The sequence below is a fragment of the Triticum aestivum genome, chromosome 6B, assembly GCF_018294505.1.
Source record: "Triticum aestivum cultivar Chinese Spring chromosome 6B, IWGSC CS RefSeq v2.1, whole genome shotgun sequence".
NCBI classification, from domain to species: domain Eukaryota; kingdom Viridiplantae; phylum Streptophyta; class Magnoliopsida; order Poales; family Poaceae; genus Triticum; species Triticum aestivum.
Genome location: NC_057810.1, coordinates 691,907,152 through 691,974,093, shown reverse-complemented (window position 1 = coordinate 691,974,093; position 66,942 = coordinate 691,907,152). Strand labels below are relative to the sequence as shown.

Sequence of the window (66,942 nt, the reverse complement as noted above, 5' to 3'; positions counted from 1 at the left end):
ATGCTTGAATCTTGATGTTTCTTGAACACATTTGTTACTATGCATACCGCTACTGGATAATTTAGTCATGTGTACTATTCATATATGTAGGATTGAGATTATAGTACAGCTTGGGTTACAAATTGTAGTATATGCTAACTATTATTTGCTATACAAAAAGAGAGCCATCAGAAAGCTTTCAAAGCATGTACTTCCATATCTAAAAAAGGAGCTTGTACTTCTGAATTTAGATCTTGAATTGTGGTTTAACCTTCTTCATTTTATCTCCAGTTATCTATTTTCAGAATGGATTTGAAATGGCGCCCTGTGTTTAGCAAGTTAAAAACATTGTTGCTCAATGAATGGTGTGTCGGTGATGATTTTACTGGATTGATTTACTTTCTCCAGCACTCACCAATTCTAGAGACACTTACGCTTCAGCTTGATCTTCAAAGTTTTGAGGTATATATATTCTCAAAGTAAGATAGCTTGTCTTTGAAGTTACCATTTACCTTTTGTTGACTTAAACAAAATATTTTGTTTGCTACAGGATTATCATTTGAGCAAAACTGATGAAAGTTGTAACTTAAAGGAACAGTCATTGCTATCACCACATCTCAAGGTAGTCAAAATTATATGTTGCACGCCGGAAGATGTGATAGTTCGCCGTATTTTAAAGATTCTATGTGCCCATGGAGTGCCTTACGAGAAAATTGAGGTTGAAGTTCGCATGTAAGTTGCCATCATCATTCTTCATCATTATTATCTTTCAGTCGCCAACCAATACATTAACATACTTGGATAAAAAAATCTTAGCCCCAAGTAGAGTAGGATGATATATCTACACCACTTTTTACACCCTTGTAGCCCACCATGACACCGCACTATACTTGGGAACCACAATGTTGCACGTTTAATGGTGGCATTGATGCTTCTTGTCATCACCATAGGTGTGGATGGAACCCAACGGTAACACTGGCTAAACAACTAGAACTGTAACATGTGCTTGGTAGCTACATGCAACAGAATGCCCATGTTAGTGATGACCCACAAGTATAGGGGATCGCAACAGTTTTCGAGGGTAGAGTATTCAACCCAAATTTGTTGATTCGACACAAGGGGAGCCAAAGAATATTCTCAAGTATTAGCAGCTGAGTTGTCAATTCAACCACACCTGGAAACTTAGTATCTGCAGCAAGGTGTTTAGTAGCAAAGTAATATGATAGTGATGGTAACGGTAACAAAAGGAAAGACAGTAAAAGTAATGTTTTTGGTATTTTGTAATGATTGTAATAGTAGCAACGAAAAAGTAAATAAGCGAGAACCAGTATATGGAAAACTCGTAGGCACCGGATCAATGATGGATAATTATGCCGGATGTGGTTCGTCATGTAACAGTCATAACATAGGGTGACACAGAACTAGCTCCAGTTCATCAATATAATGTAGGCATGTATTCCGTAAATAGTCATACGTGCTTATGGAAAAGAACTTGCATGACATCTTTTCTCCTACCCTCCCGTGACAGCGGGGTCCTATTGGAAACTAAGGGATATTAAGGCCTCATTTTAATAGAGAACCGGAACAAAGCATTAGCACATAGTGAATACATGAACTCCTCAAACTATGGTCATCACCGGGAGTGGTCCCGATTATTGTCACTTCGGGGTTGCCGGATCATAACACATAGTAGGTGACTATAGACTTGCAAGATAGGATCTAGAACACACATATATTCATGAAAACATAATAGGTTCAGATCTGAAATCATGGCACTCGGGCCCTAGTGACAAGCATTAAGCATAGCAAAGTCATAGCAACATCAATCTCAGAACATAATGGATACTAGGGATCAAACCCTAACAAAACTAACTCGATTACATGATAAATCTCATCCAACCCATCACCGTCCAGCAAGCCTACAATGAAATTACTCACGCACGGCGGTGAGCATCATGAAATTGGTGATGGGGGATGGTTGATGCTGACGACGGCGACGAATCCCCCTCTTCGGAGCCCCGAACGGACTCCAGATCAGCCCTCCTGAGAGAGATTAGGGCTTGGCGGCGGCTCCGTATCATAAAACGCGATGATTTCTTCTCTCTGATTTTTTTTCTCCCCGAAACACAATATATGGAGTTGGAGTTGGCGTCGGAGGGTCTCCAGGGGGCCCATGAGGTAGGGGGCGCGCCCAGGGGGGCGCGCCCCCCACCCTCGTGAGTAGGGTGTGGGCCCCCTGGTCTTCATCTTTTGCGAGGATTTTTCTTTATTTTTTCTAAGGTGTTCCGTGGAGTTTCAGGACATTCCGAGAATCTTTATTTTCTGCACAAAAAGCAACACCATGGCAGTTCTGCTGAAAACAGCATCAGTCCGGGTTAGTTCCATTCAAATCATACAAGTTAGAGTCCAAAACAAGGGCAAAAGTGTTTGGAAAAGTAGATACAACAGAGACGTATCAACTCCCCCAAGCTTAAACCCTTGCTTGTCCTCAAGCAATTCAGTTGACAAACTGAAAGAGAAAAAGAAAAACTTTTACAAACTCTGTTTGCTCTTGTTGTTGTAAACATGAAAAGCCAGCATTCAAGTATCAGCAATTATTATGAACTAACCATACTCACAATGACACTTAGGTCTCACAATTGCTCATATCAATAGCATAATCAGCTAGCGGTCCATAATAGCAAAACTCGGATGACAACACTTTCTCAAAATAATCATAACATGGTATAACAAAATGGTATCTCGCTAGCCCTTTCTGAGACCGCAAAACATAAATGCAGAGCACCTTTAAAGATCAAGGACTGACTAAACATTGTAATTCATGGTAAAAGAGATCCAGTCAAGTCATACCCGAAATAAACCAATAATAATGAATGCAAACGATAGTGTGCTCTCCAGCGGGTGCTTTTTAATAAGAAGGGTGATGACTCAACATAAAAGTAAATAGATAGGCCCTTCGCAGAGGGAAGCAGGGATTTGTAGAGGTGCCAGAGCTCAGTTTTGAAATAGAGATAAATTATATTTTGAGCGGCATACTTTTATTGTCAACATAACAACTAAAAGACGACGATATCTTCCATGCTAAACAGATTATAGGCAGTTCCCAAACAGAATGGTAAAGTTTATACTCCCCTTCCTCCACAAGCATCAATCCATGGCTTGCTCGAAACAACGAGTGCCTCCAACATTCAACGGGTCCCAAGGGGAGTTTTGTTTGCAGTTATTTTGATTTAATTTGCACGAAGCATGGGACTGGGCATCCCGGATACCAGCCTTTTTCTCGTGAATGAGGAGCGGAATCCACTCCTCTTGAGAATAACCCGCCTAACACGGAAGATAAGGGCAGCTCTAGTTGACATATGAGCTATTCGAGCATGCAAAACAGAATGTTTATTTGAAGGTTTAGAGTTTGGCACATACAAATTTACTTGGAACGGCAGGTAAATACCGCATATAGGTAGGTATAGTGGACTCATATGGAATAACTTTGGGGTTTAAGGAGTTTGGATGCACAAGCAGTATTCCCGCTTAGTACAGGTGAAGGCTAGCAAAAGACTGGGAAGCGACCAACTGAGAGAGCGACAACAGTCGTAAACATGCATTAAAATTAATTCACACTGAGTACAAGCATGAGTAGGATATAATCCACCATGAACATAAATGTCATGAAGGCTATGTTGATTAGATTCAACTACATGCGTGCACATGTGCCAAGTCTAGTCACTCAATTCATTTAAAGGAGGATACCATCCCATCATACCACATCATAACCATTCTAATAGCATGTTGGCACGCAAGGTAAACCATTATAACTCATAGCTAATCAAGCATGGCACAAGCAACTATAATCTCTAAATGTCATTGCAAATATGTTTACTTCATAATAGCTGAATCAAGAACGATGAATCATCATATTTACAAAAACAAGAGAGGTCGAGTTCATACCAGCTTTTCTCCCCTCAATAAGTCCATCATATATCATCATTATTGCCTTTCACTTGCACGACCGGACGATGTGGATAATAATAAGAGTGTACGTGCATTGGACTAAGCTGGAATCTGCAAGCATTCAACTCAAGAGAGAAGACAAGTAATATGGGCTCTGAGTTTAAATAATCAATCATGCATATAAGAGCCACTAAGCATTTTCAATATAGTCTTCTCGACCCCAAAAAAAAGAAACGAAACAAAAACTATTTACACGGGAAAGCTCCCAACAAGCAAAAGAAGAACGGGAAATATTTTTGGGTTTTCCCCTTTTTTACTACTACAGCAAAGAAATAAACTAATACTAATTTTTTTATTTTTCTTAAGGTTTATTAAACACAAAAGAAGAAAGCAGGAAAAAGAAAATAAACTAGCATGGATATTACAGTGAAAGAGTATGAACACCGACATCTAGCAATGAGTGTGTGTGAACATGAATGTAATGTCGGTGGGAAATACATACTCCCCCAAGCTTAGGCTTTTGGCCTAAGTTGGTCTATTGCCAGGGATGGCCTGGCGGATACCCGTAGGTGAAGTAGGGGTCGTACTGTGATGAAGAAGGCTCCGGTTGCCACTGGCTGGCAACCTCCTCTGGATCCCAAGAATAAAAAGATAGTCGTGGAGGCTCATCTTGTGGCTCCGGTTCTGGGGCTGGTGCAGGATTCCGATAGGCTTGAATGGCCGCCCACAGAACAATGTGAGTGCCTGCAGATAAGTTAAACAAAGAGGGAGCAGGCAAAGTAATAGTCTCGGGATGATGTTTATCAAAGTACAATTTATATTTGAGCTCCCCTTCGCGACTCTTAACAAGAAAATCATGCGCTAGAATACTCCTATAATCTAAATAAACACGAGGCAATGATGTTTCTTCCTTCTCCTCATGCCTAATAGGTATCTCAAAATATTCAGCTAGGCGTGAAGCATAAATGCCTCCAAAGACGGGGCCCTTAGTACGGTTCAGACTTAACAATTCCACCCATACTAACAGAGTTATTGCGGTATAAACCATGGAACAAAATGATAATATCAGGAATGCTAAGGTTTCCACAGTTCTCGCGACCAATCAAGCAACGACTAGCAAATAAGGCAAAGTAGCGTAAAACAGGAAAATGTATGCTAGTAATTATTGCATCAGAAACCTTCCTGGTTTCTCCCACAGTGATAGTGTTAATAAAAGCTTCTACTTCATTACGGTGTGGTTCATCTAAAGAACCCTCAAAAGGTATTTTGCAAACCTCGCAAAATTTAGCTAATGGCATCTCCTTAACAACGTCATATAAATGGAACTCTACTGTTGAAGGTGATTTTTTAGGGAAAAAGTAGAAGTTCTGCACAAAAGTATTTGTGAGTAAGAGATACTGATGACGTTGGTCGCGGAGGAAGTTGGTGAGGCCGGCATTCTCAATTAATAGATAGAAATCCTCATAAATCCCGGCACTCCTCAAGAAGTCATCGGAAGGCCATTCACATAGCCGGACCTCCGCGGTGCGAGGCAAATTAAATTTGGGCTTTTGCTCTTCTTCCTTTTGTTTTTCCTTCGAGCTTCGGCTCGATGAGCCCCTCAAAAATCTCTTCATTATTTTCTGAAACAATCTGAAATTTTTAGTAACTTCAAATAAAAGTGAACCAACTTCAATAAAATTGATAGTAAAAACTCCCACAAGTGCCTAGCGCCTATATAGAGCATTAGAACTACTTGGAACCATATAAATTTGACATGCAAGCTCAAGAACATGGTCACCTATGCAGCACAAGTTTGCAATGAATAAAGCACTAAAACAAAAACTAATTGGACCAATGGAGGAGTCACATACCAAGGAATAATTTCCCCAAGCAGTTTTGCGAGAGGTGCTTTGAGCAAGGAGATCGAAAATCACAGCAACGGGGGCTGGAACTCATGCTTGAGTTGGTTTTTTGTGTTTGTGTGAGACAGAGGAAGAAGATGGGTGCAGGAATAACTGGAGGAGGGCCACCGTGGGCCCACGAGGCAGGGGGCGTGCCCAGGGGGGTAGGGCGCACCCTCCACCCTCGTGGCCAGGTGGCAGCTCTCCCCGTGGTGATTTTTGCACAGTAAATTCTTAAATATTCCCGAAAAAATCATATTAAATTGGCATGGCATTCTGAGGACTTTTATTTTCGGGATATTTTTATATTGAGCCGATAAGTCAGGAGGCAGACAGAAAAATACTATTTTACTTTATTTCTACTAAATAACAGAAAGTATAAAGAGGGCACAAAAAGTTGTGCTTCTAGTTTCATCCATCTCGTGATCATCAAAATGAATCCACTAACAAGGTTGATCAAGTCTTGTTAACGAGCTCATTCCGATTAACACGGAACCGGAGAAATTTCGAATAGCACTAAGTTACCTCAACGGGGATATGAAAATCCCCAACAATGAGTATATCATACTTTTTCTTGACAGTAGGGAGAGGAAATTCAAAACCTCCAAATATAATCGATGGAATTTTTCCAATAGAGTTGATAGTATAAACTTGAGGTTGTTTCCTCGGAAAGTGTACCGTGTGCTCATTGCCATTAACATGAAAAGTGACATTGCCTTTGTTGAAATCAATAACAGCCCCTGCAGTATTAAGGAAAGGTCTTCCAAGAATAATAGACATACTATCATCCTCAGGAATATCAAGAATAACAAAGTCCATTAAAATAGTAATGTTTGCAACCACAACAGGCACATCCTCACAAATACCGACAGGTATAGCGGTTGATTTATCAGCCATTTGCAAAGATATTTCAGTAGGTGTCAACTTATTAAAGTCAATTCTATGATATAAAGATAGAGGCATAACACTAACACCGGCTCCAAGATCACATAAAGCAGTTTTAACATAATTTCTCTTAATGGAGCATGGTATAGTACGTACTCCGGGATCTCCAAGTTTCTTTGGTACTCCACCCTTAAAAGTATAATTAGCAAGCATGGTGGAAATTTCAGCTTCAGGTATCTTTCTTTTATTAGTAATAATATCCTTCATATACTTAGAGTAAGGATTTGTTTTGAGCACGTCCGTTAATCGCATACGCAAAAAGATAGGTCTAATCATTTTAGCAAAGCGCTCAAAATCCTCATCATCCTTTTTCTTGGATGGTTTAGGGGGAAAAGGCATGGGTTTTTGGACCCATGGTTCCCTTTCTTTACCATGTTTCCTAGCAACGAAGTCTCTTTTATCATAATGTTGATTCCTTGATTGTGGGTTATCAAGATCAACAGCAGGTTCAACTTCTACATCATTATCATTACTAGGTTGAGCATCAACATGAACATTATCATTAACATTATCACTAGGTTCATGTTCATCACCTGATTGTGTTTCAGCATCAGAAATAGAAATATCATTTGGATTCTCAGGTGGTTCAGCAATAGGTTCACTAGAAGTTTGCAAAGTCCTATCATTTTTCTTTTTCTTCCTCTTAGAAGAACTAGGTAGATCAATATCATTTCTCTGAGAATCTTGCTCGATTCTCTTAGGGTGGCCTTCAGGATACAAAGGTTCCTGAGTCATTCTACCAGTTCTAGTAGCCACTCTAACAGCATAATCATTTTTCTTACTATTCATTTCATCAAGCACTTCTTTCTGAGCTTTAAGTACTTGTTCTACTTGGGTGGTAACCATAGAAGCATGCTTGCTAACAAGTTTAAATTCACCTCTAATATCAGCCATATAATCACCCAAGCGTTTAATCATAAAGGTATTTTGTTTTAATTGTCTACCAAAATAAGCATTAAAGTCATCTTTCTTAAACATAAAGTCATCAAACTCATCCAAGCACTGACTAGCAATTTTAGTAGGAGGGACTTCAGCTTTATCATATCTATAGAGAGAATTTACCTTCACTACCTATGTCGGGATGTCGGGAGGTTCTTCATTAAATAAGTAATTAAGATCATATAATTCTTCAACAGGCGGTAAATTAAGACCATGTATTTCTTCAATAGGAGGTAAATTCTTAACATCTTCAGCTTTAATACCTTTTTCTTTCATAGATTTCTTTGCCTCTTGCATATCTTCAGGACTGAGAAATAGAACACCTCTCTTCTTTGGAGTTGGTTTAGGAATAGGCTCAGTAATTGGCTCAGGAACTGGCTTAGGAGGTAGCTCGGGAGGTGCCCAATTATTTTCATTAGCCAATATATTATTCAATAGAATTTTAGCGTCATCCGGTGTTCTTTCCCTGAAAAGAGAACCAGCACAACTATCCAGGTAATCTCTGGAAGCATCAGTTAGTCCATTATAAAAGATATCAAATGTTTCAGGTTTCTTAAGAGGATGATCAGGCAAAGCATTAAGTAACTTGAGAATCCTCCCCCAAGCTTGTGGGAGACTCTCTTCTTCAATTTGCACAAAATTGTATATTTCCCTCAAAGCAGCTTGTTTCTTATGAGCAGGGAAATATTTAGCAGAGAAGTAATAAATCATATCCTGGGGACTTTGCACACAACCAGGATCAAGAGAATTGTACCATATCTTAGCATCACCCTTTAACGAGAACGGAAATATCTTAAGTAAATAAAGGTAGCGCGATCTCTCATTATTAGTAAACAGGGCAGCTATATCATTTAACTTAGTAAGATGTGCCACAACAGTTTCAGATTCATAGCCATAAAAAGGATCAGATTCAACCAAAGTAATTATATTTGGATCAACAGAAAAATCATAATAATCCTTATCGAGAACACAAATAGGTGAAGTAGCAAAAGCAGGGTTGGGTCTCATTCTATCTCTAAGAGATTCTTTACTCCATTTAATTAGCAACCTCTTAAGTTCATATCTATCCTGGCAAGCAAAAATAGCGGCAGAAGATTCTGCATCAAAAAGATAACCTTCAGGAATAGCAGGCATAGGTTCATCGTCACTAACATCATTGTGTTCAGGTTCAATAATTGCTCATCAAGATATTCACCAAGTGGCACAGTAGTATCAAGCATAGAAGTAGTTTCATCATAAGTATCATGCATAGCAGAAGTGGCATCATCAATAACATGCGACATATCAGAATCAATAGCAGTAGTAGGTTTAGGTGTCGCAAACTTACTCATAACAGAAGGAGAATCTAGTGCAAGGCTAGATGGCAGTCCTTTACCTCCACTCGTAGTTGAGGGCAAAATAGTAGTTCGATCATCTTTCAAATTCTTCATAGTGTCCAGCAGATATAAATCCCAAGTGACTCAAAGAATAGAGCTATGCTCCCCGGCAACGGCGCCAGAAAATAGTCTTGATGACCCACAAGTATAGGGGATCGCAACAGTTTTCGAGGGTAGAGTATTCAACCCAAATTTGTTGATTCGACACAAGGGGAGCCAAAGAATATTCTCAAGTATTAGCAGCTGAGTTGTCAATTCAACCACACCTGGAAACTTAGTATCTGCAGCAAGGTGTTTAGTAGCAAAGTAATATGATAGTGATGATAACGGTAACAAAAGTAAAGACAGTAAAAGTAATGTTTTTGGTATTTTGTAATGATTGTAACAGTAGCAACGAGAAAGTAAATAAGCGAGAACCAGTATATGGAAAACTCATAGGCACTGGATCAATGATGGATAATTATGCCGGATGTGGTTCGTCATGTAACAGTCATAACATAGGGTGACACAGAACTAGCTCTAGTTCATCAATATAATGTAGGCATGTATTCCGTAAATAGTCATACGTGCTTATGGAAAAGAACTTGCATGACATCTTTTGTCCTACCCTCCCGTGGCAGCGGGGTCCTATTGAAAACTAAGGGATATTAAGGCCTCCTTTTAATAGAGAACCGGAACAAAGCATTAGCACATAGTGAATACATGAACTCCCCAAACTATGGTCATCACCGGGAGTGGTCCCGATTATTGTCACTTCGGGGTTGCCGGATCATAACACATAGTAGGTGACTATAGACTTGCAAGATAGGATCTAGAACACACATATATTCATGAAAACATAATAGGTTCAGATCTGAAATCATGGCACTCGGGCCCTAGTGACAAGCATTAAGCATAGCAAAGTCACAGCAACATCAATCTCAGAACATAATGGATACTAGGGATCAAACCCTAATAAAACTAACTCGATTACATGATAAATCTCATCCAACCCATCACCGTCCAGCAAGCCTACGATGAAATTACTCACGCACGGCGGTGAGCATCATGAAATTGGTGATGGAGGATGGTTGATGATGACGACGGCGACGAATCCCCCTCTCCAGAGCCCCGAATGGACTCCAGATCAGCCCTCCCGAGAGAGATTAGGGCTTGGCGGCGGCTCCGTATCGTAAAACGCGATGATTTCTTCTCTCTGATTTTTCTCTCCCCGAAAGCCAATATATGGAGTTGGAGTTGGCGTCGGAGGGTCTCCAGGGGGCCCACGAGGTAGGGGGTGCGCCCAGGGGGGGCGCGCCCCCCACCCTCGTGAGCAGGGTGTGGGCCCCCTGGTCTTCATCTTTTGCGAGGATTTTTCTTTATTTTTTCTAAGGTGTTCCGTGGAGTTTCAGGACATTCCGAGAATCTTTATTTTCTGCACAAAAAACAACACCATGGCAGTTCTGCTGAAAACAGCGTCAGTCCGGGTTAGTTCCATTCAAATCATACAAGTTAGAGTCCAAAATAAGGGCAAAAGTGTTTGGAAAAGTAGATACGACGGAGACATATCAGTTAGCAACGCACAAGAGTAGGGAGCTTAATTATCAGTTAGCGCAGCAATAGAAAGCATTAATTTCCTCAACTAAATGCTTGATTAGGTAATGTAAGGTGGTTTGGACTAATGTAGGTAGTACCGAAGGCAAAAATCTGAAGTGTACATTATTTTATTTGAATGGGACAGTTTGACACCCTGCTCTATAGCTGTTTCGTGTAAGCGCTACCCAAAATGCTTCCTACCAAATTTGAGTTAAAACTTCTGCTTAGTTTCATGTTCCATTACAGTCCCATTACAAGAAGTTCTTAGAATAAGCCCTGATGGCTAGCTAGACTAAAATTGAAGAGTTTGTATGAATTCAAGCATTCTGATAGCTAGATCAACCAACAAAATTTCTCATAATATTCCCTGCATTCCTTCCGGTATGAGACTTCATGTGCTCATTGTGTCCTTTGTTGTTATGCAGGTTTCAATTTCGATCTATATATGATCAGATCATCCCCGTTATTCAAACTTGAGGCCCTCGGATCTAGTGCCATGAAATTGTTGTGTTTCGTCTACTAGTGTCCTATTCATATGAAGTTATGAACTCTTATGTGCTTTGTTGCATTTCGTCTACTAGTGTACTATTCATATGAACTCTTATGTATTTCTGTGTAGCTTGTTGCTTGGATGTTGTCATAAATCATAAATGTCAAGGTTTTGAAGTGTCGTGGTAGTCCTAGTGCACTTTTGCTCATCTCATGAACTTAGTGCCAGGCCTGAACCGGTTATGTAATTGTGGTAAGATGTTTCATGCACCTGTCTAGTGTTGTTCTGGATTGTGGTAAGTAATATGCAACATGTGATTGTCTGCTTCTTTCTAAACATGCCATGTTCATGAGTGTGTTCGTGCTCGAGAATACAAGTTACGATTTCCTGTCGAGGTGGATCTCCGGCTCGAGAAGTACGGGGGTCTTTTCCAGCCGATGTTCCCCAATGTCATTGTCACCACCTCTAGCTTCGCATTCTTGAGGTCCATGAAAGGAGCCTTCTGCAAATGTGCTTTTCAGTTCATGGTTTCTTCTCTTCTCTGGCAGCGGTGAAGGCTGATGGCGAGATGGCCGTCGCTCAGGGACCTCTAGGGGCTTCTCTGTATTTTTATTTTCCTCGGTTGTTTGTGCAATGTTCTAGCACATGTATGTGTGGATCCTAATGATGCAGAGGCCGAGGGTCAAGCCTCCTTTTTGAAAGAAAATACATGTGTCTTTCTGGGTTGTTTGTTAGTCTGTATATAATTACCATTACTCTCTTTGTTGAAAAAACACACTGCTCAAGGATAGACAACCATCAGACACCCATCGAAAACCTACCATCTCATTAATGCTCTTCCCAGTCACTCCGCTCTTTCTCGCCACAATGAGTCTTTGGGGAGGTGAAATGGTGGTTGTGGACTTGCGGTGATAAATTCATTAAGGATTCTATCTTTTCCTTCTTTAGAGAATTCTTTATTTGACCCTCAATAAAAATGTGGTTTCCTATTTGGCCCTGAAAAAAATAAAATCCTCCCTATTTGACACATGGTCGAAGTTTTGTTCCTAATATGAAATTCCATCAATTTTGGTTACTAATGGTGTAACTCAGACAATAAAAATACAATTTTTCCCCTGGTATAATATCTATGACCTAGGCATGTCAATGGCGCAACAAATGACGCCGCGAGGCCCGTTTGGTTAGATTTACTTAACTCGATAGTTCATTTTCCCACAAAAAGAACTTTACTGAACTATTAGACCGATAAGTGGGGACCCGGTTTGCATCCCCACTATGACCAAACAAGGAATAAACTCGTAGGAGTTCATGAATGGATCTTCGTGAGCATATTAGCATCAACTGTCGTAGTCGCACTCAGATTGTAAGTTATGAATGGATAATACTGGACTTGGATATTTGTCTAGTAGCCTCTACCGAACCATTACAATCTGGCCATGCGTGGCCTGACATTGTAATTCATGAACTCGCCGCGAATCCACCCTCAAATCCTGCGAGATTCAGACACCCATCCGCCTCATCATCCCCGACGAAGTCGCCAAACACGCACGTGTCCAAGGACACCAAGGCAGTCACTTAGTTCACCTCATCCTAGGTTGCCTTGTTTGATATAACGATGGTGATCTCTTGTATTTAGCATTGGATTGTATTCTGACCATGTAAGGAAAGGATTGTCGTCATTTAGGTCTGAAGAAATAGTCATGTTGCTGCTTGAATGTTTGGTGTATGCTTGAATTTCACTTCATATTCTTTGCTTTAAACATGTTCATTTGATCTCTTCTTGGTCTTGAAACTGGTTCTGTACGTCTTTGCTTCTGTAAAGTCAGAAACTTCTCGTCTTTGTTCCGATCCTTGTCAGTCTCAGTCTGTAGGTACATATTTAAAAAAAGTTAGATGTGTCCGCAGATACAGCCACTGAATTTACATCTCAAATTTGATATCTGCAGATACATAATGGCAGGGGTTGTTATGATACTGGCTGCTGATCTTTGGCACGATTGAACAAAAACATCTTGGTACCAAACTTATCGTACACTTTCATGTTTTGTGCAGATCTCAGTTTCCAGAAGGATCCTCCTGACGCACGAGGCCCTGGAGCTTCCACCATTAATGGTTACAAAGATGTGTCCTCGGTCGTCATGTAGGTGTTAAGCCTTGTTAGTCTGTAATTGTGGTCCTGTGTTGGCCATTATCGCTAGATTTAGTTTCTTGCATTTCATCTTGTTCTGGTTGCGTTGGTTCATCAATGCAACTCACGAAAACAGTTTCCAATTGGTCGAAGTCTTAAAATGCATCATGATTGGTCAGAACATTGTCGTCTTTCCATTATTGGAAAATAGAAATTGGGTGAGGACATGGCTATGTACAATGGAAATTGAGTCTATGTGCCCTGTTTGACTGCCAGAGTATGCCACCCTTTTTGAATCTGTTAAGTATTCAGTTTGTGTTAAATTGGATTGTACTCTGGTGTAGTTCAGAATGACTGTTGTTCCACCAAAACTAATAACCATGTAACTGATGGTGACAATACAATAGTTACCACACGATGTTTGTATCATCAATGCAAGCTCACTTGGGGTTTGATTCTCTTATCTAGTTGTTCTCATGTTGTGGAAATGCAGTTTATTTCTTCTCTCATCTTCCAGTTGGTAGATTCCATTTTATTAAGAATCTCTAACAGGTAGTGGATAGAGTGCATCCATCCGTCCATCAAGGACTAAGTTGATTTGCCTTCATTGTTTTCACTATTCTTCATAGCATGTTCTAAGTTTGATCATCAGAGACTGATACTGAATACCATGCATTCCATAATTGTCTGAAATCTGTAGCCCTCCTTAGTCTCAGCGGTCATATGTATAATGTCTGTTGGCCTCGCACCACCAAACTCCTCGTTGACAAAGAAATTTGGCAAGGATATTGCTGAAAAGAATATTGCGTGTCTGCGAATCAAAGAATTTTGGCCAGCCAGAGCCGGAGAATCGACTGAAGCTAATTATTTTTTCCCACAAAAGAGAATAATAGAAATTGCGTAAAGGTATTCACCAATATATATCAACTAAGGACAACTTGGAACAAATTTATTGTACCTTGCCATGTTTTGTGCAGTTTTCAAATTCTAGAACCATCACGGTGAAAGGGCAGCAACTTCCACCATTGGCTCCTGAGAGTGTGCATCTAAAGTTCATATATGGGCAGGCAACTAGTAGAATTACCCGCGCAGATGGGCAGGCAATGTCTATTATGTACACTTTTTTAGGAAAATGTTGGTTACTTTTTTATTAATTGAAAACATATGTAATCCATCTCCAATTTTTCAATGTTTTAGTTGTTGTTGAGGAATTTTTTTACTCGCTTTTAATTGGACATTATGTTTGTTGGTTCATGATTTCATAGTATTGGAATTAAAATATGGCAAGTCGGCAATAAAATTGATTGAGCTCCCAGCCTATACTTGTTGTAAATCATTGTCCAAAAATATGCATGCAATCAAAGTCATCAATCATTGATTCGCATTATTCAAAAATAACTATTTAGTCACATGAAAATAGTATCTGAACTTTCTTTTTTTTAGAACGAAGGCTCAAGAAGAGCCCGGCTTTGAATTAACAAAGCCATCAACCGGCCAGGATTACAAGATCACCAACTTACAAGGAAAAGCAAGAAGAGAAACAAGTGGCTGATACAAGGAGCAAAGCGAAACAGACTCAAAGGCAGCAGCGATAGCAAGCACGCCATGCTGCCGCCATCACCCTACAGGACGACCTACACCAACTGGACAAAACTACGGACTTGAGAGGATGCACCACCGCGCAAGCTTCGTGATCGTAGCCAAACTCGAAGACAGAAACTGACACTCCTCTGGAACTGCCGCTGCAAAGGGCCCCTGCCCTCTCATCCTGGCTTGAAGGATGCCGCACCGGCAGGCGGCAGCTCGGTTCACCCTAGAACCTAGAGGAAGACGTCCAAGCTGCACATGAAGAAAGAACTAGGAGCAGACCTGCTGGCTCAGAGCACACCATTCCGAGCACCGACGTTGTCCGCGGTTAAGCCACACCGAGGGGCTAGAGCTGTCGGCCACCGTCGCAGCAACAAGGGTAACAGCGAGCCACCGAAGAAAAGGCAGTGAAGCGCCGAGCCAAGCTGCCACCCGCCACCATCACACCCACAACCCGACTCTCTCGCCGCCCCTGCGATCCCCGGACTGCGCCTCCAAGAAGGAACACGACACGGATGTGTCGTCGCCGCCCGAAACAGGGGACCTGGGCTTTCACCTAGCAGGGAATGGAAGGAGGGGGAGAAGGATCCTCGCCACAGCCTCCAGGGAGGGTACGGCGCCCAGGGCGTCGCCTGCGGTGTGGCTGTGCCGGCTAGGGATTCCCCCGGATCCAACCCCACTCGACGAGATCCGCGCTGCCGGCGCCCGGGAAGAACGGTCTAAACCACTAGGACCCGGATTCGGTGATGGAAGGAGTAGATCGGGGCGGAGAGGATGAGATGCACCTGGCGGCGGCAACCGCACAGGGGAGGCCGCACACCAGCGACCATGGACCGACGCCTCCTCGTCCCCCGCGAGACCGAGGGAGGCGCCTCACCAGCTCCGGCCGGAATGGCCCGCCGCTCGGGCCACCCCGCGCGCTCCTCCCGGGACCGCCGCCCCGGATGCCGAGGCCCCGGATGCCGAGGCCACGGATGCCGAGGCCTTCCATGCTATGTGGAGCCGTCACATCCCCTGCCGCCACCTTCATCGGTGTCGAGCGCACGCCGGCGCACACCTCTGGCGGCGGCGGATGGGAAGGGGAGGGGGGAGGGGTGTGGCGGCGGCGGTTAGGGTTTCACCCGAGTCGCCTCGGAGGAGACGACGCGGGGGCGGGGGCGGGGGGGGGGGGGGGGGGGGGGGGTTCTACTCCTACCGTGCAGGAAGACTTGATGTCCAGTATCTAAACTTTCATAATAATTTTTGATATAACATCATATTTTCTTAAATTTTAACTAGCATATTTACATAAAGATGAACAACCGAAGTTGTACATGGATGACTAGGTCTATGCCTACAATGGCTACTACTCCCTCCGTCCGAAAATACTTGTCATCAAATTGGACAAAAAGGGATGCATCTAGAACTAAAATACATCTAGATACATCCCTTTTTTTCATTTTGATGACAAGTATTTCCGGACGGAGGGAGTACTACATAACATACCTATTAGCACCGCGTGTCGCACACTAAGGCATCAGAAATGTGTGCAAGAAACATTGCACACGGTTGTTTAGAAACGCTTGTGTGGCATATGATAGGCAAAATATGTACTTGTTCACCATTTGCAATGTGGTCATTCGCATCAAAATTGATGATAGATAGACCATTGTGAAAATATATCGACCAAATAGACCCATTTCAAGGGTGGTATATGTTTCGCAGAATGACCCACATCGCACCGCTGACCAGATCCTGCACCGCCACCACCATTTCTCTCTATATATCTCTCAATTCCTCAGGGCGAGCTTCTTGAGGTCAGGGAGGTGCCTCCTCGGCGAGGCACTTAGATCCTATAACGGTGTGATCGGTAGCTTGTTCTCTCTCAATAGGCTGAAGGACTCTCTAGACGAGGGTGTCGATATAGGTGAGCCTCCTTCCTCTACAGGTGGTCCATGGTGTCCAACATAACCCATTATCCTCTCCGCTCTCTACAAGGAAGCTGAGGACTCCAACTCCACCGGTGGGTGTGGCCCAAACGAAGACGAGCTCACTGTGAGCAATGGTGGAGGCAAGCCATGCTGCTTTTTTTTGGTTGGCATACACATCAGACATGGGTACCGACGATAACCTTACCTCATTACACAGTGGCGGAGGACCCCGGTGGGCAAGGTGTGGCAGCCGCCACACCTTGATTTGGTCCAAAAAAGATTATACATATACGCTTCATTCGCTAATCGCTGGGAATCGCTAAGTAGAGATATTATAGAGAGAGAGACCATTCATTTTATTGGGCCAGGCAGCCTTAGCCAGCCCATTATTTGAGCCTTCTAGCGACACATCGCACACGAACCACGCATCGAGCGGTTTGAGCCAGAGGGACCTCCTAGGGAGAGCTCCTCCTTGGCGCCTTCAGCGCCCGCTAGCAAACCCAGCGCACACTGCGTCGTTTGCATGGGCCTGGCCCAGCAACGCGCGCTGGCTCCCGCTCGCTCGCTAGCCGCCCACTCTCGATCGCTGGCTCACGCACGCTCGCTTGTTTTTTTTTCCCCAAAAATTGCTACATTATCTCGTGATTTTCTTAGAAAAAAACAAACCGGGTTGCTACAGTACATACTCTTGTTCTTAGGAAAATGTTCATCGAGTTTGAAAAAAGTTCATCGAAATATGAAAAAAAGTTCATCGAATATGAAAAAAGTTCATTGAATTCAAAAAAAAAGTTTATTGAAATTGAAAAAAGTTCATCAAATTTGAAAAAAGTTCATCGAATTTGAAAAAAGTTCATCGAATTCAAAAAAAAGTTTATCAAATTTGAAAAAAAGTTAATCGATTTTGAAAAAATTTCATTGAATATGAAAAAAAGTTCATCGAATTTGAAAAAAAAGTTCATCGATTTGAAAAAAAGTTCATTGAATATGAAAAAATGTTCATCGAATTTGAAAAAAGTTCATCGAATTTGAATAAAAGTTCATCCATTTGCAGAAAAAAACATGAAGAAAGAAATTTTCTCAAATTTTAAAAAAAAAGGAAAAAGGAAATGGAGAAATGAAAGGGGACACAAGAAAGGAAAGAAACGATGTGTGTTGTTGCAATGTGTTCGGTGGCGCGTTGGTTGTCGCGGCCCCCCTCGATGCAGGAGGTCGCTGCTTCGATTCTCCCTCAAGCGCACTTTTTTGTGGCTATGAAAACATATAGTACGAAAGGTAAGGTGGGCCGGCCCCTTAGCGAAGGAAGGAAGCGGGGGTGTGCGCCCGATTGCAGGAACAACTAAATCGGGCGCTTAAGGCGCCGAATAGGAACCAGCCCTCCTAGGGGAGGTCCTATATGACGCTCTTTGCGTCAAGTTGCTGGTGTTTCGCACAGAGACTCCACTTGGCGGGCTTGTTGGGCCGTTTTCTGTTTCTACTGTTTCACGAGTGAGCAAGCGAGAACTCAGTGTTTCTGTTCGCTTCCCTTCTGTCTAAAAGAGAAATACCACGGTTGCAGGGATTCGAACCCAGGACCTTACACTATACGAAAAGTGGTACCACCAGTTGAGCTATCAGTCGTTAATGATTCTTCAGCAGCGCCAAGCTTAAAGAACCAAACACGGAGCGCAGTCCAAAATGTATATCTTGAATTTCAAAAGCATTTTGATTAAAAAAAAGAAGGGATCTGTGACACACAAGCAAATTGCTGATTTGCAAAAAAAATGAAATGTTTGCAAAAATCAGGAACATTTTTTTTGAAACGGGAACTTTTTTAAATTCCAAGACAGAAATTGAAAACGTGAAAATATTTGAAAAATGTGAAAACAAGAACATTTTCTGAAATTTTTTAACTGAACAACTTTCAAAACTCCTGAAAAAATGAAAACATGCACATATTTGAAAATTGCGAACAATTTTTGGAAACGAGAACATTTTTTAACTGCCCAATTTTTTTTGAAATTTGTGAACAAAAAGTTGAAACTGAACAATTTCAAAACTCCTGAAGAAATGAAACCATGCGCATTTTCCAAATTTGTGAACAAATTTTGAAAGTGGGAACATGTTTTGAACCGCCCGAACATTTTTTGAATTTTGTGAACAAAAATTTAATACTGAACGATTTCGAAACACCTGGAAAAATTAAAACGTGCACATTTTTTAAAATTGCGAACAATTTTTTGAAAACAGGAACATGTTTTGAACCGCCCGAACATTTTTTGAAAATTGTGAACAAAAATTGGAAACTGAACAATTTCGAAACTTAAAAGTGAGAGTGTGCACATTTTTCTGAATTATTTTTTGAACAATTTTCAAAAATGGGAACATTTTCTGAAATTCCTGGGCAATTTTTGAACAAATTTTGAAAGCGGAAACATATCTCTTAAACCGAACATTTTTTAGTTTGTGAACAAAATTTGAAAAGACGAACACTTTTTAAAATTGTAAAAATTTATAAAAATTCTGAACAAAAATTTGAAAATAGGAACATTGTTTTTGCCTAGGCGAACAAAAAAATTGAAACTGCAGAAAATGATTTTGAAAAACATGAAACTTTTTTGAAGTTGCGAACAAATTATGTAATTCTGAACAAAGTTTTAAACCATGAACATTTTTTAAAATTTTTGAACAAATATTTAAAATGGGACATTTCATGAAATTATGAACATTTTTTGAAACAAAGCGAACAAATTTTGCAAGTTATGAACAAAATTTGAAAATAGGAACATTTTTTGTAAAAATGAAAAAAAATTGTAAAATGCGAACATCTTTTAAAAAGAAAAAGAAATCTGAGAAAGAAAATGAAAATGAAAAGAAAAGAAAATCAGAGAAAAAAGAAACAAGTAAAGAAAATAAACAGAAAAAGGAAACAAGGAGAGAAAAGGAAAAAATAAATAGAAAAAAACAGAAAGAAAAAAAAGAACGATCACCTGTGGGATTCAAAGTTCGAGAATAGAGGAAATCGATCTCTGCTCACTTAAGTCGACAGCTTCGAACCTACCACTAGACCAGGCTCAGTTTGTTGCTTATGATCAGGAAATAATCCTATTTGACCCTACGTTTACTACTAACATTAACATATAGACAACTTTCTTCACGTTGATATAAAAATAAAGAAATCGCAAAAAAATAAAAAGTTTACAAATGCAAAATTTCTCATGGATTTTGAACAAAAGTTCATGAATTTTTTAAAAAGTTCATCAAATTTGAAAAAAGGTTCATCAAATCTGAAAAAAGTTCGTTGATTTTAAAGTTCATCATTTTTTGCGGAATGAAATACAGACTAACGGGCCGGCCCAGCACGGGGCGCTGCAGGCGCCAGTTTGCGAATTGCATGCAAACGGGCGACTGCATCGCTTAATAGGAAATGCCCAGTGGTGGACAATGGGGCGGCGGGTCGGTGACTATAGCTTCGAGCACTCGTCGGGCAAGCGTGAGGCGTGGCTGGGCGCTGCCGAGATAGGGTCGCGGGCACGCGGTGAGCGGCAGCTGCGGCTGGGCCTAGCGGACGGTGCGGCAGCACAGTGCGGGGGCAGCTATCTGCCCAGCTTCGCGTCCTTCTCGTCGGCCTGCAGAAGATGGAGAGTAAGGGGAAGGGGCGAAACGGGAGAGGTGTATTTTCTGACTTTTGTAGCATTTTTCAATACCTTGTAATCAGCAGCAATCAGCAATTCCAATTCTAATGATTTATTATTGCAAATGGAAATCATTTTTGGTACTGTATGGGCTGTAATTATTCAGATTAGATGCATGTATATTTTCCATAGTTTTAAATAGCCAGCCCGCTATATCCTTTTTAGCAGGGTGCCGCTAAATAGCTGCCTTCACAAATAGCCTGATATAGCCTGCCGTTAAAGCTGATTTGGAGGCCCGCCGCTATTTTCCATAGCCCGCTATTTAAAACATTGATATTGCAATGTAGTGATAATTTAATGGTGTGAATTGTGAACTGCAGGAGGGTAGGGCACTGTCATTGCCTGGGTCTTCTAGACGTCATTGAAACCTTCATTATCAGTATATTTTAGGTTGTTTTTTTATTGAAACATGTCTACATTTTCATTGTATTTGATTTTCGTTTGTGGTGTGCAATGTTAGTGTGTATTGACTCTTTTGGTTTGCATAAAAATAACGTTGCTTAAGACTTCGCCACACTTTAAATTTTTTTGGTCCTCCGCCTCTGCGGCCACAGGTGCCCCAACCATTGTGGTGTATGTTTTTGCATGTTTCTAATGTACCAAACTATAATAGTGGTCATGCATTTACGAAAAATATTTATTAAAGCATCTCATCAATTACATGCTCATAGCCGGAGTACACATGTGTGCCATAGTTTCCTATCCGACACTATATACAACAGACACTAGTCACTGTGCATTTAACGAAGGAAATGTTGCAGCTCATTTTTCCTGATAGTAAAGATGCTTACCTTATCTGCGGAAGAAATATTATGATAATTATCTATTTTTTGGCTCGCCCGAGAAATTTAGTCTTAAGATTTGTTGGTCTTGTCTCTTGAAGGTGATCATAGGGATGGGCTATGAGTGTGTGTATTCATAGAGGCGAGTGTTCGTGCATGTATGTGAACGTCTGCCTTTTGTACTGTGTTTCTCAAAGAAGAAAATATAATAGAGTCTCCATCTGTGATATCTTCGTAGTTGTATAAGGGTGTTTGATCAGTAATTCAAAAGGAAAAATGTACATTGGGAAGTGGTATGCATATGAGGTGATCGGCTTCTCCCCTCCCTGGCGTCGCCCCTCGGTGGCGACCCGGGGGCGAAACCCTAGCGCCGTGCACCACCTCCCCCTCCCCTTCCCCCTTCTCGCCGCTACCTAAGGGGGTCGTGCGACCACCGAGGAAGGTGGCGGCGCGGCTCCTCTCCGCCCCATGGTTCGTGTAGGACATTGGATCTGGGGCGGCGGCCCTAACGGCGAGGGCGGCGCGTGCATGGCAGTAGGCAGCGGTCACCGGCACACGGAGACGCATCCTTGGTTGCGCGGGCAACGAGGAGGCGGTGGTCGGCGGCTCGGTGCGGGGGCCGACTCCGCCGGTTCCCTACGCCAGATCTAAAGAGGGCGGCATCTCCGCGCGCGCCCCGGCGAGCCCCATCTGCTCAGGACTCCGGCGTCCTCTAGTTCGTCGGGCCTGCAGGCTGGGTGGTGTGCTTAGGGTCGAGGGAGCGGATCGGGGAAACCCTTGGCCGGCGGTGACGGCCACGATGTCGACGGCACAGCGGGCGCATTTTCCCTCTTCTGGGCGACACCGAGGTACATCCCCCCCCCCCCCCCCATGTGTCCCTGGTGAAAACCTAAAATCCTCCATTTGGGCGGCGGTGGCGCTCCGGCGTCGTCACCTTCTTGAAGGCGCCGCCTTTGGACAGCGGGGTGGCAGGCTCGGCTCTTGCGCTGAAGTTTGGCTGCCATGGCGGCCGGTGTTCTTCATGGGGCAACACTCTAGTGGCAGGGGTGGATGCAATTTTTTCCCGGCCTCTTCTTTACCTCTAGTTCGACAACCTAGGTCTTATGCTGCAATTTGTGCCAACGGCGAGTGGTGCCTGTGTGTGGTGGCTCTGCGAGGTGAGGCACTCATTCCTGTCTTCATCCCTTTAGGCCACCGGATGTGCCATGTCCACACGTGCTCGGGTAGAGCATCTCCGCCTTCCGACGGCGCGGCGCCCTACGAGCTAGGGCAAGAGGGCAGGGTGTGCCCTCTTCGGAGGTGGAACTAGAGGGCGTGCCAGCCGTGTGTGTTCTCAGGGTCTTGACGACAAACGGGCTTCCTCCGGTGTTGGATCACCCTCCATGGTTTCCCTCCTCTTCGGCACGTTCGCGGCGGCGGCGGATTAGTTGTTTCTTGTGTGTCTTGTATCTTGAGCTGTTGTATTGCTCTGTTCTTTTTCTGTTTTGTGTTGCTTCCGTGGCATATCGGTCTGTAAGGGCGTCATTGATTTAATGCCGGGCCTCGCCCTTTTTTCTAAAAAGAAGGTGGTATGCATATACACCAAAAGCCAGTGTGACAAACATTCACTTGTTCGTGCATGGAGAAATATGACTGGACACATGTCATAAAGAGACAACCATGTGTAAATGTGAAACCATGAATCTACACATCCTGATTTGGTTAAAAACAAGAGCTAGGTTCATTTATTTGAGATCCATTAGTGGTTGAGGAGTGTGAGAACATATACACTATAGTTAATGTAGTGCAACTGATGTCACAAACATCTAAAGAGTGCAGCCCATTTTGTATCCATTCTAACTTCTAACCACCCATACCAGATATCTGCTGACCGGTGACATCAGACCATCCAAAGGGTGCAGCTCACATTGTCGCCATTCTAACTTTTGACTATCCATAGCCGATATCTGTTGACCGGTGACACCTGATCGTCCAAAGGATGCAACCCACTTTGGATCTATTCTAACTTTTGGCCACCCATATTGGATATCTGCTGACCAATGACATCAGACCATCCAAACGGCACCGCCCATTGTGTACCCATTCTATTTTGCAGCCATCCATACCAAATTTCACTATTCACAATTTAGGAGACCATGTTAGACTCCTTGGCCATGATCAACTAGTACTTAAAGTAGAGTACTCTATTATATTTGAAACTTTGTTTCTGGTGCAGACTTATGGACCTCACGTAGGAAATCACCTCTGAAAGTAATGTTCTTTAATTCTAAAATTTGAGGGTCACACTGAACACTGACTCTAAGTCCATTGTTTCAACAATATTACAACTCTTTAGGAGAATGTAATTATAACTTTGATCTCGCCACTACATTGTGTTCACATCCATGCGACATCACTTTGTCGTTTTGATTTGTGCCGCCAGTGACTGCGACATCACCAAAGAGTTGTGGTTTCAAGTGCACTGATCACTTTGAAACATCCTTTTTTTTTGCACAAATACAAATAGAATAATCATGCAATACAAAAAAGTTTTACGGTTAGCTGACCCCACAACTTACATGTAGAATCACCGCTGAGTGGAGCTCCTCCGAAAAATGGTGTTATAATTGTGGTTTTGTTTTTACGTTGTCATCGCATCCATGCGATGTGTTATGTCATTACGCTTTGTCGTTTTGGAATTCGACGCCTTCTATAAACAAATATAAATACAAGTGTACACATAGATTTTCTCCACTACTTTAGGTGAAACATATCATTTCCGTACATATATGTGTGCTTGGTTTGTATATATTTGAAACATATTATGTAGCTAGTACTTTCGTGGTTATTGAACAATCTACATTTGGTGGTAACTCTTTTTTTGGGAGAGGGGGGGAGGTGATTCATTTATTGTTGTGTCAGATTCTATCCCACCATGTGTGTCACCTTATAGGATGCATGGACCACACCTGCCCACTTTGTGCTATTAGCTCTTTTGCATTTTTTAATAGTAATGTATTAATTTTTTATATTATATAAACATGACTGTGTGAAACAGAAGAAACGTTGTTGAGCTATAAAGAGCCACCAATGCCCAATTGCCACATTCACGCATACAGAAAATAGAAGCAAATAGAGCTCTGGGTTTGAGAAACCCCATGGCAGAAAGAGCAGAAGGAAGGCCCTCAGATGCGCTCAGCGTGATGGTCATTGATGAAGATGAGTTCCATGCCAACTCTGCAAAATCCATGCTCTCTGAATTGAACTATTATGGTAAGGTTTTCTACATCCCATGAAAGAGGAACTATCTTCATATTTATGAAAATATACATTTTCAACGTTTCATGGAAACCATTTCTTCTCATGTTTTGAGATGTCATTACATTTAGATAGTGAAGTTGATCTTGTTTTTCAGTGACAGTCTATACAAGTCCCATAGAAGCGCTCGGTATTCTTGAAAAGAAAGCACATGATGTTGATTTTGTCATAGCAGCGGTGGACATGGAAGAGTTGAATGGCTTTCAGTTCCTGGAAGCAGCCAAAGATATGCATCGAAACCTTCAAGTGATCAGTATGTTCACTAATAATTGTCTCCAACTGCATGCACACGCATCTTCTTTTATGTGACGTTGATAAGTCTTACTTTTTTTAAAGCAGTGATGTCAGCAGATACAACAATGTACACAATGAAGAGATCTATTGAACTTGGTGCTCGTTTTTTGGCGAAGAAGCCTCTTGATGCTACTACCATTCACAATATGTGGCAACATCTTGATGTAAAAGTTCTTAGGCTGAACAGGATGAAGTATCTGTTTCAAGGTTGAAATTAACATCTTATGACAAAATATTTATGCTTATAGTTTCTAGAAAATATCTTAACACTATAATCTAATGGTTCATTGAAAATCTATTTTAATGTACAATTTTTCACATGGCCAATCCAATCAGTCTTTGGAGTACAATACATCCATTTCAAAGTAGATTTCTTTTTATAGATTGGCACGAAACATAAGAGTGAGAGTAAAATATCATTGCTTCTCTTGAATTATGTTCATGTCTATCTCTTTTTCTTCACCAAGGCAATAATTACTATCTCCTTCCATGTTTTCAAGAACAGACATTTTGTGTCAAACTTTAGCCATCAATTTGACCTCCCCCCCCCCCACACACACACACATGTAGAAGGGCCATTATTTTTTGGCAAAAGTTTAAGAGGTTCAAAAGATAGGTGCGTTGAAATGGAATGAGTCTCTACCAATAAGGTGAGTTGGTGTTGCATGTTCATTGGTGAAGCCTCCCCTCGCCCATGGCATGCATTAACTCAATCAAATCAAATTAAATATTTTGCAATGCCTCTCTTGGTGGGTGTAAGATAACTGCATTAACTCAATCAAATTAAATCGGTCATTCTAGCTATACGTCGGAAAATCAAAAATCAAAGCAAATCTTTTACATTAACTCAATCAAACCAAATCAAATATTTTGCATTAACTCAGTCAAATCAAATCAAATCACTTACTACATTAGAATATGTTGGGTGTAAGGTATATGTCGGATATGAGTGTTGAGTCACTAGAACATGTATACCTTCGTTTATGAACACGCAATTAGCTATATGCAATAGTAGTACAAGTTAGAGACGTCTGTTTTAGTGCATGCTTTCCAGAACATTATATTAATTTTCTCAATGTGGTAGTAACCTGAATTGTGTCAAGTAAAATAAGTCTTGTCTTCCTTTGGATTGCACGAAAACATGAAACTGCAAATAATAAAGTATTATGTTGTGCACACGCAGGTGTTGGAGATAAAGCGCAAGATGGAGAAGAAGTTGGAGAGTCTGTAGCACAGCAAAAGGATGGAACTAAAACGACCACTCATTTCAAATGGATACCTTTCCTGGAGAGCAAGTTTTTATATGCTCTTCAAATACTTGGAGCAAGTAACTACCCATCTTAGGCCCAAGCACTTTCACTTCAGGATTAGCCTTTATCGATTTAAAATTGATAATATAAAATTATAGCTGTTAATTCATTTCAGATGCATCGCCCAGCAAGATAAAGATAATCATGAACGTGGATACTGTTACGAGGAAACAAATTTCTGCGCATCTGCAGGTGTGTTCCCAATACACATTTATTGAACTCTGGAGCATGTATGGAGTCATTTCAAATGAGCTAAGTCAAACATGTAATTTGACTGAAATGAGCCAAAGTGTCTTGTATTAGAAAACTTAATATTAAATGCTTTTGTTTATAAGTTAGCAATACAGATGAACAGTGAACCCAAATTTTTGAATTGAACAACAAAACGAAAGGCCTGATATTATATAGTGTTTTCTAGTACCTAATTTATGAAGCTAAAGTTTTCATCTTTGAATGATTGTCTACTAATAATTGTGTATTTTATATTTTCAAGAAACATCGAAAGCGTATGGAAAGGGAACAAAACATGGCAATGTTTATGGATAGCTACGGGAATTGTGCCTCAAGTTCTAAATCCGTGAAGACTCGTCATACAATCCCTTACATGTCGGGCTATCATTCAGAAGACGATGTCCAAAGAACAATGGTGAGCTAACAATGGAAAGTTATTTATATATTATATTACTCAAAAAATAAAGTTAACACTTTAGTGATTAATTAGTCTTTCTAATTCATCTCAGATGCCAAACTTGTTTGGAGACACTCAAGGCATTGATGTATCTGCAGCAATGCGAAGAGCCTTACAACTTGGGGCTGTTTTTGACGAGTTCCAGTATTCCAATGGTCCTTCTAGCGACGAACCATGTGAAGTTATAGGACATATAACAGGAGAAGATGGCATCGTTGATGAAGCTAATGGCTCAAATTCATCTAGTCATGATCATGTTGCTGCTCAAACATACAATTCAAGAGCTGCACAAGCAATCACATTCCGGAACAGTTATCATCACGACCAAGTCTCCAACATAAGTAAGGCTCCGGTTGAGGGCCTTGTAGACTATCCAGATTCCGAGGATTCTGATTAAGTGGAGATACCTTGATTCAACTAGATATTGAGCATGGACCTAAAATCTTACTAGACTCTATGGTGAGTTGAAGATTACCAAGCAGAGCCGGCTCGGTAATATTAGGGGCCTAATCAAAGTGTCATTATTTTCTTTGCAAGATTGACCAAGACAGTCCAATAAGATTGAATCGTGAGTGTTAAAAACTAAGAAACAAGATAGCTTACTCTCCGGTTTATACTAGATATACTAGTTCGCTATTCTTGTAAAGAAAATCATGAGTGAGAACGACACCGTACCAGTTTGGACGAAAAAGACGACTAGGCGTCCCTCATGGACATCCAGGTCGCCGACGAATCCAGCTGCACCTGTAGAGTCTGCTGCGCGCTACCGCTTGGCTGCTTCGAGCACGCCACCTCGATCTCCCTCTATATGGGGAAGTACCAGCCAGGGCGCTGTTCGCGTGTAGCTGCCCTCGGCCACCAGCAATGGTAAGCGCCTGCTGCGCCTGCGTTGTCCGGCTATAGCTCACGATGTTGCCCGGCTATCATACCGGCTGCGGTGCGCTCAACGGCCTTTTTTCCCACTGCTCACTCTGTCTGACATGGAGAGGCCCTGTCGCTCGTCGAGTTGTCCAGGCAGGCCTGCTTCCAGATTCTAGGGCCCTTGCCTTTTATTTTAGAGAAGAATCCAGGACCTTTGCCTTATCGTTGCCTTATCGTGGCCATGCCCAACGGGAGTACGTACAGGGTGCGGCGCACATAGCGAAGCACGAGGTTTACTGTAGTGCGTTTCAAATTGCTTTGAAAACAACAAACATATTTCGAAAAACACAAAATTATTTCAGGTTTGTCAATATTCATTGAAAAAGCAAACACTTTTTGAAACTTCCAAAAACATTTTTTGAAACGGCGAACAATTTTTGAAATTTCAATCATTCCTTTCCGAACATTTATTGAAACAGAAGAAAACCGGTAAAACAACCAAAAGGAAGAGAAAAAACCTACCTGAACCGTACCGGAACCTTCTAGAAGGTTCCTAAAACCAGGAAACTTGGCTCCAAGAGTGTGTTGCATGTGCGGAACTTCGACAATCTGCGACAAATAAGCGATGAATAGGAATTGACATGTGCAACCACATAGGCTTGCCCAAGTGGCATTAATTGGCCCTGTAACATGTGGGCTATCATGTGGCTGAATTGGCAGGTCAGAAATTCAGAGCCCCACTGCTAAAAAAAGAAAATTCGGGGCCCCTAAAAATTGAAGGCCACGTGCCATCGCACATGTCACACACCCCTAGGCATAGGTCTAGTAACATGGAATAGTGACTAAAACAGTAGGCATATATGGCATGGGGCTGATTGTATCTTACTTTATACAAATAGATGACTCGTTGCGACCATGGCGAAAAACTCAAATGCATCCGAGAAGTGGGGCTAACTATATGAAACTAAATTAATACATTGTTGGTCGGGTAACATGACATGGTCGAATCATGGGTCGAAGACCCGAGTTCAGCCTTTGGCACGATCGAAATAACGACTATCGGTGAGATTTTGATGTTTTGTGGCTTTATGGATGTATTCATGGCCTACTGATACACCAGGGCATGATAGGGAATGTTGATGGTGCGCACTACCCTCCAGGGCGCGCCCCTTGCCTTGTGTCTCCCTCGTATGTCTTCTGGGCTCCTTCTGAAGCTTCTAGGGTCTCTTTTTGTCCAGGAAAAATCGTCAAAAAGTTTCATCAGCTTTGGACTTTGTTTGGTGTGGATTTTCTGAAAAACCAAAAACAAGCAGAAAATAGGAACAGGCAATAAGCACTGAGTTAATAGGCTAGTTCCCAAAATGATATGAAATGACATATAAAGCATACAAGATTGATAATATAATAGCATGAAACAATCAAAAATTATAGATACTTCAGAGAAGTATCAAGAGTGCATCAAATACTAAAGAACGAGATCCTCTTATACATCTCTAGCTCGACAATTGCAAGAATTGAGTTATCAACTTCAGTGATCTACAAGGCCATGCAAGCTTTTATCTTACCATCAGTTTATACCTATTACTCTCAGCACCAACATATAATTCATGCAAACAACCAATTGCTATTCAACTCTCTAAGCAATTGAGTTTCTTACCATTGGATTTCTATCTTTGTTGCTCGAGGACGGTCAAAGTTTAAGCTTGGGGAGGTTGATGACTGATATTTTTACACTCATCACACCGTTGTTTGAACAGGATAATCTTCAAAATTCTGAGAAAATCACTACACTATTGCCACTAATGACTAATGAATGCGAGAGATCGCAAAATCCTTCATTTATTTTATTTCCACAGAAAAAGAGGCCATACATGAACAAAAAATATCGTTTATAAGGAAATAAGAAAAATGGAGAAGGAAGGAAGGAAGTAGGAGACGCGACAATTGATACAGAGCAGAAGACGATGTTTGGTACGAGCAAGAACATATTTCATATTTGGTCCGTTAGTATCGATGACTCCGTGAAGTTGGTTTTGAGAGTCATGGAATACGTTCCAAAATGTCTTGTCTGATCAGTATTTTTGTTTTCAAGTTAGCGGTGTTAAAGAAGGACGGGCTCTCACATTAAAAAACACGTAGGGCATGCGCGATTGCCCGGCTCAGTGTGCGCATCGGTCGCGTCCTGCCGGGCTGTTTCGTTCATTGTTAGGTGGATGTCAGGTTGTGCCACGGCCTACTTCCCTCGCGGCCTGTTGGTTGGATGCCCCGTTTTTAGTTGACTGCCCGATATTTGGACCTTTTGATCTTTCCCGATGGTTCCGAGTCACCTCGGTTGTTGAGAATAGCAGTCCTGGTTCCGATGGTTCAATTCATGTACCATAGGGGGGAAGGGTGTGATCGTCCTCTCTATTGCCCCGATTGTTGGGTTGCCCTGGCCGGCTAAAGAAGGACATGAGCAACTATCAGTAAACCAGGACGGTTCCTGATACAGTTTGAATGCAAAAGAAAGAGAGGGTAAAATAAGTCAAGAATTGTGCCATATTGCCATAGGAGTTGCCATAAGAGTTGATACTGCCATAGGAGTTGGTCTCTGCGCCAATCAGAGATGTTCAAGTTGTCATCACGAGCTAAAGGTATTCATAAAAAGAATGTCTACTATATGTGCCGCCCATAGATTGTCTAACTTTATGGTATTGTAGGCGTGTTTTATGATCTCTGCCCGGCCTTTGGATGATGTGGCCTTGCTAGTTAGAGGGTTGGTTGGGTGGGGCACGTGGTTCTGACGGTTGAGGTTGGTTGCCATGGGCGTGGGTGCGGTCGGACTTTCTGTCAATCCGGCCATTGGGTTGCCCTGCCTAGCCACAAAACACTTAGGCAACAATCGTCGTTGTCCGTCATTGGTAAATATACAAAGGCGATACAAATATAATTACTTATAGGATATTCACTAGAAAATTCCTTCAAATGGTATACCTAATTTCCCAATTGTTGTTTTCCTACCATGGTTACCACACATGGAAAGGTCGGAGCATCAAAAACAAATCTCCAAAGAAAGCTATGGGAAATTATCACCATCAAGGCAAATAGAAACACTTCACAAGCGTAATCATTAGCACACAGTTGAGAAAAAATCCTTCAAATAGTTTGCTTAACTTCTGGGTTTATGTTGGTCTCTATACTAATTGGCACAACGGGACATCTAGTAAACATATAAGAGCGTGAGGACCAAGGAACTGTGCACACAAGACATGGGATATTCAAACGCCAGACTGAACCCATCCACCAACACAACCTGAACTCATAACCACCCTCATTTGGCTCTCTCTGGGTGAGAGGATGACACATATCCCGTAATACAATGAATGACAAGATAATAATACAATGAATGACAAGATAATCTGGACCATTTGTCGCCGCTTTCGGTTCGTCCGCTCTCATATTGTGCCAACATTATTACTAAAGCGGCTTTTTTGGGTCCGTCGAGACCCTTCTGGTATTAAATACAAGTTCTTTTCTATAAGAACAACCCACATCCATCAAACACCCATCACTTTCCCTTTCACCCTTTCTTTGACATTCTCTGTTTTCCTGTCCCACCAAGTTATAGGTGAGAAGGCATGAGAGAAGAGTCCCCTCTTGTGTTGCTTGGAGAACTGAGCACCGTCTCGGAGGAGGAAGAGGAGGAGTAGCATGACTAGCGGCGGCTGATGGTGAGCTAATCTAGTGAGATCATGATTATTGTGTGTCTTCTCCATGTGGCCGGTCTCACTCACTGGCGCACCACATCCAACAACTTACAGCTTCGGCATAGGCAACCTTTTCGACATAATGTCTGAGAGGCTTAATGATGACGAAACCATGGAAACGACTCTGGCCAGGGGTGGAGGACCACCTCGGGGCCCTCCCAAACTATCTTCTCTGCTATCTTGTGTCGTTACTGCCTTCCTGTGGGTCTGTGTGCACGTGCGCTCTTGCTAAGCGCTGGAGCACTCTCTGGAAGTCTGTGCCCGCCTTGTGCATCGATGACCCCGACAGCTACGATGCCGTTAGTGGCTCCAGCAGATTTGTGAACGAGTTGCTTAGTCTTTGTGACCCAACTCCTCTAAATGTATGTGATATCAGTTCCGATTGTCAGGAGACTGCGGCTGACAACACCGAATGGGCCAACGAGGCATTCCAACATATGAAGCCATGCTCTGGTATGCTCTATCATCTCAAGTTCAAGTGCTTATAGTTTGTTTACCCTGGCGGGTAATCGACACAACTCTCATCTCGTCACACACTTGAAGAGCTTACATCTCGATGGCATGCACTTTGAGGGATGCTCTCTCAATTTTTCAAGTTGTAAGGTGCTAGAGGTATTAGAGATGATAAGTTGTGATCTCTATGCGAATATCTTGTCCCAATCATTACGACATCTTAAAATTCATGGTGGGAGTTTTGGTATTGATGACCGCATTCGTATTTCCACCCAAAATCTCATTGGCTTCAGAATAGCCCCACGTTGGGGCTGGGATCCTTTGCTTGATAGCATATGCCATCACCGGTAACGGCATCTTAAAGCTTGGAGAAGGTTGTGAGGAGGAATTGTGTTACTGTCGCAATCCATCATGTGAGGGATGTCATGCTCAAGCTAGTGAAACACACAATCCCGTGGCTCTGGAAAGTTTGTCAAGTGCTACATATTTCAAGTTGAAAATATATGATCCGACACGGGTATGCTCCCTTTTTGCTAACTCCTATTGTTGTTTGACATCCGCTAGATTCCATGTATGTTTGTATGCAGATATTTGTGCGTAGAAGCTTATCAAAAATCTTCCCTATTTGACACATGGTCGAAGTTTTGTTCCTAATATGAAATTCCGTCAATTTTGGTTATTAATGGTGTTGAGTGAGGCAAGAAAATATAAAAAAAATCCGCTGGTTACATCCCCACTATGACCAAATGGGTGCGGCCCAGACATAGACGAGCTCGCCGTGAGCAATGGTGGAGGCAAGCCGCGCTGCTTTTTTTGGTTGGGCATGTACACGTCAGACATGGGTACCGGCGATGACCCTACCTCATTACGGTGAAGGTGCCCCAGCCATTATGATGTATGCTTTTGCATGTTTCTAACATACCAAACTATAATAGTGGTCATGTATTTATGAAAATATATATTTATTAAAGCATCTCATCAGCTACATGCTCATAGTTGTAGTACACATCTGTACCATAGTTTCCTATCAGACACTATAATATACAACAGACGCGAGTCACTGTGCATTTATTGAATAAATTGTTTCATCTCATTTTTTCTGACAGTGGTGATGCTTACCTTATATGTGAAAGAAATATTATGATAATTATCTATTTTTGGCTCATCAGAGAAATTTAGTTTTAAAATTTGTGGTCTTGTCTCTCAGAGGTGCTCATAGAGATGGGCTATGAATGTGTATGTTCATAGGGATGAGTGTTTATGCATGTATGTGAATGTCTGCCTTTGTACTGTGTTTCTCAAAGAAGAAAACATAATAGAGTCTCCGTCTGTGATGTCTTTATAGTTGTATAAGGGTGTTCGATCAGTAAATCAAAAGGAAAATGTACATTGGGAAGTGGTATGCATATACACCAAAAGCCAGTGTGACAAACATTCACTTGTTTAGGCTGCATGCATGAAGAAATATGACTGCACACACGTCATAAAGAGACCACCATGTGTAAATATGAAACGATGGTAATCTACACACCCTGATTTGATTAAAACAAGAGCTAGATTCATTTATTTGAGACAATTGGTGGTTGAGGGGTGCGAGAACATAAACACTATAGTTAATGTAGTGTAACTAATATCACAAACATCCAGAGAGTGCAGCCCACTTTATATCTAGTCTAACTTCCGACCATCCATACTGGATATCTGTTGACCGGTGACATCAGACCATCCAAAGGATGCAGCCTACTTTGTAATTATTCTAACTTTTGACCATCCATACGAGATATCTGCTGACCGGTGACATCTGATTGTCCAAAGGTTGCAACCCACTTTGTATCCATTCTAACTTCTAACCACCCATATCGGATATCCACTGACCAATGACATCAGACCATCCAAATGGCGCCATCCATTTTATACCCATTCTAGTTTCTAGCGGTCCATACGAAATTTCACTATTCACAATTTAGAAACCATGTTGATTAGACTGCTTATGATCAACTAGTATTTAAAGTAGAGTACTCTATTATGTTTGAAACTGTGTATCTAGTGCAGACTTGTGGACCTCACGAAGGAAATCACCACTAAATGTAATGTTATTTAATTCTAAAATTTGAGGGTCACACGTAAACATTGACTCTAAGTTCATTGTTTAACAATATTACAACTCTTTACGAGATTGTGATTATAACTTTGATCTTGCCATTACATTGTGTTCACATCCATGCGACATCACTTTGTCATTTTGATTAGTTCAGCCAGTGACCGTGCCAGCACCAAAAAGTTGTGGTTTCAAGTGCACTAATCACTCTGAAATGTCCTTTTTTGCACAAATAAAAACAGAACTAAACTTGCAATAAAAAAGGTTTTGCGGTCAGCTAACCCCACAACTTACATGTAGAATCGCTGCTCAGTGCAGCTCCTCCAAAAAGTGTGGTTATAAATGTGGTTTTATTTTACATTGTCGTCGCATCTGTGCGATAATGTGTTATGTCATTACGCTTTGTCGTTTTTGAATTCGATGTCTACCATACACAAATATAAATTCAAGTGTACACATAGATTTCTCCATTACTTTAGGTGTAACCGATCATACATGTGTGCTTGGTTTGTATATATTTGAAACATATTATGTAGCTAGTACTTTCGTGGTTATTGGTTAATCTACATTTGGTGCTAACTCTTTTTTTAGGGGGGGGGGGGGGGGTGATTCATTTATTGTTGTGTCGGATTATATCCCACCACGTGTGTCACCATGTAGGATGCATGGACGACACCCGCCCACTTTGTGCTATTAGCTCTTTTGCAAAAAAAAAATAGTAATGTATTATGTTATTTATATATATTTATATATATATATATATATATATATATATATATATATTATACAAATGACTATGTGAAATGGAAGAAACCTTGTTGACCTATAAATAGCCACCAATGCTCAGTTGCCACATTCAAACATACGCAAAACAGAAGCAAATAGAGCTCTAGTGTTGAGAAACCTCATGGCAGAAAATGCAAAAGGAATGCCCTCATATGCGCTTAGCGTGATGGCTATTGATGAAGATGAGTTTCATGCCAACTCTGCAAAATCCATGCTCTCTGAATTGAACTATTATGGTAAGGTTTTCTAAATCTCATGAAAGAGGAACTATCTTCATCTTTATGAAAATATACACCTTTTCATGTTTCCTGGAAACCATTTATTTTCATGTTCTGAGATATCGCTACATTCAGATATTGAAGTTGATCTTGTCTTTCCGGTGGCAGTCTATACAAGTCCCATCGAAGCACTTGGTATTCTTGAAAAGAAAGCACATGATGTTGATTTCGTCATGGCAGCAGTGGACATGGAAGAGTTGAATGGCTTTCAGTTCCTGGAAGCTGCCAAAAATAAGCATAGAAACCTTCAAGTGATCAGTATGTTCACTAATAATTTGTCTCCAACTACATGAACATGCATCTTCTTTTATGTGACATTGATAAGTATTTTATTTATTTTTAAGCAGTGATGTCAACAGAAACAACAATGTACACAATGAAGAGATCTATTGAACTTGGAGCTCGTCTTTTGGCAAAGAAGCCTCTTGATGCTAATAACATTCATAATATGTGGCAACATCTTGATGTAAAAGTTCTTAGACTGAACAAGATAAAGTGTCTATTTCAAGGTCGAAATTAACATCTTATGACCAAGTATTTATGCTTATAGTTTGTAGAAAATAACTTAACACTATAATTCAATGGTTCATTGAAAATCTATTGGCGTACAGTTTTTCACATGGACAATCCAAATAATCTTTGGAGTACAATACATCTTTCAAAGTAGATTTCTTTTTATAGATTGGCACAAAAAGTAAGAGTGAGAGTAAAATATCATTACTTCCCTTGAATTATTTTCATGTCTATCTCCTTTTCCTCGCCAAGGCAAATAATTACTCTCTCCTTCCATGTTTACAAGAGCACACATTTTGTGTCAAACTTTAGCCATCAGTTTGAACCCCCCCCCCCCCCCAAATGTAGAAGGACCATCATTTTGGCAACAGTTTAAGAGGTTCAAAAGGTAGGTGCTTTGAAATGGAATGTATCTCTATAATAAGGTGAGGTGGTCGTATGTTCATTGGTGAAGCCTCCCCTCGCCCACATCACGCATTAACCCAATCAAATCAAATTAAATATTTTGTAGTGCCCCTCTTGGTGGGTGTAAGGTAATTTCTTTAACTCAAACAAATCAAACCGGTCATTCTAGCTATATGTCGGACACGGGCAATAAAATAAAATCAAAGCAAATATTTTGCATTAACTCAATCAAATAAAATAAAATATTTTGCATTAACTCAGTCAAATTAGATCAAATCACTTCATGCATTAGAATATGGTGGGTGTAAGGTATATGTCGGGTACGATTGGTGTTGAATCACTAGAATATGTATGCCTCGTTGTAATGCACGGCAATTAGCTATATGTAGTAGTAGTACAAGTTAGAGACATCGGTTTTAGTTCATGCTTTCCAGAACATTATATTAATTTTCTCAATGTTGTTAACCTGAATTATGTCAAGTAAAATAAGTCTTGTCTTCCTTTGGATTGGACAAAAACATGAAACTGCATATATTAAAGTATTATGTTGTGCACACGCAGGTGTTGGAGATAAAGCGCAACATGGAAAAGAAGTTGGAGAGTCCGTAGCACAGCAAAAGGATGGAACTAAAACGACCACTCATCTCAAATGGATACCTTTCCTGGAGAGCAAGTTTTTATATGCTCTTCAAATACTTGGAGCAAGTAACTACCCATCTTAGGCCCAAGCACTTTCACTTCAGGATTAGCCTTCTCGATTTAAAATCGATAATATGAAATTACACCTGTTAATTCATTTCAGATGCATCGCCCACCAAGATAAAGATAATCATGAACGTCGACACTGTTACGAGAAAACAAATTTCTGCGCATCTGCAGGTGTGTTCCCAATATACATTTATTGAACTCTGGAGCATGTATGGAGTCATTTCAAATGAGCTAAGTCAAACATGTAATTTGACTGAAATAAGCCAAAGTGTCTTGTATTTGAAAAATTAATATAAAATGCTTTTGCTTGTAAGTTAACAAAACAGACGAAGAGTGAAACCAAAAAAATTGAATTGAACAACAAAACGAAAGGCCTGATATTATATAGTGTTTTCTAGTACCTAATTTATGAAGCTAAAGTTTTCATCTTTGAATGATTGTGTATTAACAACTGTACATTTAATATTTTCAAGAAACATTGAAAACGCATGGAAAGGGAACAAAACATGGCAATGTTTATGGATAGCTACGGGAATTGCGCCTCAAGTTCTAAATCCGTGAAGACTCGTCATACAATCCCTTACACGCCGGGCTATCATTCAGATGACAAAGTCCAAAGAACAGTGGTGAGCTAACAATAAAAAATTATTCATATATTATATTACTCAAAAAATAAAGTTAACATTTCAGTGATTAATTAGTCTTTCTAATTCATCTCAGATGCCAAGCTTGTTTGGAGACACTCAAGGCGTTGATGTATCTACAGCAATGCGAAGAGCCTTACAACTTGGGGCTGTTTTTGACGAGTTTCGGTATTCCAATGGTCCTTCTAGTGACGAACCATGTGAAGTTATAGGACATATAACAGGAGAAGATGGTATCGTTGATGAAGCTAATGGCTCAAATTCATCTAGCCATGATCAAGTTGTTGCTCAAACATACAATTCAAGAGCTGCACAAGCGATCACATTCAGGAACAATTATAATCACGACCAAGTCTCCAACATAAGTAAGGTTCCGGTTCAGGGCCTTGTAGACTATCCAGATTCCGAGGATTATGATTAAGTGGAGGCACCTTAAATCAGCTAGATATTGAGTATAGACTTAAACTCTCACTAGACTTTGTGGTGAATTGAATATTAACATGTAGGGTCGGGCCGGTTATATCAGGGCCGTGTGCCAAACTCTGAAATGGGGTCTAATCAAAGTGCCATAATTTTCTTTGTAAGATTTACTAAGACATTCCATAAAGATTGAATCATGAGTTCTAGAAACTAAGAAACCAGATAGCTTACTCTCCGAGTGAGAACGACATGGTACCAGGGCCCTTGCCTGATCGTGGTCGTGCCCAATGGGAGTACATAGGTGATGCGGCACACGTAGCGAAGCATGAGGTTTACTGTAGTGCGGCTCACATTGTTTTAAAAACAGTGAACATATTTTGAAAACACAAAATTCTTTCAAGTTTGTGATTTTTTTTTTGAAATAGCGACATTCAAACATTCCTTTCTGAACATGTATTGAAAAAACCTGAACTTTTTTGAGACCGTGAACAATTTTTTAAAATGCAAACATTTTTTCAATATACGGACAAATTTTGAAAAAAGAGAATATATTTTCTTAAATTATATAAAAATTTTAAAACACTAATATTTTTCGAATTTGATAAAATGAAATTTTTTGAAATTCTAGAAAATATTTAAATTTTAAAATATTTTTGGAAAAAACTTGAAAAGTAAAAAAGAGAAAAAAGAAATAGAAGAAAACCAGTAAAAGAACTAAAAGAAAGAAAAAAAAACTACGTGAACTGGACAGGAACCTTCTATAAGGTTCCTAAAACATGGAAACTTGTTGTGCGAATTCGGCCGGCCCATGAATGTGTTGCATGAGTGAAATAACGGCAATCTGCCGCAAATAAACGATGAATAGGAATTGACATGCGGAACCGCGTAGACTTGCCCAGGCGGCATTAATGCTCTGTAGCATGTGGGTTGAATTGACATGCCCAGAAATTCAGGGCCCCTAAAAATTGAAGGCCTCATGCCATCGCATAGGTCGCACGCCCTTAGGCCCAGGCCAAATAACAGGGAATAGTGGCTAAAGCAATAGACATACATGCCATGGGGCTACTGTATCTTATTTTATTATACAACAAGAAGACTCGTTGCGACCATGGTGAAAAACCCAAATGCAGTTGAGAAGTTAGGCTAACTATATGAAACTGTAATTAATACATTGTTAGTCGGGTAACAGGACATGATCGAATCGTGGATCGATGGACTGAGTTTCACCCTTTGGTGCCTACGAAATAACAACTCCTGAGATCAAGACGCTATGTGGCTTTATGGATGTACTCCTGGCCTATCGATACACCAGGGCATGCTTTTTGATAAATAGTATTTCACTTAATTGATTTATCAAGGTGATACAACCGCATCTAAAGAATATCCCGCCTTTGCATAACATGATGCACTGCACAAAAATCCTAGGTGTCCATGTGCGCTAATGCACTTGCTTTCCTATCTTAAAGAGAAAAACTACACTAGGGAAACAAAGGTTAGGCAAAACCTTTTGCCCAAATAGTCTAGTGAGCTAGCGACACATGTATTATCTTGGTATGTAGATTGACATTCACGCGCTATCAGCACAAGACGCCAGTTGAGAATTTTTACTTTTGAGATATATTTTGTTCATGGATAATACTCGACTTGGATATTTGTCGAGTAGCCTCTATAGGACCATTGCCATCTGGCCATGCATGGCTCGCCATTGTAACTTATGCATTGTGACTTATGGTTTCCTTTAAAAAAATCCCACCTGATTTTGTTGTTGGGTTGTACGGCAAACCCTATTCGGTGCCTGCAGCGCCGGTTCGAGGCGTTATGCACTAACCGCCCCGCCAATCAACCTCGTCCGATGTTTTTCAACTTTCTCACTTTTTTATTACTTCTACTGTTCCTTCCCTTTTCCTTTTCTTTTTCCTGGTTTGATGAACCTTTTCTGCGAAATTGATGAACTTTTTACTAAAAGTTGATGAATTGTTTTTCAAATAAGAATGAAGTTCTTTTCAAATTTGATGAATCTTTTTCATACTTGATGAACTTTTTTTAAATTTTATGAATTCTTTTCTAATTCAAAAAATCAATGAACTTTTTTTTCAAAATTTGTGAACTTTGATGATAATCGATGAATTTTTTTCCAAATTAATGAACTTTATTTCAAAATTGGTGAACTTTTTTCAATTTTCTTGAACTATTTTTTATTTCGTGAACTTTTTCAAAATTGTCATGAACTTTTTTTTATCTGTGAACGTTTTTCAAACTGGTGAACTTTTTAAATTCATTAACTTTTCTGAAATTAGTGAACTGTTTCAAATTTATGAACCTTTTTTCAATTTTCGTAAGCTTTTTTGAACTCATGAACCTTTTCATTTTGAAACAAGTTTGTGAACTTTTTTTAACCTGTGAACATGTAATTATTGGGACAGCGCGGCTACAGATGTCCTTAAAGCTTTTGCGATATTTTGGGTCAGTAGTGTGGTGTGGGTCTAATGGTTAGCGAAGCGCGCACTGCAATATAGTGTCGCGAGTTTGAATCTTCACCTCAACACTTTTTCTGGTTTTTTGGCTACTGCTGTGTGCTCATGGGCCGGCCCAAAAAATCGACGCAGTGAGCGCCAGTTTGGTTCGGCAGCGCTGAACGCGCTAGATAGGAGGTCCGGTTTTCTCTATTTGCCGCTCGCTGCGGCAAATTGCTGGAGCGACGCACAGGGAATCTGAACGAGGGCTCGGGGTGGGCCAGCCCATTAAATGCTTGAGCGTTTCCGGTTTTGGGAACGTTCTGGCTGGTTCCCAGCCAGTTTTCTCCGGTTTTGGGGCCTTCTAGGAGGTTCCTAAAACGTTTGTTTTTCTTTTCATCTTTTTTTCGTTTTTAGGTTTCTTTTTTTCTATTTTCTGTTTCTTTTTCTTTCTTTTTCATTTTTCGTTTTTTCGTTTTTCTGTTTTCAAAGTTATTTTCTTTTTTTCAAAAAATATTTGTGTTGCTCACAATTGTTCAAAACTTCACAAAATATTCTCATTTTCAAATTTTATTCATGCTTTCAAAAAATTGTTGAAAACTTCACAAAATGTTCTCATTTTCAAATTTTGTTCCCAACTTGAAAAAATGTTCATGCTTTCAAAAAATTGTTCAAAGTTCAAAAAATGCTCTCATTTTTCAAATTCTGTTCCTGACTTTAAAAAAATCATGCTTTAAAAAATTTGTTTTAAAGTTCAAAAAAATTTCCTTTAAAGTTTTTGTTTACATCTTTCCCAAATATTCTTGGTTTCAAAAATTGTTAACATAATAACAAAAAAATCTTTTCTTTTACTGTTCTTTTATTTTTCTGTTTTTTTCCTTCTTTTCTTTGCTATTTCTTTTTTTCTTTTTCATGTTTCTTTTGTTTGAGAATTTCAAATGTTTTCAGAAATTTAGGACATGTTCTCCTTTTCAAAATTAGCTCCCTTCTTATTTTCAAATTTTGTTCACAATTTTTAAAAATGTTCCTGTTTCAAAAAGTCTATCAGGATTGTCAAAAAATGTTCTTCTTTTAAACACTTGTTGACAATTTCAAGAAAAAATTGTGATTTGGAAAATGTTCACTAATTTGAAAAAATGTTCTTGTTTTGAATTTTTGTTATGTTCATGTTTTCTAAAAATGTCCAGGAATTTCTACCAAAATTCTTTTTTTCACAATATGTTCAGAATGTCATTCATAAAATGTTCATGTTTCAGAAAATGTACAGGAATTTCAAAAATATTCTCAATTTTCAGATAAGATGTTCGTGTTTCAAAAAATGTTCAGGAATTTCAGAGAGTATTTCTTTGTTTTAAAAAATAACATTGTCAGAAAATATTTAATTTTTCCAAAATTGTTCACGTTTTAGAAAACTGTTAGGTAATTTTTTTTTCTAAATTCGGATTACAAAAATTGTTCACATTTCTTCAGAAAAAAGTTTGGAATATCAAAAAATATTTGTTGTATTTCAAATCATTCGAATTTATCAAGAAATCTTTCTAAAATGTTTTTCCAAATCTCAACCCTGTTGTCTGTTATTAAAGATTTTGGCTAGCTGATCGTGGTCTGCTGTTTTGTGTGAGAGAGGTCGTAGGATCGAATCCTATCGTAGGTTACTTGTTTTTCGGGGTGTTTTTACATCGCTGTGCTTTCACTCGACGGGCCTGCCCAGTTCTGCGTCGCCTTTGTGCGTCAAGCTCCTGTTTTGACGCAAAATGCGGCACATAGGAGGTCCCGGGTTGTACTACACATACATAGCATATCTTGGGCCCCCTCCCCAGACTGGGCCCTGGGCCGTCGCTGCTAGGAAAGGAGCACCTTGTTGTTGCTCGTATCTGTGGGGGAAAGAGACATGGGAGGATACATTGAGAGCAAATAGTTCACGAGTGCTTCTTCGGCAGCCTCACAACGACTAACGCCACGTGGGGCGCTCCCAGTCGCCCGTCACATATCGCGCTCTGGGCGTTCCTTCCGGATATTTTGTTTTTTCTATTTTTCCGCAAACGTTTTCAGCTTAAATGGTTTTTTTTGTTTTTTTCGACGTTTCGGTTTTCCACCGGCCGTACTTAGCTTTTGGATAAAAATTTGGAAGAAAAAATTTGCACGAAAAAATGCGTTTTCTTTTTTTTTCCTTTCACGAGTCACGGTTTTGCTTCCACGAGAGGCAAAAAACGCGTTTTCTGATTTTTTTTTTCTTCCGTGAGAGGCACGGCTTTGCTTCCGTGAGAGGCCAAGTTGTGCTTTTGCGAGAGTCATGGCCGTGCCTCTCGGAAAAAAAATGTGTTTTCTGTTTTTTTGCTTCCGCGAGAGTCATGGTCATGCCTCTCGGAAACGAAAAAAAATGCGTTTTTTATTTTTTTTTTCCTTTGTTGAGAGGCACGGTTTTTCTTCCGCGAGAGGCACGGGCGTGCCTCTTTCTGAAAGGGAAAAACCTGTGCTTCCGGTTTAGTTTTTTCGTCTGGTGTTTTCGTGAAAAAAAGTTCGTCAAAACCTATCAACATGGGATCTAGTTTTAAAGATCTCGACGCAAGGAATTCAATAGTGAAAACGCTTCAAAATTTAGACGCATTGTTTAAGAGATAAAACGTTTTGAATAAACAGGTCTACGAAAAAAGGAAAACTTCCTGGGTTGCAACAAGTGGCGCACATGCAGCGCGCCACTTCTTACAACCTGAGAAAGATGAGAGTGATCTTTGCAATGAGTAATCCTTAATTAGTGATTTTGGGAAACGTGTGGATTGGAGGAGATAAGGAGATGGGAGGCACTTCATGCGTGGGGCCTGCTGGATGGGAACAATAGATTCTGCCTCGCCTGAAAGATTTTTCATGCTCTGTACAGCATTGGGCCAGCCCATTATGCAGCGCTCGCTCTCTCGGGCGCGTTTGTTCGCCCGCTACAGTGGTGTTTGCTGCATTTTTATCTTTTTTATTTTTTTGTTTCATTTTCTTTTTTATTTCTTCACGAGGTTCCTCGGTATTTTTATTTCCCTTTAGTTTTACTCAGGTTTTTATTCCTGATTTATACTGGTTTTTTCTATTCTTTCTTTTTTCTTCGGGTTTCATTGGATTTTTTTCTTCACTTTCCAATTTTTCTATTTGTTTCGGTTTTCTTTGTTTCTTTGTTGGTTTTCTATTGTTTCCTTCATTTTTCTTTTTCTTTCTCAGTTTTCACACTTTTGCGTTGGTTTTCTTCAGTTTCTTTTGTTTATCTTTTTTGGTTTTCTTTGTTTTTTTGGTTTCTTATTGTTTCTTCCATGGTTTTCATCAGGTTTTCTTTCTTTCTCATTTGCCTTATTTTGTTATCGTTTTTTTGTTTATTTCTTATTTTTCAATGGTTTTATGTCTTTCTATGTTTCTCTATCGATTTTCATAGTTTCCATTATTTTTGCACTTGTTGCTTCGATTCTCTTTTTTCTTTGGTTTCTTTGGGTGATTTCATGTTTTTTTCATTTTCTTTGTTAGTTTTTGGTTCCATTCTACATTTTCTATATACGTCATGAACATTTTTCTAATACATGTTTAACATTTTTCAAGTACAAGTTTAATATTTTTAATACATGGTCAATTGTTTACATTCTACATTTTTAACACATTTTTAACATCTTTCAGATGCTTGAGCAACATTTTTCAAACACAAGATTAACTTTTTTTCATACATGAACAACATTTTTCTATACACATTTCAACGTTTTCAAATGCTTGATTATTATTTTTTAAATACAAGATTAACATTTTTAACACACTGTCAACATTTTTTCTGTGCACATTTAACATTCAAATGCTTGTTTAACATTTTTTTCAAATGCTTGGTTCACATTTTCTAAATATATTATTAACTTTTTTCATATCCATTGTATATTTTTGTATACATGAGAAACATTTTCTTTATACACATTTAGTACTTTTCAATATATGGTGAACATCTTTGCTATACATATTTGAACATTTTCACATGCTTGATTAACATTTTTCAAACACAAGATTGACATTTTTTTACTACATGGTCAAAAAATTTCTATTCCCATTGAACATTTTTCAAATGCTTGATTAAAAAATTTCAAACGCTTGTACAAGGAATCCTTAAAAAAAATTATAGGATTCAGTCCTATGAATCAAACGATCAACATAGAAAAAATCACTAAGGATTCTAAGTCCGGACATTGGAGCAAGAGAAAAAGAGGCTTCGGGAGAGAAAGAAAAAAGAAAGCAAGCAAGAGAAAAAGAGGCTTCGGGAGAGACGAACAAATGCCACGCCTCACGGCCGGACATTGGAGCTCGCCGCGCATCGCCCCAAATCCCGTTGGAACTCGCCGCATCGCCCCCAATCCCGTTGGAACTCGCCGCATCGCCGACGAGCGTGCGGTGGCAGTGGTGCTGAACTCTTCCGCCATTCTCTGTCTGTCTTCCTCTCCTACCACCACCAACTGAGAAGCGAGACGGCGCACCGTCTTAGGAGGAGGAGCACGCAGGTCTTCTTCTAGCGGCCGGAGGTGATAATCATGGATTCTTCTTCTCTATCTTCTCCATGTGGCTGCTCTCATTCACTGACTCACTGCGTCCTGCAACTCTGCAGCTTCGGCGCAGGCCACGTGTTCGACGGAATGTCTGAGAGGCTCAACTACGAAGAAAACATCGAAACGGCAGCGGCCGGCGGCGAGGACCGTGTAGGCACCTTGCCGGACCAGCTCCTGCAGACGAGGTGATGTGGTGATAGTCTTGGTTTCCCTGCCTACTCCCCATTTGGTTGCCCCCGCTCACTGACGCTATGTACCCAACAACTTGGCAGCTTTCGTGGAGGCAACCTGCTCGACAGAATGTCCAAGAGGCATCACGACGAGGGAAACATGGAAAGGGCGGTGGCTGGTGGCGAGGACCGCATCAGCGCCCTCCCGGACGAACTCCTCCAGTACATGATGTCATTCCTGCTTTCCCGCGACGCCGTGCGGACATGCGTGCTCGCTAGGCGCTGGCGCATGCTCTGGAAGTCCGTGCCCTCCCTACGCATTGATGATCCCGAGAGCTACCACGGCGCTACGGGCTCCAGCTTGTTTGTCAATGAGCTGCTTCGTCTCCGTGACCCAACGCCTCTGAATACATGTGACATCCGTTCTGGTTGTCAGGAGACTGCGAACACCAATTGGGCCAAGGAGGCATTCCGACACATGGAACCATGGCTCCTGTATGCTTTATCCTGTCAAGTTCCAGTGCTTCGAATTTGTTTTCCCTGGCGGGTAATCAACATGACTCTTGTCTCATCGCACTTGAAGAGGTTACATCTTTACCGCATGCGATTTGAGGGATGCTCTCTGGATTTTTCGAGCTGTCAGGTGCTACAGGTGTTAGAGATGAAAGCTTGTCATATCCATGTGAATCTCTTGTCCCAGTCATTACGATTTCTTAAAATTCACTACACGAGTTTTGGTTTTGATCCACGCACTCGTATTTCTGCCCCAAATCTCATTGGCTTCAGACTAGCTCCATTTTACGGTTTGGCTCCTTTGCTTGATAGCATGCCATCACTGGTAGCAGCATCTATTACACTTGGAGAAATGTGCGAGGAAATGTGTTACTGTGGAAATCTATCATGTGGGGGATGCGATGCTCAAGCCGGTAACAACGACTATCCTGTGGCTCTCCAAGGTTTGTCAGGTGCTACGAATTTGAAGTTGACAGCAATATCTTATCCGATAAGGGTATGCTCCCGCTTTTGCTAACTCCTATTGTTCTTTGCCATCCACTAGATCCCATGTAAGTTTGTATCCAGTTATCTATCAATAGAAGCTTATGGAACAAGCTCCTTGTGTGTGTTACATGTTTTCACTAATTCACATGCTTGAATCTTGATGTTTCTTGAGCATGTTTGCATGCACACCGCTACTTGATACTTTAGCCATATTTAATATTCAAACATGTAGGATTGAGATTAAAGCACAGCTTGGATTATCAATCTTGGTGTCTGGTAACACTTAATTACTATGAAAAATAAGAACCACCAGAAAGTTTTCAAAGCATGTACTTATGTATCTCAGAAAGCATTGTGTACTTCTGAAGTTATATCTTGAATTTTTGTTTAACCCTCTTCATTTTATCCAGCTGTCTGTTTTGAGAATGGATTTGACATGGCGCCCCATGTTCAGGAAGCTAAAAAAGTTGTTGCTCAATGAGTGGTGTGTGGCTGATGATTTCACTGGATTGATTTACTTTCTCCAGCACTCACCCATTCTAGAGACACTGATACTAAAGCTTGATTTGCAAACTTCTGAGGTATATATATTCTCCAAGTATGATAGCTTTTATCTTTGAAATTACCATTTACCTTCTGTAGCAAAATATATTGTTTGTTACAGGATTATCATTTGAACGAAATTGATGGAAGTTGTAACTCAAGGGAACAATCATTGCTATCACAACATCTCAAGGTAGTCAAAATTATATGTGGCACGCAGGAAGATGTGATAGTTCACCGTATTTCAAAGATCCTATGTGCCCATGGAGTACCTTCTGAGCAAATTCAGATAGAATAGACCTTCTGTTTGATTGTAAGTAACCATTAGCATTTTTCACGATTATTAGCTTTCAGTAGTCAACCCAGAGTTGTATGCTATATCCCCGTGCACCACTTTAACATCCTTCTAGCCCACCATGACACCGTACCATACTTGGCAACCACAACGTTGCCCCTTATATGGCGCCATTGAATATTGATGCTGCTTGTCATGACCATAGGTGCTTGGTAACTACAGGCAGTAGCATGCCCATGGTGGCAACACGCAGGAGCAGGGAGCTTAGCAGTTAACAATGCAATAGAAATTATTAAGTTCCTGAACTGCACGCTTGACTAGCTAAGCTAGGTAGTCTGTTCTAATGTAGGCAGTACTGAAGGTAGAAAATCGTAAGTGTACATCATTTCTTCCCTTGTAATGGGACAGTTTGGCAAGCTGCTCTATGGTTGTCTCGTGTAAGTGCTACCCAAAAATGTTGCCTACCAAATATAAGTTAAAACCTGTGCTCTCCTTGTAGCATTCTGATAGCTAGATCAACCAACTGAACTTCTATCAATATTCCCTGCATGTCTTCCCAATCTGAGTGTTTCATGTGCTCAGTGTGTCCTTTGCTGTTTAGGCAGGGTTCCATTTCTATTGGGAGGCGTTGTTCGGCTGGTCTACTTCGCCCTCTGTTCTTCGGTCTTCATGGATCTAGCACCATCAAGTTGCTGCTTTTCGTCTACTAGCTAAGTGTCCCATTCGTATGAACTCGCTCATATGTAATTTGCTGCGTACTTTGTTGCTCGAATGCAGTAAGAACATGTTTGAAGTGTCGCCATAGTCCTAGTGCACTTTTTGCTCATTTGGTGAACTGAGTGTGAGGCCTGAACCTATTTGCCTGCTGAAGGCCTCTGTTCTGGTAAGATGTTTCAAGGACCTGTCTAGTGTTGTTTCAGGATTGCGGTAATTAATGTGTACGGTGTGATTGTCTGGCTTCTTTCTGAACTTACCGTGTTGGATCAGCGTGTTTATGCATGACAAGGTACACAAAGTCTGCAACACACATAAAATCGAATCGCAACATAGAAACAGAGGATTGTAAAAACACATGAGTTTTGTAAACTCAGTTCCCAAAATGTTTGAAACTCTCAAGACGAAGAGAGTCAGCGGCAGTCTAAGGTGAAGCGCGTAGTGTGTGTGGGACTGGGGGAGAGACTGAAGAAGCATCGCTCTCATCATCCGTCCGCAAGCTGCTTGTGGAATGAATTAAATTGTAATAACAACCATAATTGCAAACCCAAAATAAAAATGGCACAGCTTTTTTTTGGCAAAAGAAAAATCCGGTTTTCTGTTGACAATTTGCCGAAAGCACTGATTGGTCGATTAGCAGCACCTGGCACTGAATCTGATCGGTGGCTCCCTCCATAAGTGATGATGTGGCATGAAAAAACTCACACCGTTTGACTCAAATTTTTCTATGTTTTTTTTAGAAAGTTACTCAAATATTAGGCTGGCTTAGGGCCCACCTGTCATCCTCTCTCCCACCCATCTTCCTCCTCAATAACTAGTGTGTTGGTTTGCTAGCCCAACATCATGGATGCACAATTTTGGAGCAGCCCTGCTCTCTCACCTGTCGTGCGGTGGTCGACGGGCCCACCCAACCTGAACCATGGTTGCGGCATGCCAGGCGGGATGGACCCGCAGCGCTGACGCAACCAGCATGGAGGACATTTTCCCTCTCCCGCCTCTGGTTTGGGAGTTTTGCAGTTAAATACCACTTTTTTGGGGGGCTTGCGTGTACTTCCGCAAATCCAAGATGAAGCGCGGCCTTGGGCGACGCAGAGTTTCTGCTCGCGAGCTCAACTGAGCTCGCCTGAATAGTAAACTCGAAAAAAATTCAAAATAATCCATTTTTTTAGGAAAACCATTCACAAAAGTTTGAAGTGCTTGCAAAATATCGTCATGAAATCACATTCCTAGAAGGCGTGGCAAAGAAAAAATTGATACCCTGAAATTGCTACTTTCAAAAGCATTTTGGAGCACTGAATTTGTTTTTTTTTTTGCCATTCCTTACAAGAATGTGATTCTATGACGAATTTTTGCAAGCACTTAGAACTTTTGTCAATGTTTCTCCCGAAAAAAATTGGATTTTTTATTTTTTTATTTACTGTTCACCGAGCTTTGGGCTAGGGCCTAAACCAAGGGGCAGAAAGGCACTTTCGGGCTTTGGGCTAGAGCCTAAACCAAGGGCCTGAGACGATATTGTTGTAGATCGTTCTGGGTATTCTTGGGCTGAGTAACCCCATGTCTTCTTCTCACGCGACCCAGATTAGTATCTGATTGATGTATGTTGATTTGGGATGCCCGCTTAACGTTCTTCATTTTCTACTCTTTTTATTTTATGTGCATACTTCATTTTCTTACTTACCAATGAAAAGATACACATCCGGAAGTGGAATTTCTACACCCAGGAGCAAATGCTCCTGGTGTGAACAGTAAAATAAAAAAAATCAAAAAAATGTCAAAAAATTCTGAATTTTTTTTGTGGCATACTTATACAAATGTTTGTTGTGCACGTAAAATTTCATCGCGAAATCACATTGGTGGAAGGTGTGGTAAAAAAAACAAAATCGATACTCTGAAAATGTTACTTACAAAAGCATTTTGAAGCTCTGATTTTGTTTTTTTCGGCACGACTTCAACGAATGTGATTTCATGATGAAAATTTTCATGCACAAGAAACACTTGTGAAAGTATGTCACAAAAAAATTTCAGAATTTTTTAAACTTTTTATTATTTTTTTTATTTTACTGTTCACACCAGGAGCATTTGCTCCTGGGTGTAGAATGGTACTTTCGTACACATCCCGCATATTCACGAAAAAATGTTAATATAGCCGGATAGCCTTCCTACATCCATCTCTAACAAGAACAAACAACTACTAGTATCCAAACCTTTCTCGCACTAATACAATTACTAGTAACATATTAACTGAAAAGCCTGGCATTGCGAAAGTGCCGGCGGAATGTGTCACTCTGTACATCGTCTGCGCTGCAGAAAAGAAAAGGAAAAACATACTCTATCGATGTGGATAGGACGCAAACCTAACGATTAATTGGACTGGACTTGGGCTCACTCGAGTGCTGGTGACGTAGTCTGCAGCTCAGGGTCAATTGCATTGCATGCAACCTCGAGTCAAGCGCTACCTCCATTGCAATTCAATCCACGAGTTCAACCGATCGTGTTGTGCCACCTCCACCCTAGAGATCATGATCACAATACTGTTCTATATTCATATTCATTTCCTGCTTACTATCACCGGAAAGCCAGGAAATATATACCACATATGAGTACCTCTGTTGCAAGAAAAACAAACAATATAACCTTTTTTTGTAGAATTGAGTTGCATTTATAGTATTATATTTTGGAATCCTCTTCAGAGTTTTTTTTAGTGTTTATTTGTAGTGTGGTCTGATTGAAGAAATATCCAGCAAACTCAAAACCTATTTCAGTACAGGAATGGTTGTGTGCATCCTGGTAGTAATACCATTTTCAGAAGAAAAAAAATCAGTCAAGGAGCCTAGCCTATTTCGGTGATTCGGTCAAGGAGCCTCACTTGCTGAAACGTCTTCACCTGAGCCATTGCATAAACATCACGCCGTGTTTGTAAAAAGACAGATTTTCGCAAATTGTTCACGTTAAACTGCAGATTTTCGCAAGCACTCATCAGGGCTCAGGCCATCACACCGCAACAAGAAAAATATATAGCCCCCAAAGCGCTAGCTGCCACCACTAGCTACATAACCAAAAGTAGAACTAAACCATCCATGCCATCTCTAATTGACCTATCTAGGAATACATACTACTACTAGTTTTTCGCAAAGATGACTAGAGCTTCCACGACTGCATGCATGCACGCGCGCGCGCATCTCCGGCGTGATCACTGGGGCTGCTGCTTGCCGGACTTGGACGGCGCCGCGCCCGCCGACGCCACGTTAGCGCCGGACGGCCCGCCGCCCTTGGCCAGCTGGGCCTCCGTCTTGGAAGAGGCCGCCATGTGCTGCTGCTTGCGCTTGAGATCGGCGAGGAGCTGCTCGTTCTCCTGGGCCAGCAGCTGTGCTGTCCGCCGGAGCCGCTCGTTCGCCTGCATGATGCACAGGTTCTCCAGGTACAGCTCCGTGTTCGCCCGCTCCATCCTCCACGAGCCCCCTGCAGCACCTTCACATCCATCGATAGCAAGTTAGTACTAGTACTCAGACCAAAACATATTCCAACTAATGCATGCGTTTGATTTAGAAACAGCTAGAAGCACTAAAGATTCAAGAAACAAGGCAAGAAATGCACCAAGGAAAGGATTGAGAAATGCAGTGCCGCTTCTTCATACCGTGAAATGGCAGTACTTGGGCCTGGATCGGAAGGCACGGACAGACAAAGGCACTGGTAGCAGAGAGGAAGAAGAAGGCTAGCTAGCTATAGCTCGAGTGAGGATGAACTTGTGGTGGGTGGGGGGAGAGCACAGGCGAGGGCGCTTATTTATAGGCCCGCCCCGGCAAAGCAGCAGTGGATCGAAATGTGCATGTGACCGTCTCGAGTTGCTACTCCAGTGTTCTCCTGCACAGCTTCAATGCTGGCCGAGAGCTGCCTAGGGCTCTGCATATGGAGGATGTGTACAGTGTACATTCATGGTGGTGGTTAGCTGTCAATGACAAAGTGTGATGATGGTGATGAATTGATGACGCACTTCTGGTTTCTCTCGGTCCAGAGATACGCAATCATTCTTATTCTCGGCCGTGCCGCGCGCTTCTCCCGGCTAGCAGCATTTCCAAGTTCCAACGTATTCATCCAAGTCACTCCCCCCTTCACAAACGGTCAAACTTGGAGTTTACACAGTGCACCAAAGAATTTGTAAACCAGGTCCATGCTTGAGCTTTCCGGGCGAAATTTTACTTGGTCGAATAACCAGATTGATCCCCTTTTTGTTAAGTTGGATAGGATCTTAGTTAGCCCTGCTTGGGAGTTAAAATTTCTACTAGTTACTGTCAGGACACTGGTTAGAGGTGTCTCTGACCATGCAGCCTTGCTTATGCATGACGGGGTTAAAACCGTTACAACTAATAAACCTTTTCGTTTTGAATTATGTTGGTTTACCAGAGATGATCTTGCTGCTGTAGTTAATAAAATTTGGCATTCTAATGTGAATGTCAAGGATAATTTGGCCATTTGGATGCAGAAAATGAGGAATTTGAGAAGATGCCTAAAAGGCTGGAATCTCAATGTGGAGGGGGCTTATAGGAAGAAGAGAAACACTCTAAGTTCTCAACTAGATGATCTTGATAGGAGATGTGAGCTAACTGGGTTATCAGTAGCTGACTATGAACTTATGAAAGACCTTCAGCGTAGTTTGAATAAGATTTTGAGAGAGGAGGAAATCAAATGGTATCAGCGCTCTAAAGAGAGAGATCTCAGGGAAGGGAATAACATTACTAGATATTTATGATTAAGGTGAGCGGTAGGAAAAGAAAGAACAAGATCTTTCGTTTTGTGCAGGATGGGGTTATTATCCAGGGTGATAAAGAGCTACTGGACTATGCTACCAAGTTCTATAAAGAGCTTTTTGGTCCTGTAGACCTTTTACCTATCTCCCTAAGTATTCCTGTTCCTACTTGTTTAGATGTTAAAGATAAGAAAATGTTAACTGCTAAATTCTCCTTGGAAGAGATCAAGCTTGCTGTCTTCTCTATGAAGCGCAACCGAGCGGCTGGCCCCGATGGAATGCCCGTTGAATTTTACCAAGTATTTTGGGATTTAATTTGTTCCGATCTACTTCAGTTGTTTAATGATTTTTTTGATGGCAAATTGGACCTCTCTAGGCTAAATTATGGTGTGGTTACATTGATTGCGAAAGGCCAGGGGGCTGATAAGATTCAGACGTATAGACCTATCTGTATGCTTAATGTTCCTTCTAAGATTTTTACCAAGGTTTTGAACACTAGAGTTATGTTAGTTGCGGACAAGATAGTGTCTAAGATCCAAACAGCGTTTATTAAAGGGCGTTATTTGTTGGATAATGTAGTAAGGTCGCATGAGACCATGCACTATCTTCATAGAAACAAGCTCTCCGGTGTGCTTTTTAAAGTTGATTTTGAGAAAGCTTACGATAAAATTAACTGGGACTTTATGCTTTCTGTGTTAGAAATGAAAGGGTTCCCTGAAAAGTTTATTCAGTGGACCAAGTCAGCCATTGTTGATGGGAAAGTCGCTATTACTTTAAATGATATGTATGGTAATTATTTTACTACTAGAAAAGGTCTAAGGCAGGGGGATCCCTTCTCCCCCTTACTGTTTAATATAGTTGTTGATGTCCTGGTGACCCTGGTTGGAAGGGCTCAGGAGCAAGGGTTTATAAAAGGTCTAGCCCCTCAAATTTATGAAGGTGGCCTTTCTGTTTTACAATATGTTGACGACACGATTTTTTGTTTTGAGGACGACTTGGAAGGAGCTAGGAATCTTAAAATCATCCTTTGTGTCTTTGAGCACTTGACTGGTCTAAAAATTAATTTTTTAAAAAGCGAGGTTTACTGCTTCGGTGAGGCGAAAGTAAGACAGGAGGAATATGCTCAGATCTTTACTTGCACAATTGGAACCTTTCCTTTTCGCTACCTGGGTATGCCTCTACACTATAAGAAACTTAGTAATAGCGATTGGAAACCTGCTGAGGAGAAATGTGAGAAGAAAGCAGCTACCTGGCAAGGGAGCTTGCTTCCTATGGGAGAGATGTTGGAAATATGCCCTAGAGGCAATAATAAAAGCATTATTATTATTATATTTCCTTGTTCATGATAATTGTCTTTTATTCATTCTATAATTGTATTATCCGGAAATCGTAATACATGTGTGAATACATAGACTACAATACGTCCCTAGTAAGCCTCTAGTTGACTAGCTCGTTGGTCAACAGATAGTCATGGTTTCCTGACTATGGACATCAGATGTCATTGACAACGGGATCATGTCATTAGGAGAATGACGTGATGGACAAGACCCAATCCTAAGCATAGCACAAGATCGTGTAGTTCGGTTTGCTAGAGCTTTTCCAATGTCAAATATCTCTTCCTTAGACCATGAGATCGTGTAACTCCCGGATACCGTAGGAGTGCTTTGGGTGTACCAAACGTCACAACGTAACTGGGTGACTATAAAGGTGCACTACAGGTATCTCTGAAAGTGTCTGTTGGGTTGACACGGATCGAGACTGGGATTTGTCACTCCGTGTTACGGAGAGGTATCACTGGGCCCACTCGGTAGTGCATCATCATAATGAGCTCAAAGTGGCCAAGTGTCTGGTCACGGGATCATGCATTACGGTACGAGTAAAGTGACTTGCCGGTAACGAGACTGAACGAGGTATTGGGATACCGACGATCGAGTCTCGGGCAAGTAACATACCGTCTGACAAAGGGAATAGTATACAGGGTTGCTTGAATCCTTGACATCGTGGTTCATCCGATGACAACATCGAGGAGCATGTGGGAGCCAACATGGGTATCCAGATCCCGCTGTTGGTTATTGACCTGAGAGCGTCTCGGTCATGTCTGCATGTCTCCCGAACCCGTAGGGTCTACACACTTAAGGTTCGGTGACGCTAGGGTTATTAGGAAGACTTGTATGTGATGACCGAATGTTGTTCGGAGTCCCGGATGAGATCCCGGACGTCACGAGGAGTTCCGGAATAGTCCGGAGGTAAAGATTTATATATGGGAAGTTGTCAAACGGACACCGGAAAGTTTCGGGGGCGTACCGGTATTGTACCGGGGCCACCGGAAGGGTTCCGGAGGTCCACCGGGAGGGGCCACCCCTCCCGGGGGGCCACTTGGGCTGCGTGGGGGAAGGAGCCAGCCCCTGGTGGGCTGGGCGCGCCCCCCACCTTGGGCCCATGCGCCTAGGGTTTGGGGGGGAAAACCCTAAAGGGGGCGCCCCCCTTGCTTGGGGGGCAAGCCACCCTCCCCTTGGCCGCCGCCCCCCCTCTAGATGCCATCTAGAGGGGCCGACCCCCCTTGCCCTCTCCCCTATAAATAGAGGGGTGAGGGGAGGGCTGAACACCACAAGCCAAGGCGCAGCCCCTCCCCTCCCCAACACCTCTCCTCCTCCGTACGTGCTTGGCGAAGCCCTGTCGGAGTACTGCTGCACCAACAACACCACACCGTCGTGCTGCCGTTGGAGTTGTCTTCCTCAACCTCTCCTTCCTCCTTGCTGGATCAAGACGGAGGAGACCTCGACCGTACCGTACGTGTGTTGAACGCGGAGGTGCTGTCCGTTCAGCACTTGGTCATCGGTGATCCGAATCACGGCGAGTACGACTCCATCATCACCATCCCCTTGAACGCTTCCGCACTCGATCTACAAGTGGTATGTAGATGCAAACTCACTCCCTTGACTCGTTGCATAGATGAACTCATAGATGGATCTTGGTGAAACCGTAGGAAAATTTTTAATTTTCTGCAACGTTCCCCAACAGTGGCATCATGAGCTAGGTCTATGCGTAGTTCTCTATTGCACGAGTAGAACACAATTTTGTTGTGGGCGTGGATCTTGTCAACTTGCTTGCCGCTACTAGTCTTATCTTGCTTCAGCGGTATTGTGGGATGAAGCGGCCCAGACCAATCTTACACGTACGCTTACGTGAGACCGGTTCCATCGACTAACATGCACTAGTTGCATAAGGTGGCTGGCGGGTGTCTGTCTCTCCCACTTTAGTTGGAGCGGATTCGATGAAAAGGGTCCTTATGAAGGGTAAATAGAAGTTGACAAGATCACGTTGTGGTTATTCGTAGGTAAGAAAATGTTCTTGCTAGAACCCAATTGCAGCCACGTAAAAGATGCACCAACAATTAGAAGACGTCTAACTTGTTTTTGCAGCAATTGTCATGTGATGTGATATGGCCAAGTTGTGATGAATGATGAATGACATATTGTGATGTATGAGATCATGTTCTTGTAATAGGAATCACGACTTGCATGTTGATGAGTATGACAACCGGCAGGAGCCATAGGAGTTGTCTTTATTTTTGTATGACCTGCGTGTCATTGAAGGACGCCATGTAAATTACTTTACTTTATTGCTAAACGCGTTAGCCATAGAAGTAGAAGTAGTCGTTGGCGTGACAACTTCATGGAGACACGATGATGGAGATCATGGTGTCATGCCGGTGACAAGATGATCATGGAGCCCCGAAGATGGAGATCGATGGAGCTATATGATATTGGCCATATCATGTCACTACTATATAATTGCATGTGATGTTTATTATGTTTATGCATCTTGTTTACTTAGAACGACGGTAGTAAATAAGATGATCCCTTACAACAATTTCAAGAAGTGTTCTCCCCTAACTGTGCACCGTTGCTAAAGTTCGTCGCTTCTAAGCACCACGTGATGATCGGGTGTGATGGATTCTTACGTTCACATACAACGGGTGTAAGACAGATTTACACACGCGAAACACTTAGGGTTAACTTGACGAGCCTAGCATGTACAGACATGGCCTCGGAACACGGAGACCGAAAGGTCGAACACGAGTCGTATGGAAGATACGATCAACATGAGAATGTTCACCGACGATGACTAGTCCGTCTCACGTGATGATCGGACACGGACTAGTCGACTCGGATCGTGTAACACTTAGATGACAAGAGGGATGTCTAATCTAAGTGGGAGTTCATTAAAATAATTTGATTAGATGAACTTTATTATCATGAACAATAGTCTAAAATCTTTGCAAAATGTCTTGTAGATCAAATGGCCAACACTCATGTCACCATGAACTTCAATGCGTTCCTAGAGAAAACCAAGCTGAAAGATGATGGCAGCAACTATTCGGACTGGGTCCGGAACCTGAGGATCATCCTCATAGCTGCCAAGAAACAATATGTCCTAGAAGCACCGCTAGGTGAAGCACCCATCCCAGAGAACCAAGACGTTATGAACGCTTGGCAGTCTCGTGCTGATGATTACTCCCTCGTTCAGTGCGGCATGCTTTACAGCTTAGAACCGGGGCTCCAAAAGCGTTTTGAGCAACACGGAGCATATGAGATGTTCGAGGAGCTGAAACTAGTTTTCCAAGCTCATGCCCGGGTCGAGAGATATGAAGTCTCCGACAAGTTCTATAGTTGTAAGATGGAGGAAAACAGTTCTGTCAGTGAGCACATACTCAAAATGTCTGGGTTGCACAACCGCCTGTCCCAGCTGGACATAAACCTCCCGGACGAGGCGGTCATTGACAGAATCCTTCAGTCGCTCCCACCAAGCTACAAGAGCTTTGTGATGAACTACAATATGCAGGGGATGGAGAAGACCATTCCCGAAGTATTCTCAATGCTGAAGTCAGCAGAGGTTGAAATCAAGAAAGAACATCAAGTGTTGATGGTCAATAAAACCACTAAGTTCAAGAAGGGCAAGGGCAAGAAGAACTTCAAGAAGGACGGCAAGGAGGTTGCCGCGCCCGGTAAGCAAGTTGCCGGGAAGAAGTCAAAGAATGGACCCAAGCCTGAGACAGAGTGCTTTTATTGCAAAGGGAAGGGCCACTGGAAGCGGAACTGCCCCAAATACTTAGCGGACAAGAAGGCCGGCAACACTAAAGGTATATTTGATATACATGTAATTGATGTGTACCTTACCAGTACTCGTAGTAACTCCTGGGTATTCGATACCGGTGCCGTTGCTCATATTTGTAACTCACAGCAGGAGCTGCGGAATAAACGAAGACTGGCGAAGGACGAGGTGACGATGCGCGTCGGGAATGGTTCCAAGGTCGATGTGATCGCCGTCGGCACGCTACCTCTACATTTACCTACGGGATTAGTTATAAACCTTAATAATTGTTATTTGGTGCCAAGTTTGAGCATGAACATTGTATCTGGATCTCGTTTGATACGAGATGGCTACTCATTTAAATCCGAGAATAATGGTTGTTCTATTTATATGAGAGATATGTTTTATGGTCATGCTCCGATGGTCAATGGTTTATTCTTAATGAATCTCGAACGTAATGTTACACATATTCATAGCGTGAATACCAAAAGATGTAAAGTTGATAACGATAGTCCCACATACTTGTGGCACTGCCGCCTTGGTCACATTGGTGTCAAGCGCATGAAGAAGCTCCATGCTGATGGACTTTTGGAGTCTCTGGATTATGAATCATTTGACACATGCGAACCATGCCTCATGGGCAAGATGACCAAGACTCCGTTCTCCGGAACAATGGAGCGAGCAACCAACTTGTTGGAAATCATACATACCGATGTGTGCGGTCCAATGAGTGTTGAGGCTCGCAGAGGATATCGTTATGTTCTCACTCTCACAGATGACTTAAGTAGATATGGGTATGTCTACTTGATGAAACACAAGTCTGAGACCTTTGAAAAGTTTAAGGAATTTCAGAATGAAGTAGAGAATCAACGTGACCGAAAGATAAAATTCTTACGATCAGATCGTGGAGGAGAATATTTAAGTCACGAATTTGGTACACACTTAAGAAAATGTGGAATCGTTTCACAACTCACGCCGCCTGGAACACCTCAGCGTAACGGTGTGTCCGAACGTCGTAATCGCACTCTATTGGATATGGTGCGATCTATGATGTCTCTTACCGATTTACCGCTATCATTTTGGGGATACGCTCTAGAGACAGCTACATTCACTTTAAATAGGGCACCGTCTAAATCCGTTGAGACGACACCGTATGAATTATGGTTTGGGAAGAAACCTAAGCTGTCGTTTCTAAAAGTTTGGGGATGCGATGCTTATGTCAAGAAACTTCAACCTGAAAAGCTCGAACCCAAGTCGGAAAAATGCGTCTTCATAGGATACCCTAAGGAAACCATTGGGTATACCTTCTACCTTAGATCCGAAGGCAAGATCTTTGTTGCCAAGAACGGATCCTTTCTGGAAAAAGAGTTTCTCTCGAAAGGAGTAAGTGGGAGGAAAGTAGAACTCGATGAAGTACTACCTCTTGAACCGGAAAGTAGTGCAGCTCAGGAAAATGTTCCTGTGGTGCCTACACCGACTGGAGAGGAAATTAATGATGATGATCAAGGTACTTCGGATCAAGTTGCTACTGAACTTCGTAGGTCCACTAGGACACGTTCCGCACCAGAGTGGTACGGCAACCCTGTCCTGGAAATCATGTTGTTAGACAACGGTGAACCTTCGAACTATGAAGAAGCGATGGCGGGCCCGGATTCCAACAAATGGCTCGAAGCCATGAAATCCGAGATAGGATCCATGTATGAAAACAAAGTATGGACTTTGACTGACTTGCCCGATGATCGGCGAGCGATAGAAAACAAATGGATCTTTAAGAAGAAGACGGACGCGGATGGTAATGTCACCATCTATAAAGCTCGACTTGTCGCTAAGGGTTATCGGCAAGTTCAAGGGATTGACTACGATGAGACTTTCTCTCCCGTAGCGAAGCTTAAGTCCGTCCGAATCATGTTAGCAATTGCCGCATACTATGATTATGAGATATGGCAGATGGACGTCAAAACAGTGTTCCTTAACGGTTATCTTAAGGAAGAGCTGTATATGATGCAGCCGGAGGGTTTTGTCGATCCTAAGAATGCTAACAAAGTATGCAAGCTCTAGCGATCCATTTATGGGCTGGTGCAAGCATCTCGGAGTTGGAACATTCGCTTTGATGAGATGATCAAAGCGTTTGGGTTTATGCAGACTTATGGAGAAGCCCGCGTTTACAAGAAAGTGAGTGGGAGCTCTGTAGCATTTCTCATATTATATGTAGATGACATACTTTTGATGGGAAATGATATAGAACTCTTGGACAGCATTAAGGCCTACTTGAATAAAAGTTTTTCAATGAAGGACCTTGGAGAAGCTGCTTATATATTAGGCATCAAGATCTATCGAGATAGATCGAGACGCCTCATAGGTCTTTCACAAAGCACATACCTTGATAAGATTTTGAAGAAGTTCAAAATGGATCAGTCCAAGAAAGGGTTCTTGCCTGTATTGCAAGGTGTGAGATTGAGCTCAGCTCAATGCCCGACCACGGCAAAAGATAAAGAAGAGATGAGCGTCATCCCCTATGCCTCAGCCATAGGATCTATTATGTATGCCATGCTGTGTACCAGACCTGATGTAAGTTTGGTAGGAAGGTACCAAAGTAATCCCGGCAAGGAACACTGGACAGCGGTCAAGAATATCCTGAAGTACCTGAAAAGGACAAAGGACATGTTTCTCGTTTATGGAGGTGACGAAGAGCTCGTCGTAAAGGGTTACGTCGACGCTAGCTTCGACACAGATCTAGATGACTCTAAGTCACAAACCGGATACGTGTATATGTTGAATGGTGGAGCAGTAAGCTGGTGCAGCTGCAAGCAGAGCGTCGTGGCGGGATCTACATGTGAAGCGGAGTACATGGCAGCCTCGGAGGCAGCGCATGAAGCAATTTGGGTGAAGGAGTTCATCACCGACCTAGGAGTCATACCCAATGCGTCGGGGCCGATCAAACTCTTCTGTGACAACACTGGAGCTATTGCACTTGCCAAGGAGCCCAGGTTTCACAAGAAGACCAGACACATCAAACGTCGCTTCAACTCCATCCGTGAAAATGTTCAAGATGGAGACATAGAAATTTGTAAAGTGCATACGGATCTGAATGTCGCAGATCCGTTGACTAAACCTCTTCCGCGGGCAAAACTTGATCAACACCAGAACTCTATGGGTGTTCGATTCATCACAATGTAACTAGATTATTGACTCTAGTGCAAGTGGGAGACTGTTGGAAATATGCCCTAGAGGCAATAATAAAAGCATTATTATTATTATATTTCCTTGTTCATGATAATTGTCTTTTATTCATGCTATAATTGTATTATCCGGAAATCGTAATACATGTGTGAATACATAGACTACAATATGTCCCTAGTAAGCCTCTAGTTGACTAGCTCGTTGGTCAACAGATAGTCATGGTTTCCTGACTATGGACATCAGATGTCATTGACAACAGGATCACGTCATTAGGAGAATGACGTGATGGACAAGACCCAATCCTAAGCATAGCACAAGATCGTGTAGTTCGTTTTGCTAGAGCTTTTCCAATGTCAAGTATCTCTTCCTTAGACCATGAGATCGTGTAACTCCCGGATACCGTAGGAGTGCTTTGGGTGTACCAAACGTCACAACGTAACTAGGTGACTATAAAGGTGCACTACAGGTATCTCCGAAAGTGTCTGTTGGGTTGACACGGATCGAGACTGGGATTTGTCACTCCGTGTTACGGAGAGGTATCACTGGGCCCACTCGGTAGTGCATCATCATAATGAGCTCAAAGTGGCCAAGTGTCTGGTCACGGGATCATGCATTACGGTACGAGTAAAGTGACTTGCCGGTAACGAGACTGAACGAGGTATTGGGATACCGACGATCGAGTCTCGGGCAAGTAACATACCGTCTGGCAAAGTGAATAGTATACGGGGTCGCTTGAATCCTTGACATCGTGGTTCATCCGATGACAACATCGAGGAGCGTGTGGGAGCCAACATGGGTATCTAGATCCCGCTGTTGGTTATTGACCTGAGAGCCGTCTCGGTCATGTCTGCATGTCTCCCGAACCCGTAGGGTCTACACACTTAAGGTTCGGTGACGCTAGGGTTATTAGGAAGACTTGTATGTGATTACCGAATGTTGTTCGGAGTCTCGGATGAGATCCTGGACGTCACGAGGAGTTCCAGAATAGTCCGGAGGTAAAGATTTATATATGGGAAGTTGTCAAACGGACATCGGAAAGTTTCGGGGGCGTACCGATATTGTACTGGGGCCACCGGAAGGGTTCCGGAGGTCCACCGGGAGGGGCCACCCCTCCCGGGGGCCCACTTGGGCTGCATGGGGGAAGGAGCCAGCCCCTGGTGGGCTGGGCGCGCCCCCCACCTTGGGCCCATGCGCCTAGGGTTTGGGGGGGGGAAACCCTAAAGGGGGCGCCCCCCTTGCTTGGGGGGCAAGCCACCCCTCCCCTTGGCCGCCGCCCCCCTCTAGATGCCATCTAGAGGGGCCGGCCCCCCTTGCCCCTTCCCCTATAAATAGAGGGGTGAGGGGAGGGCTGAACACCACAAGCCAAGGCGCAGCCCCTCCCCTCCCCAACACCTCTCCTCCTCCGTACGTGCTTGGCGAAGCCCTGTCGGAGTACTGCTGCACCAACAACACCACACCGTCGTGCTACCGTTGGAGTTGTCTTCCTCAACCTCTCCTTCCTCCTTGCTGGATCAAGACGGAGGAGACCTCGACCGTACCGTACGTGTGTTGAACGCGGAGGTGCTGTCCGTTCAGCACTTGGTCATCGGTGATCCGAATCACGGCGAGTACGACTCCATCATCACCATCCCCTTGAACGCTTCCGCACTCGATTTACAAGTGGTATGTAGATGCAAACTCACTCCCTTGACTCGTTGCATAGATGCACTCATAGATTGATCTTGGTGAAACCGTAGGAAAATTTTTAATTTTCTGCAACGTTCCCCAACAAGAGAGACTTATTCTAACTGAGACTTGCTTGAGTAGTGTTCCTAGTCACATGCTTTCCTTCTTTAGATTGCCTAAAGGTGTGGGTAAACGCTTTGATTTTTTCCGAGCTCGTTTGGTTTGGCAAGAAAGGGACGGAGTGCGGAAGTACCACCTGGTCAACTGGAATGATGTGTGCCAACCTAGGGACCAGGGAGGACTGGGGGTTACTAATCTAGATGTTAAAAATGTTAGTCTTCTTTGTAAGTGGCTCTGGAGACTAGAAAATAAGGAGGGGGACTGGCAGGAGTTGATTAGAGCAAAGTATCTGAAGAAGAAAACTTTGACTCAATGCGAATCATCTCCTAACAACTCCCACTTCTGGAATGGCTTAATGGAAGTTAAGAATATTTTTTATAGCTGTTGTCAGAGAATTGTGGGGGATGGTCGTAAAACTAGATTTTGGGAAGATGCGTGGATAAAGGATAAACCTCTTTGTTTGATTTTTCCTCGTCTTTATAATCTAACTTTTTGCAAACATGTTACTGTTACGAAAGTATTTACCATGGAGTTTAATTGCATTAGGTTCAGAAGATGTTTACATGGGGAGACTCTTGATATGTGGAATAAGTTACTTGATATGTGTGGTCAGGTGATTTTGTCGGATAAGCCTGACAAAGTTAAATGGCTACTTACAAACTCCGGTAGCTTTTCCGTTAAATCTTTGTATCACTATCTTATAGCTAGACAAGTCGTTTTCCCTTTTAAAAAACTATGGAGGATGAAGATGCCTCTTAAAGTTAAGGCATTCTCTTGGTTAGTAATCAAAAATAGGATTCTGACCAAGGACAATCTGAATAAAAAAGGCTGGAAAGGTGCTAAGTTTTGTGAATTTTGTGACTGTGAAGAGAGTGTGAATCATTTATTTTTCTCTTGCTCCTTAGCTAAGTTCCTGTGGAATATTGTGGGATGTGCTCTAGGGAGCCAGAGAGCTCCAATGTCTTTTTTTGACTTATGCCAGAACCGGTTGTCTAGCTATACTGGCAAAGATAGAGTAGTTGTTTTATTGGGTATTGCTGCTCTCTTGTGGTCTATATGGAAAACAAGGAACAAATCTTGTTTTCAAAGTGTTATGCCTAGAGATCCTACTGACATTATCTTTCTTGTTTGTTCCCTACTTGACTCATGGAAAAATCTGCAGAAAAGAGGGGTGCAAACCATGCTTCATCAGGTGTCTAGGTGTATCGTGAGGTGACTTGTGATATCTTCAGAGGAGGGCATGGTTTGGCGCCGCATGTGAGAAGGATTTTGTGAAGCTAGCCGCTGGAAATGCTTGCTGGCTTCAAAGCATTTATGTTAATTTGGTTATTGTCATTTAGTCTGCTGATACATTTGTAGCTAGCGTAGCACTAGACCCTTCCATGGCTAGTTTTGGACAGTTTGAAGCATCCTGATGTGGTGATATATATCAGTGGTGTGATGATTAGGCTGGATAGGCTGGAGCATCCTGATGTGGCTTCTAGATCAGTGATGTAATGGTGGTTTGATGCCTTGTAAACAACTCCGTTTTCTTAATGAAAATGGGGCCCATGTGGCCCCTTCGATCAAAAAAAATTTCTCGACGAATTGGTAAGGTTACCTTAGTCCTAAAATGAGTATTGTCCATCTACAGCCGGACGCTTCAAACCATCCCTCATACGCCCGTGGACGCGCCCGGTCAGTGACCGAACATGAGAGAAGGAAAAACATGACCTAACCGGACCTCTCATATCATCCCTATACGCCCGCTGTCCGCAAACCCTTATACCCATCTCAAATATGGGGAGGATATGAGGGCTCGCAGACACGCCCGGGCGCGCCGTGGCGGAATGGGGAGGATATGAGGGCTCGCGGACACGCCGGGGCGCACCCGTGCATTCCGCCACGTAGAACATGGCTCCACCCCGGATCACCTTTTCTCTTTCTTTATTCATTCTTTTATTTCTCTCTCTTCATCTCCACCAATCACGTGCAAGTGACCGGACATATGAGAAGAAAAATGAGAAGTGTGGCTGCGCGAACGGATAAATAGGGGCTCAAAACGGAAAGCCCGGTCACTGACCGGGCGTGTCCGCAGGCGTTTGAGGGGTCGAATTAGAGATACGTGGCTGAAGATGCTCTTATATGCCAAATGAGAAAGGGCAACACTAACGCGGACCATCAAATGGAGGACCATAAATGAGTACGTGGACAGCGGGCGGGTGCCCGTCATCCAACCGTACTCACTAGATGTCCGGTTCATTTCAAAAATTTCAAACGCAAATACGGTCGTCCTAAATAGCCGGGGCAGGCGAAATGACACTGCTTCAATGTCGGCATCGGCTAGAGTAGGCTCTCGGTCACCACTCCGGTGTGAATGTTATGCGCGGTTAGCCGGCATGAGCATGTAGGTGGCCGTCCAGTCACATACTCTCTGAGCAACATGAATGTGGCGAGAAGGGTTCTAGAATAGAGGGAGAGAGAGGGATTTTGGGTGTGCCCGTGTTGTCGGAGTCCGACATGGCGGATTTCCGGACCCCCGCAAAGTTCCCTTGCCCGTACGATTTCTGGGATCTCAGATGTCCAGACAAATTTGGTGGCAGGCATTGAATGGGGAAAATTGTCCAGACTGTCTTCGCGTTGGAGTTGCCCTAACTGACTGAAATTTGTGTAAAATGACAATCGATTTTTTATCTATTGTAGTTTGAGCATTATCCTTGGGGATGCGCCATGTAATGACAATGACCTAAGACATCTTTGTGGCAGCCACCAACGTTAACAGAAACAAAGTACAGTTTTGGGATTCTCCATAGCTCAGGAGTGTTAGCCTGAAAGACATCGCCACAAGATCTTCAAGCTCTCGCGTAAGAAGAGTTGTATTGTATATAAGGCACTGATGGACATCTTGTGGGTTAGCCATGGATATTTTTGTAATGTTCACATGCCAAGTTTAGAGAAAATTCGTTATGCTTTTGCGTGGCAATGTTAATCATTCGTTAAAGGTTTGGCATGTCAAAAATCTTAAAACTTTTGCAATGTCACCAATTTAGATTTTGCCATGTCACCAATATAGAATTGCCATGTCACCGATACATATTTGCCATGTCACCAATAAATTGCAATATGTTTTTGATTGAGATGACTTTTTAGTCAATGGATTTCTTTTTTAATTTTTGACATGGAACACGGCAAATTTATGTTATGTGTTTTTTTCCATATTAACCGTGGAAATTTTATTGTAAATACCACGACAAATTACTTGTACATTCCATGGCAAATTCTTTTTTAGATACCATGGCCAAAAGAAAAATCTATGTAGCGTGACAAATCCTGTTGTTAAATACCAAGAAAATTTTCTACATTTGCCATGGTTTAGGGATCAGAATTTGTAATTTTTGCCATGTGCCAATTGCAAATTTTCCCAATTTTTTGTCATGTTTTGTATGAATTTGTTTTCCATTTTTGCCATGTGAGTAATGTACAATTTTTATTTTTGCGATGTTCTAGTAAGGCATATTTTTCTTGGTATTTCTTGCCAGTGACCGCCAAAAAAATCACGTTTTTTTTCAAAATTTTCCAAGGTTTTTGGGAGTTTTTCTTAAGGTTCCAATGGATAATAGAAAACATAGTACTTACATGGTAATTTTTGGAATTTTGGTTTCTTCATTTGACACGACAAATCAATCATTAGCTTGGTGGTAAATTCAGATAGTGCCCCATGGCAACTCTACCTTTTAGTTTATAATTTTATTTTTTCATGGTAATTTTTCATGCTCATCATGGCAAAAAAAATTGGTGGTATTTTGCATTTTTTTTGTTGACACTCACAACAGTTTTTACAACTTTTGTTCTCTCATACTTGAAAATTTAAATCGCATAGCTATTGCATTTTCATAGCTATGGCAAATTAGTTTTTTCTGGACCATGACATATTAAACTACTAAGCTCTAGCAAATTGCTTTGCCGGATCCTGGCAAATTGAGTTTGCCATGCATGTCAATTTACTTGCTTCTATCATGGCATTTTGTTTGTGTGTTTTTTCCTGATTTTTTTTTTGCAACACTGTATATATTTCTACCCACAACATGGCATTTTTTTTAACAAATTCATATTAATTTTTTTGTACAAGGAATGGCAATCGGGCTGGGAGGCCTAGTAAAAGGGCCGATCTAGCCTGGTTCGCGCTCAAGTGGTTCTCATGGCGAACGAAATTGTTTGCTTGATCGAAACCCCCAAGGGGAACGATTGCTCGCGCCTGACATTTGGGAATTCCTCGTCATTTGGAAAAATCCCTCTCATATTCATCTCTCCCAAGGAGTTCAAGACACCATAGTTTAAAAATTCACTTCCAAAGGGGAGTACTCCATGTCCTCGGCATACAAGGCTCAATTTTTTAGCCGCGCCTCCACTAACATGGTTCCAATTGTTTGACGCGCCTCCACTCCCATGGTTTCAAATGGTTTGAAAGGATTGAGCTCCCAACAAGTGCAAGTTATTCGTGTGGCCTGTCATCCAAAATAAAGTTCTCGTATTTGAAAGATTACCATCATTTGAAAAAAATTACTGCACGCCATTAGGAAAAGAAAAGGACTTTTTTTATATTTACTTTTTAAGCAATGATTATTTTTAGAGTGAATTCCACTTTTTACTCCTTAGTTATGCATTTTTGACACTAATTACCCTGTCGAATGAAAAATCATCAAGATTACCCCTTTTAAA

General features: G+C 41.8%; 4 protein-coding genes and 1 long non-coding RNA gene across 11 annotated transcripts; 4 read left to right on the top strand and 1 right to left on the bottom strand.

Moving 5' to 3' along the window:
• Positions 1-24,622: 24,622 nt before the first annotated feature.
• On the top strand, positions 24,623-27,231 carry LOC123134916 (two-component response regulator ORR29). The gene is made up of 6 exons (XM_044554067.1): positions 24,623-24,763; positions 24,850-25,011; positions 25,988-26,131; positions 26,230-26,306; positions 26,608-26,760; positions 26,855-27,231. Exons 1-6 carry the CDS (start codon positions 24,694-24,696, stop codon positions 27,197-27,199), a joined length of 951 nt encoding a protein of 316 aa, XP_044410002.1. The 5' UTR covers positions 24,623-24,693; the 3' UTR covers positions 27,200-27,231.
• Positions 27,232-34,867: 7,636 nt separating this feature from the next.
• LOC123139644 (two-component response regulator ORR29-like) lies at positions 34,868-35,544 on the top strand. Its single transcript, XM_044559387.1, has 3 exons — positions 34,868-34,982; positions 35,109-35,282; positions 35,372-35,544. The coding sequence occupies exons 1-3, from the start codon at positions 34,868-34,870 to the stop codon at positions 35,542-35,544; spliced, it is 462 nt and encodes a 153-aa protein (XP_044415322.1).
• A 959-nt stretch (positions 35,545-36,503) lies between these two features.
• Positions 36,504-37,229, top strand: LOC123133015 (uncharacterized). Its single transcript, XR_006465134.1, has 3 exons — positions 36,504-36,647; positions 36,745-36,821; positions 37,124-37,229. It is a non-coding gene; the product is annotated as an uncharacterized lncRNA (long non-coding RNA).
• Positions 37,230-44,398: 7,169 nt separating this feature from the next.
• Positions 44,399-47,529, top strand: LOC123139340 (putative F-box protein At1g49610). Of its 7 annotated transcripts, XM_044559145.1 has the most exons (7): positions 44,399-44,696; positions 44,780-44,905; positions 44,993-45,437; positions 45,534-45,899; positions 46,300-46,470; positions 46,554-46,745; positions 47,329-47,529. In XM_044559145.1, the coding sequence occupies exons 2-6, from the start codon at positions 44,808-44,810 to the stop codon at positions 46,728-46,730; spliced, it is 1,257 nt and encodes a 418-aa protein (XP_044415080.1). In that variant the 5' UTR covers positions 44,399-44,696; positions 44,780-44,807; the 3' UTR covers positions 46,731-46,745; positions 47,329-47,529. The 7 variants fall into 7 exon arrangements, 6 of the variants coding, with proteins under 6 accessions (XP_044415080.1, XP_044415079.1, XP_044415078.1 ...); XR_006469537.1 differs by having other exon boundaries at positions 44,993-45,899; positions 46,532-46,745; XM_044559144.1 differs by having other exon boundaries at positions 44,993-45,899; positions 46,554-46,625.
• Positions 47,530-50,432: 2,903 nt separating this feature from the next.
• On the bottom strand, positions 50,433-51,254 carry LOC123134915 (protein LITTLE ZIPPER 3-like). Its single transcript, XM_044554065.1, has 2 exons — positions 51,076-51,254; positions 50,433-50,909 (listed from the first exon to the last, which is right to left on the bottom strand). Exon 2 carries the CDS (start codon positions 50,884-50,886, stop codon positions 50,632-50,634), a length of 255 nt encoding a protein of 84 aa, XP_044410000.1. The 5' UTR covers positions 50,887-50,909; positions 51,076-51,254; the 3' UTR covers positions 50,433-50,631.
• Between the last annotated feature and the right edge of the window lie 15,688 nt (positions 51,255-66,942).

Bases quoted from the DNA above. Each gene is read 5' to 3' on its own strand.
- LOC123134916 (XM_044554067.1), top strand. From the start codon at position 24,694: ATGGAAGAGTTGAATGGCTTTCAGTTCCTGGAAGCAGCCAAAGATATG. The intron at 25,012-25,987 runs GTTGAAATTAAC...GTGCACACGCAG, and splicing joins GATGAAGTATCTGTTTCAAG to GTGTTGGAGATAAAGCGCAA. The intron at 26,132-26,229 runs GTAACTACCCAT...AATTCATTTCAG, and splicing joins TCTTCAAATACTTGGAGCAA to ATGCATCGCCCAGCAAGATA.
- LOC123139644 (XM_044559387.1), top strand. From the start codon at position 34,868: ATGGCAGAAAATGCAAAAGGAATGCCCTCATATGCGCTTAGCGTGATG. The intron at 34,983-35,108 runs GTAAGGTTTTCT...CAGATATTGAAG, and splicing joins CTCTGAATTGAACTATTATG to TTGATCTTGTCTTTCCGGTG. The intron at 35,283-35,371 runs GTATGTTCACTA...ATTTTTAAGCAG, and splicing joins TAGAAACCTTCAAGTGATCA to TGATGTCAACAGAAACAACA.
- LOC123139340 (XM_044559143.1), top strand. From the start codon at position 44,808: ATGTCTGAGAGGCTCAACTACGAAGAAAACATCGAAACGGCAGCGGCC. The intron at 45,900-46,299 runs GTATGCTCCCGC...CATTTTATCCAG, and splicing joins CAATATCTTATCCGATAAGG to CTGTCTGTTTTGAGAATGGA. The intron at 46,471-46,553 runs GTATATATATTC...TGTTTGTTACAG, and splicing joins TTGATTTGCAAACTTCTGAG to GATTATCATTTGAACGAAAT.
- LOC123134915 (XM_044554065.1), bottom strand. From the start codon at position 50,886: ATGGAGCGGGCGAACACGGAGCTGTACCTGGAGAACCTGTGCATCATG.